Source organism: Sphaeramia orbicularis, chromosome 4, assembly GCF_902148855.1.
Source record: "Sphaeramia orbicularis chromosome 4, fSphaOr1.1, whole genome shotgun sequence".
In the NCBI taxonomy this organism is placed as follows: Eukaryota; Metazoa; Chordata; class Actinopteri; order Kurtiformes; family Apogonidae; genus Sphaeramia; species Sphaeramia orbicularis.
Window position 1 is genome coordinate 39,766,784 of NC_043960.1, and position 55,588 is coordinate 39,822,371.

The 55,588-nt window shown below is 37.1% G+C and overlaps 3 protein-coding genes across 5 annotated transcripts; all 3 read right to left on the reverse strand.

The window, feature by feature from the left end:
- Nucleotides 1-463: 463 nt before the first annotated feature.
- Nucleotides 464-12,186, reverse strand: bsg (basigin). 3 transcript variants are annotated; one of them, XM_030132708.1, is made up of 9 exons: nucleotides 11,953-12,186; nucleotides 7,705-8,055; nucleotides 6,138-6,306; nucleotides 5,233-5,321; nucleotides 4,465-4,604; nucleotides 3,596-3,872; nucleotides 1,911-1,923; nucleotides 1,749-1,821; nucleotides 464-1,662 (listed from the first exon to the last, which is right to left on the reverse strand). In XM_030132708.1, the coding sequence occupies exons 1-8, from the start codon at nucleotides 12,014-12,016 to the stop codon at nucleotides 1,761-1,763; spliced, it is 1,164 nt and encodes a 387-aa protein (XP_029988568.1). In that variant the 5' UTR covers nucleotides 12,017-12,186; the 3' UTR covers nucleotides 464-1,662; nucleotides 1,749-1,760. The 3 variants fall into 3 exon arrangements, with proteins under 3 accessions (XP_029988568.1, XP_029988567.1, XP_029988569.1); XM_030132707.1 differs by having other exon boundaries at nucleotides 1,911-1,935; nucleotides 11,953-12,185; XM_030132709.1 differs by lacking the exon at nucleotides 7,705-8,055 and having other exon boundaries at nucleotides 1,911-1,935; nucleotides 11,953-12,182.
- A 927-nt stretch (nucleotides 12,187-13,113) lies between these two features.
- Nucleotides 13,114-22,039, reverse strand: LOC115418294 (E3 ubiquitin-protein ligase RNF126-like). Its single transcript, XM_030132710.1, has 9 exons — nucleotides 21,900-22,039; nucleotides 19,622-19,680; nucleotides 18,472-18,532; nucleotides 17,740-17,975; nucleotides 16,496-16,564; nucleotides 16,321-16,390; nucleotides 16,094-16,187; nucleotides 14,885-15,000; nucleotides 13,114-14,762 (listed from the first exon to the last, which is right to left on the reverse strand). Exons 1-9 carry the CDS (start codon nucleotides 21,972-21,974, stop codon nucleotides 14,580-14,582), a joined length of 963 nt encoding a protein of 320 aa, XP_029988570.1. The 5' UTR covers nucleotides 21,975-22,039; the 3' UTR covers nucleotides 13,114-14,579.
- Nucleotides 22,040-37,919: 15,880 nt separating this feature from the next.
- fstl3 (follistatin-like 3 (secreted glycoprotein)) lies at nucleotides 37,920-43,164 on the reverse strand. The gene is made up of 5 exons (XM_030133126.1): nucleotides 42,934-43,164; nucleotides 42,505-42,690; nucleotides 39,927-40,142; nucleotides 39,523-39,750; nucleotides 37,920-39,437 (listed from the first exon to the last, which is right to left on the reverse strand). The coding sequence occupies exons 1-5, from the start codon at nucleotides 43,001-43,003 to the stop codon at nucleotides 39,385-39,387; spliced, it is 753 nt and encodes a 250-aa protein (XP_029988986.1). The 5' UTR covers nucleotides 43,004-43,164; the 3' UTR covers nucleotides 37,920-39,384.
- Nucleotides 43,165-55,588: the final 12,424 nt, after the last annotated feature.

Here is a 55,588-nt window from a genome sequence, read left to right on the forward strand (position 1 = left end):
AGATGAGGTGAACACATCCATACAAAGCGCTAAGTTACTTTTGATTATCATTCTTACAGATCCTCAGCGTCATCTGCAGAGACCGAGATAGGAAACAGCTGCTGTTCTTGACAATTTTTACAATTGATGCAAGTTTTTTACAGAACACAAAACCAAATTTATGTGCACCGTACAATGGTATTTTGACAATAAAGCTTATTCTACAGGGTGTCCCATAAGTCTCCATACATAGGAGACATAATACATATGGTTCTAACATGTATTTCTTTATATTTCTTCTTTATAGTTCTTCAGCAGTGGAGGACACGCATTGAAATGTGTTCCCGACAAAATGGCAGTCATATAGAGCATATTATACTGTATAAATAAAAATGGTTTATGACAAGAAATGTTTATTTTTCCTATGTATAGAGACTTATGGGACACCCTGTATATCTAGTTTAAAGAACACAGAACAACAATGTAAAATCCAATACCTTTATTCAGTTTGTGCAAGTTGTACAACTGATGGTTTTCCAGGGTCCTTTTGGAAGATACAACAATTTACACAAATCTGGTCAGGTCTTTTTATTCATGTAACTCTGTAATGGTAACATCCAATCACAACACTACTCAGGTTAAATGGAACATATGGCTTCTGAATCATCTACACAGTGTACAGAGACAAAGCTCCAACAATCACACACAAATGTTGTATCTCAGACCATTAGGTGATCAAGAAAAATAACATTAACCTTCTTAAGTTAAAGTGTAGCCTTAGATTTTAACATCAGTGCGTAGTATTTAGATTGCCTTCAACAAAGGCAAAAGATTTATGTCTTTTGCACTTGGTCCTTAACAAGAGCGGAGCTGAGAAAGTGACAAGAAAAACATGATTTAAAAAAGGAAATAAAAGCATGATTCACAGAGCAAAAGAAAATACTGCTTAGCTCCTAAAACAGGTTATTTCTTATGGCAAAAAAACGTTGCAGACATCTATCTTCAGCCATTTGTGCATTCAAAATTAGTGACAAAATGGCGTTAACAGGTAACAAAATGGAAAAAAAAAAAAAAAAACAGACAAGAGAAATGGTGCAGATAAGGCCAAGTAGAAAACTCTGCTGATGTAGGTCTGTGTAGGTGTAGGAACAGATCAAGACGTGTGATTAAAATGCACTCGTCGCTTCAGAATGGCAGTGATGTATCAGGACTGAAAAAGGCTTCAGATCCTGTAAAGACTGACTTGTGCTGCTTTACAAGTAGCCGTGCCAGATTTAAGAATATTAAAGCAAAGTCTAACAGGTGTGAGGTCAGTGTAGGACGCATCAGCATTGACAGGGAAAAAAAAAAACAAAACAAAAAAAAAAAAAAATCATAAAAACTTATGCATTCCCCACATGAACATTCTAATGATTTCACAACGAACACACATTTTGCAAGAACATCAGTTAAACTCATGCAATATTTGCCCCATGGCCTCAAGCTGAAAGAAATTCACACTATGTCCTCTGGCTGCACAATGTGGAGAAGATTATAGAAGAAAACAAAGCAAGAGGAATTTTTTTTTTCCATCAGATTCTTTAAAACATTAACACCCAAGCACAAAAAAGGTATTTAAAATTGCAGGGTGCACAGTATTATGTGCCACACAGATGAATCCTAGACTGGCATCTAGACATCCACCTATAGAGAAAAAAAAAAGGACAACAGTGAGAAAGATTTTTAATCAAATACTTGATATCACACGGTTCTCACTCTGATATACACACCTCTTCCAGTGTCTAGTTGGAGTTCCTTTGCCTCACGTTCTTGTCTTTGTGGTTTGCATTAGAATTGCTCTTCCTGAAACACAGTACGGAGGAAAAGTGTTTGCAAAAAGACAAAACCCAAAGTGACAAATAGAGTGTGAATTAGACGGCGAGTGTACTTACAGAGGAGCAGATCCTGAGTCGTCATCTACACAGCGGCAAACAGTCACGGAAAGGAGGCAAAAAGAAAGGGGAAAAAAATCAGTTTGTTGTGAGAAAGTAGCTCACGCCATTATGACAGGTGAGAAAAACATGCCCCCACAGATGACGGTAGCAAATGTTATAACATGACATCCTCTGCAACATGAGTAAAAAGAGGTTATGATAACACCCAACTTAACATGAGCTGAAGCATGCCCACCTGTCGCATTTCTAACTCCATTACAAAAGTCTTACAAACATCAGTCCAACAGTTCTAGACTTGAATCCCGTTATAAAAATGTCTATGATCCTTTAACAAATCTCTAAACAATGTGATTCCTTAGCATTATAAAAGGCTCATGCAATACAAGCAAATGCAAATGACACCAAAAAAAAAAAAAAAAAAAAAACACTGCAGAGGCCAGATTTAAAGAGTATTCATTTGTAAATCAGCATAAGTAACACACATGTATAGAGGTGGAGTTCACACTGGAGCAAGAGCACATACTGACAAGGTAAAGAATAAGGGCAAAGAGTCAGCTGTGTCTCCTTGACCAAATGGTGAATGAGGAATGGTAAACAATATACTGGTCTTGATATTATGGTTGCCTTTTGTTTTTTTTTTTAAATCATGCATAATGTACAAGATGCAAAAGGCATGCAGACAGAAATCGTAAACCTCTCACTTTCCAACCTACAGTTTCCATTTCAAACCATTACACAGTCGCGTGTCTCATTTGACTCTTTCATTGGCTCAGTACATGGTGTTGAGGGCCAATATATGAAGTCTGTGTTCTGAATGCAGGGCCAGTGAAAGAGTGACCAAATCTCTGAGCACATTCCGTTTAGAAGTGGTGACTATGAAAGCAGTTCATTCAGACTCCCATAGCTTTTTCCACGCGGTCATTTCAGCTCAACCACTTCAGTCTGACATGCAGTTTTATTTCACTTACCAAAATGCAAAATCAGCAGCAAACAGAGAAGTAAAAATGTAAATAATAAAAATAAAAGTTCCTAACACAAATAATTTACACAGAGGCTGAAGCTAACTCCTGTTTTTTTTTTTTTTTTAAATAAAGAAAGTAAATAATAAAAACAGTGACCATAAGGGTTCATATCAAATGCATGCAGATACATCCTGTATTACACACATCTGCCTCAAGCGCAATGCTTTGCCCTCTATAGCTTCTGACTTGCCACAGGAGGACACTACATTTGTATTACAACTCATGTCCAAAGTTTTGAGCAGTATTTATCAATCTCACAAGTGAAAGAGGCGTCCGTATTCTTTTCAAGGCCTTATGATGACTGAGGATTAGCCTTGCCTGCATTTTTTAATTCTGAAATCAAAAAATTGGGGGGTAAACAGAAAAAAAAATTCTAATACACATTTACATATGAATACAATGTGAAGTTGTACTGTGTCAGTGAAATGGCCAAAGCGGTATATACTGGGTAGTGATGAAACCCACTTCTGAAATATTTCAGCTACATTAAATTTCTTAGTCAGATAACCTTGCCGTTTCCTCGCTGCAGCCCTCTGCTTTAACATACAGTGCTCTCATTAAAGTTCATATGAGTATTGCATTTTTAGGCATTGCTGAGGTTGGTCTGAACACAGCCTAGAAGTCGATTATGTTGTGTTAAAGAGAGCATGGCATACGTACCGTCATTGATCTCATCAGGCTTTCTCCTCTTCTCGTAGATGAAGATGATAGTCACCAGAATGATGACTTCAGCCACGATACCGAGGAATGGCCACAGGGCAGCCAAGCGGCTGCGAACACGCAGGTGGATCTTGTTGAAGTTTGTGCCGATGTCATTGGTCCCCGAGCAGATATAGTTTCCGATGTCGCTCTGAATGTTCAGGTCATTAATGGTCAGAGTGGTCTTGTCAGGGGTGCTCTTGATCTCGTATTTGTCGCTAGTGCCATTGGTGATAGCCTGAAGGTTTTGTGTAAATAAAACGTTAGATATCACTGACAAGATGAGCTCATACAAGTTGGCATCATATTTTTCATCTCATTTTACAATTTCCAAAACACCCCAATATTAGTGTAGCCTGGCCACCCATCCGTCTTTTTCAATAAGAAATCCATCTGGAATCGTGGGGCTTGAATCAAAAAATGAAGGCGGGACTAACAGGTGCAGAGTAAACCAATCACAGATAAGACAGACGTGACACTTTGTCAGAGGAACTTGAGAATACAGAGTGTAATCTGTAATTCAATCTTTATTTTTTCATCAAATAACAGACAACAGTTGTAAAGAGATTTGCAGACTTGTAACTGACTTTGACTCGCGACAAAAACAAGTCGCATAGTCGCGTATGATGCATTGCGAAACACCAACCCCCAAGACTTTGATTGGTCCAGTATAAAATAAATTGGGCATAATTCCCAGCAAATAGACCAGTTCCAGACTGTTTTCTCAGTACTGAATACACTGAGAAAACTGGATGGCTGGCCAGGCTAATACTCGTGATGATGAGCAATGACAATCCAAATGGACAAGAACATCTGAATGAGGAACTTACCATCTGAGAACCATCATCTCCCTCTTTCACCCAAGTCCAATCAGTGGGGAGTGGGTGACCATGGCTCACACAGATCAACGCAGCTTTGTCCCTCTCATTGCCGTGCTCAGAGTGCTTGTAGGCAGAGACATGGGGAAGAGCTAGAGTCAAAGAACACACAAATATTAATGTTATATTGAAAAACAAAATCACAACAGATAGGTATGGCATGTATCTCTTATCATAGTACTGGAAATAAACCACAAATAACGATGTTTCTACAGCTACATGTGTAATAATGTAACGCCCCATTCATAAAGACTGAATTTCCTGAACTTTCACTCATCTAAGCTTGTTCCTCATCTGCTGCATCTAAGCTGTGTGACTTTGTAGATACATGATCCTTTATGTAATGAACAAGAACACATTCAAAGCCTAAAGAAAGAAAAAGCATCCTCTAAATTATTTCCTCTGGCAGGAAACTTATGTAATCACTCCAATTTATCTGTCTGTCTGGACTGAACTGGCTTTCATGAAACTTGGTGCAAGGTTAGGCAGGAAGACAAAGGTTATAAATTGCACTCCAATAATAATCATGCACAATGACGAAAAAGAATGTCTTGGTGTGCTTTCTAAATGCCCATGTAATTAGTTTATATTACAAGTAAGCGTTAACCTATCATTTGATGATTCCAGGAAAATGGCTCAATTCCAGTTCTCTACATGTCTCTGTGAAATTATGTGTTAACGTCAAGGAAAAATTTATTTAACAATAATTACTTTACTTACTTTTCACTTCAATTGTCTTCTGCACCACTGGATCAGTCTCGAACACACACCGATACGTTCCACTAGAAGAGTGGGTGATCTTCTCCAAACTATAAATAGTAAAATAGATAAGAATTATAAATACAATGATAGATGACAGAAATACTTCTCAGGAGTGCTTAAGGCGAGTTATAAATTCTAAAACCCTGTTAATAACTGATTACTTTTCACTTAGCCGAGTAGAAAATCCACACTAGAATTCTGTTTATGCTAAAGAGATGGGGATGAAAGATTAAGCTGCCTGTCCATGGAACAATATTTGAAATTTCCCCCAGTGATCACAATCCCACTTTTGTTTGGTACTGCCGTCCCATACAGCGCTGCCTCTAATGGGGAATTAAGGTCAGGGCAAGTGAGCATGCTGCTAGGGGCGCTTATCCCTGCTGCCAAGACTACTGGCAAAGCTGCACGTCTGCACGGTCCATCTCTCTGCTAATCAAGGGCAGAGAATGCCTGAATGATGCCCCTAGCTCTGCTGCTAATGGATGCATGAAGAGAGACAGTGAGGAAAAAGAGAGGGGGAGGGATGAAAAGGCAAAAGTGAAAGGAGGAAAACAGAGGATACAGATGGCAGAATTTTCCAGTAACAGAGTAGCAGCACAAAAGAAACTAGAGGAATACGTGCAATGGGAAAAAGTATTATCTTTAAGGGCCTGGATGTTTACCAATACTATAGGCAACTTTGACTACTTTTCTTGTGTAGTTCATGCAAATGACACTACATTAATCCAAATTCTATAATACTGACAGAGCTCGCAGATTCAAAGGAAATTTTCATTCAACTAGGATGAGTGTCCTTCTTGTGCCATGGTAACCGCGAGGCACATGAGCCCATATGGCACACAGGGGCGAATGGAGCTACTCACCGAAGGACTGTATATGGACTGGAAGAAGTGGTCTTGGTAGTTTCAATGACTTCATCATTGTATATCCAGTGGGAACCCTTGATGGGAAGGGTGGACTCAGTCAAACTGCAGTTGAGCACAGCGGAGGTCTGATTGACGACCTCAGAAGGTTCAGTAATGATGTTTGGAGCTTAAAATGAAAACAGAAAGAAAAGATTAGTTAGTCTTCAACCATACATTGTATAATAGCATAGCGATTTTTTTAAAACTCTAGACTGTTTTTTCAGGTTAAGACTTCAATAACATCCTTATGTTCATTAATTGTACTTTGGCTATGACCTAAAAGGTCATATAGTGATCATACAGTGATTTAATGTAATTTATGTGTGATTTGGGTTATTACAAATTGACTGTCAAGACTGACTAACTTGATGGAGCAAAAAAAAAAAAAAAAATCAAGAGGCACAGCACATAACATAAAATATCTTCTAACTATGTAAAGTTGACTGCAAAAGCATTTCTCCCTTTTATTGTTCATTTTCACATCTTACCGTTGGTTTTTTTTGTCATATTTGTTGCAGTGTTTGTTGGTCAAGCACACATTACAACTTACAAAGTTTGAGGGAAACAGATCCATTGTCACAATGAGGTAACATGGTATGTGTACTAGACAAAAGGTGGAAAGGCGTCCTCAAAATGGGGAAGCCTGTCCCATACATTGAAGAACAGGAAGAATAGGAGCTGGAGTTGAAAGCTAACTGATAGCAATCTACAACAAGGTAACAGGGAAAGGAAAATTCATGCAGAAGAAGCAACAAAGGGATGAACAATTATTGGCAGTGTCCCTGCCTATTTGAGGACATATGATAAAATGTGTCATCAAAAAACTGAGAAAAAAAAACAGACCAATTATTTGCATCAAAAAATAATACTGGACCACAAGACAGAAAGATGCTCCATGGCAAAAAAAAAAAAACCCAAAACATTAAAATCACACTTTAATGACTGGTTGCCATCTTCTGTGTCTACAGTTGCGTTCGCTATCAGCCAGAGGAGTGCTCTAAAAGCATAAACATAGGGGCATTGAAAGACTGGTTAGTAACATGGAAAATGCAAGCAACATTAACATCTACCAGCAAACATTATTAGTGAATTAATTTGACCCCTCTTTTCTGTAGATTTATTTGTATAATTTTGAAATACTATCTTCATATACAATATTTTTCTGCAGGAGCCATTAGCAACCTTTCAACCTTATGACCAGTATTATATGCAAACCATCGTAATGGTACCAATCCAAAGCCTGACACGAGAGAGAGGGAAAAAAAAAGGCATCAGATTGAAGACATTTTCTAGGTCAGGTAATACAGGGATAGGGAAGAGCCCAGCCACACTTATTACCAGGTTTGTGATCTACTACAGGGATGTCAGAGTTTTTGAAGAAGGGAGAGGGTGGACTGGGTGAAACAGGGTAGAGGGGGTACTGGGCCAGGAAGCATGGGAGTCTGTAATGGGGTGTTCAGGGCTTCACTAATGAGGAGCTAAGCAAATTTCAACTGACACTCCTCATGCTTCCTCTGCCACTCACTTTCAATCACAATAATGTTTGCCTGTGAGCGGATCCACTTGATTTTAGGCGTCTTCTTCAGTTCATTGCGGTCAGGGTCGTTGGAAGCACGGCACTCGTAGGTGCCTGAGTCCTTGAGGGTGAGGCTAGTGAGGTGAATGGTGCTAGTAGCATGTGAAATATATGTGGCATTTATGTGCACATGGTCATCCCGTGCCCCATCAAAAAGCTGTGTGGAGGTCTCGTTGGACTCTTCGCCCTCTATAAACCACCACTGCACCTCAGGAATAGGGTTTCCTATCACTTCACAATGCAGCTCTGCACTGTCATCGATTAACTTCATCCGAGACAGGGGAGACTTGATAAAACCCGCTGAGCACCATTTACAGGCAGCCCAACCAAGACAGATCATGATATTTTGGATTTGGTGGGTTTAAAGCAAGCCAGGTGATTTCATGGATTGGTGATAAAAGACAATTTATGACAGAAAGACAGGCAAGCAGAAAAGAGAAAGAAAAACACAAGTTAATAAATCACAAATGACACAAAAATATGAAAATAAGCACAAAGAAAACAGCATGGAAAACATACTCTGATCCATTGAGACAAAACATAAGAAATGCAACAGAAAAGGCAATTAGGGATGACCTGAGCCAAAAAAGCATAAACTATGTTGCCAATGTGATATTGTCTGGATGTTTTTTTTATTACAGTACATAAAGTGTATATCTAGCGTTTAGTCCAAAAAAAGCAGCCTTAACATAGTTCATAACAAATTTCAGAGAGCTGCTGGTGTTTTCTGACCTTTTGATTGTGGCACTTGGTGGTGCACTTGTTTTGTGATGTATTGAGTTACACTTAAACACCACCAACCACATTTATCTAACCCAGTTTCAACAGGAAGAGTAAACACACATGTGACACGTTGAATGCACTGCTTCACCGAAACATGCTGATCAATCTGTTCATTAGTGGGCACTTATGTCAAACCCACAGCAAATCTAGTCCACATGATACAGGTGTATGCTCATTTTAACATCTATAAATAACTGGTGGACTCACAGGAAAATAATTTGCTCGAGACATCCCCAAATACAATACCAAAAAAGAAGAAATATTGCATGCATCAGAAATAGCATTCAAATGAATTTAAAACAATGTGTGATGAATGAAGAAAAATATGAGAAGCAAAGCAGATGAGACTGAAATTTAAAAGGAGAAAAAAACCCCTCTTGACTTAATTAAGTGCAGACAGAATCCATGAAAGCCTTGGGAGAAGCCGCTAACATTTTAGACCAATGGCCTTTTCTTTGGTGCAGCTTGTGATTTTGATTATGGTGTCAAATTCTTCCTAAATGAGCATGCCTGGATGTAGAAATAAACCCACTGTATTGCCATGTCTGAATGTTCTCAATTAAATGATGGTTTTCTGTGCTGTACAAATCGCTCTACCTTTAAATGTGTGTTGCTTTCTTATGTATTTATTTTTCTCTCAGCATTGAAGCTCTCTGTATTCATAAAAAGAAAGGTTGGGTTTGTTTAGACACTCAGTGGTGGTCGGGTGGAACATATTGTACTTGGGTGGGTCCAGGGGAAGAACAACAGTCTCACACTATAGGTCAAAGCACAGTGAACTTGTCCCCCTCCTCACACAATTCTCAACTGACAAAAAACAAGAAACAACCTTGACTGGCCAACTGTACCAAAACAAGCTGACTTAACTTCTACATAGGCTACTATTTTCTACAAGTACAAAATAAAATCAACACAAATTATAATAGGCATCTCTGTATATGTCATGTTAAATTTTAGCCAGATGCAGCGTCACTATCATTATCAAAGGTCAGACTCATAGCACAAGCTGTGTTAAAGTTCAGTATTAATTATAGTCTGGGTCATAGTCCCACAAGTAAACCACATGAATCCTGACAATGTAATTTATTGCTTATAATAGCTTGCATAAGAATAAGAGAAGCAGCAGCATGCCTTTACATCCCTTTCAGAGAATGAACTTCACAGAGCCCCTTTCCTATTCAAGCTGACACAACCTGCACAATGCACGTAAAGTAAAGCCAAGCAATAAGGTAACAAATAAAAAGCAAAAAAGAAAAAAAAAAAAAGGTGAGGGGAAACAAACTCCCAACTAGATGGGAAGCATGCTTTATCATCATAACCAGCTGGTTAAAAATTAACACCAAATGAAGGTTTTGAAACCTAACATTTTGACACATCTGAACCTCAGGTCACTTTCAACATTCAAGAAAAAAAAGCATGGTGAAATCGAACCAATGAATAGGAAAATCTTGTAAAACGCAATGCTGCTCTCAAGAGAAAAACGATGTCAGTAGTTCTACTATTTCTCACAAAGCATCACAGAAAGAAAGACAATCTATTTAAGGAAAAAAAAATACCTGGAAGTAAGAAATAAATCCATTAGATGTGGCGGTCCAGCACAGAATTGGAAACACTATTATAATGTTGTCAAATCTCTGAAGCCACCTGAAAAAAAAACCCTCTCTCTCAGAGCTACTATTACAACCGTAGGCTTTTATCATAAAAGGGCAATTTAGATGAGAGCAGGTTAAGCAGCTGGAGTCTAAAAAATTGTGGTCAATACCAAAATGAAAATGTATTTAACACCACTTAACAAATTACTGGGATGACAAATGAAGTACTTGTGTATTTTCCTCCCTCTCTTGTAACAAGGTGGCCTTACCTACACGTCTGGCTCATAACCCACTTTCACACCAAAGATAAGCTAGGGGTGAAGCTGAAACTCAAGGGATATCTAATTTTACTTTTAAGCAACTTAAGCTTGCCTTACCAAATCAGGAAAGACTGAGTGGCATAGAGAGCGACTGCATGTGTTAATATTACTGTAAACATGAACACAGTACGACCTGTACAGTTTAACAATGACAAACACTCTCCAGGCAAGCAGATAATCATTCTGACTAAAGTCCATATTTTAAAATATCGAATATATTGTCACTTCATGTATTTTCCCATTTCTCATAACTGTCCTGTGGTGAAATCAATCAGGAAAATGACTCATATATGAAGGGGAAGACTACTATCATTCCATTATAAAGCTTACCATCAAAGCTGATCATTTGCTATCAATACACCAGAAAAAGATGTTAATAGACTTGATAGATGATCCTTTCAAAGAGGACAAGAAAGTGGGAGCTTGATAATGAGGATGCATAAAACTAAAGCTCGTTGGACAAGATTATGAGTAACTACACCACTAACATTTCCCTATTAATATCACATATCTTTCTCTGAGTGGCATTTACATTTGGACCTTGACATTTCACTAAAGTAATGCTCGTCCTTGTGTGTGTTATTTGATATATTAGGACTCATGGAAACGTGGACATGTCACGTGAACACAGCCAATACACTATTATCACGAGTGGAAGCAAAACGCCTGAATGGATACAATTTTAGTTCTATCTCATTTGTTTATTACCCAACACACTAACAGAATAGGATTAGACAACTAACATCGCGTAGGGTGGACCTATGATCTTACGGAAACAAAAACAACTGGTTCCCTTTTCAGCAAAATAAGCAACCAACTATTCTGTTAAAATGACATCTCTCCATTCTGCACGACAGGGCTGTGGTTCGCATAAGCCCTTAATGATGTGGTGATAGACACACGGGTAAACACAATTTACCCCTATCTCACGATGTTGTATGAATACGGGGCCTGTGGTCAGTGGAAACGACACAACACAGCTACTAGCCTGGTAAGGTTATGCAACTGTTAATCCAGTTAAAACTACCACAGCAAAGATTTCTAAACCAGTGAACATTGTAAATGAGCGACCGTCTCATGTGATCGCTTACATCTGCTAACATTTTGCAACGACTGTTCATTTGCATCATGGCAAACGAAAAGGCTTCGACATTAAGCAAGCTATTTTCGACGTTTCTGTTGAATACATATAACGTCAATCCCAAAAAAGGTCAACTAATCGACCGATAGTGTTTTGTGCTAGCACATTTATCAATGAGAACGATAGCCTTATCGAACTATCTGCTATGGCTAAAACGAGTTAGCTAACGTGTGGCTGTTTCAACATAATATGAGACACGAAACATTTTATTTGTAAATTATGAAGAGGACTAAAAAGGTCTTGAACATCGAAAAATACAAGTGTCCTCATGTTAGCAAAACAGTCCGAATGTAATTTTCCATGTTCGTAGTCGGGGTAAAGTCTGCTTCTTCAAACAACATGGCTGACACAAATTTCTTACCTGTAGAGGCACTGGCTCGCCAACAGCTCAACAGCAGGGCACTAAGAGCCCACAGTAACTTCATGGTTAATAATTTAATGGCTTCTAAATCGCCAAGTAAAAACAACGTTAACGACGAAAGCCTGAGTCTTCCTCCCCTTCTTCTGATGAACTTCTACCGGAATGTAAGCACAGAACGTTCAACAGCAGCTGATGTAGTTGACCGTCCTCTAGTTGCACCTCACGCACACGCCTCGATCAGCACGTACGCATGACGTCATTAGAGGCGTGGTCACAGGGAAAAAGCGACATTACGCTTCACTTGAAATATTAAACGTTCCTCAAAAAAAAAAAAAAAAAAAAAAAAATCACTGTTTCATGTAACGAGACTTTAATTTATATGATAAACATAAAATAAGAAAGTAATAAATAAAATAATTAATTTGTTATGTGCTACGATTTAAAGTTCTATTTTCCAGAAATTGAGCAAAAAACTGAAGTATCCATCAAATGAGCACTGGATATAACCTCTGCTCTTACAAATGGGTACAAATTAGGGGAATATCTCTGAAAATGTGGAGATCTTTTATAAAATTTCAAACAGCAAAAATCCGCATAACTCCTCATCCAATTAACACTATCTTAGCTGGTATTATGGTCCATTATCTTGTTACTTATTGTGTATTTTCATTGATCTCATTGTAAACTATCAAATATGTTTCAAACACTAGGCAGTACTGTCCAATATGTATGCACTTCAGGGAAAACAATTACAAACTTAAGGTATTGTATATGTATATTTATATATGGATCTGGATGCAGATTTCCAAAATATAGCCCTGTTCTTCTTAAGGTTTCAACATTCCAAAATCACCCTCAACAAACCATTATCACAAGCTATGATATGAAATCAAAGACTTACTTTAGAGTCTATAAAGTATTTCAGTATTGAATTAATGCCATTTCATGTTAACCACAATTCTTCAGGAAAACTGTGAGAATAAATTAGATTTTTTTCATTGTTTAGTCAAACCTAGAGGCACAAGTGTATCCATTTGTCTTTTGGGTGAACCAATGTCCTGTCCATATCAACAATCCCCTGAAATTTAACGACTTTGAACCTAAACCCAAGAGAACAAGAGAGGTACAATGTGGAGGAAATACACCCATATGGTTGAACAATAAGAGGAAGCAGAATTTATTGGCTTATTGATAACATTTAGTAGGCAAATATGCAACTGAAGGATCTAATATGGACGCCTTTGGACAAGGCTTTACTTTGAAAGTGCAAAACACTTTGTAAACCTTATTATGCATTGAAATGGTAGGTTATTGTTCCCTGGTTGATGTGGAATTGTTCTAAAAGCCTTCAAGACATCATCAGAGGAACAAATCATTTACATGAGGAAACAGCACAGTTCATAACCCTCATGTTTGCAAAAAAGTTATTATGAAAGACCATTTTCTTCAAGCAAGTCACTACTTTTTCTCCAAATAAAACGTTTTGCTGTACCAATTAAATTTTTTGATTACTCCCAACACTTCAGAGTGCAATGAGATGTGGTTGTTCACTTGAAAGTACATCACATAAGTTATTTTCAAGTCTTAAAAAACCCAGCATTATTACAAACGTATCTGCATTTATGCCTATTGTTGTTTATATTTAACTCATGATTACACTTTAGATTATACACATGAACTGAGAAGAATGTCCAATTTTGAGTGGTACCACCCATACATCTTTATTTTAATACCAGTTCATTTTGTCATACATGAACATACTGCAAACAATAGTTTTTCCATCTGGCAACTTGAAAAGTTTAACTTACCTTTAACTTAAAATGCACTGAAATGTGTATTATGTGAAAAGCTGATTTGAATTTTAGACTTTCAGATAAAATGAAAACAAATCCTTGGTTAAATTAGAAATAATTATTCACGTCATTATCCAAAAAGCACAAAATTACTGCAATTTGACACATAATTTCAAGTGCAAACAATGATATATGTCCCATGTCCTATCATCTCAGGTAAATGGATTCATTTTAGAGAATATAGTAATTTTCTTTGAAGAAGTAAAGGAATCAGATGTAGCATATTTCCAAACCATGGAGAAGTACACACTTAAACACTGCAACTACAGTGCACTTTAAGTCATTTTATCTGTGAGATATTAATTAATCCTACTTATAAAAGAAATAACTGCACATTTCTTTTTGCTTTATTAGCAAAAATGTGTCATTTTAAATCATTCTGGAGATTTTAAAAAGCAAAAGCAACTGCTGTCCCAAGTCGTCTACCTTTGGATTCCTTTGTTTTCTCTTCCTGTATGAGGTGACCGAGGAACATCAAACCTCAATGAAGTTTCAATGTGTGTTCACATCCTTCAAGAGAGAAGCTGCTCTACAGGACTCCACCCTTCCTTTGTTCAGATTCCTGGCGATGATGGGATAAACAGGACGGGCAGAAATACATGGACCTCATGTATCACGTTACCCTTGAATCAGGCTTGAGTGGCTCCTGGCGAGATGCTCTCAGGTCCCTACCAAGAGAGACTGGAGGCCACCGCTCTGAAGTACAGCCACCTAGGAGCTATTGACAGCTCATAGAGTGAAATGGACCATTGTTTTTTTTTTATTTGTTTGTTTTTAAGAGTTATCAGTGGAGTTCTCATTGCTGGTTGAATTTGAAGACTGGGGGGTTGAGGAAGATGAAGAGGATGAGGAGGTGGAGGAAGAGGAGGAGGTAAAGTTCATCCCTGATAGTTCTGGAGGGTTTGTTGCTGTGTTCTGGCCACTCAAGCTTTTCCTGCACACTGGACATGTATCATGCTGCAGATACAGAATGGTCAAAAACATGTTTTAACCCTTTTATTTACATGTTCTTGTTACTCATTTGTTTTCAGTTATCAGTATTTAAGTTGAAAGAGAATTAAGTAAGTAATGTCCTTTACCTGTTCCAGCCAGGGTACTATGCAGTCATTGTGGAACATGTGATTGCATGGGAGCTGCCTTACGTTTTCTCCAACACTGTAATCTTCTTTACATACTGGACATTCCAGTCCTGAGGCTGAAAATGAAGAGAGCACATGTTAAGTGTTAATGATCATTAGGAGTGCAACTACAATAAAGTTAACCCCAATTAAGCTGTTTTGTCTACAAGACATCCATAAAGCTGTAAAGGCTACAAAAATGGATTAAAAAAAAAAAAGCTGAACCAATTAATTAATTATCAAAACAATTGACAACTAACTGATAAATCAACTCATTTTTGTAGCTGTGATCTAAATGTGAGCAGTCAAGGGGTGTGGAAAATAGAAAAATGTGGTAGAAAAAACTTAATAACTTCATAAAGTGTCAAAGGTTTGTAAAATTTAAAATGAGTTGTAAGTCCTAATCTACAAATTTAAAGTGTTTTACACCTAAAGTTTTAAGTTGTGACTGATTAAGATCTTGTGCCTTTATTTTGTTTATTTATTTATTTTTTTTACACTGCTTGCTCTACTTACATTTACAGCTCAAGTCAACAGTAACACATTCAAAGGTTAATTTTGTAAAATGTAGTGGCATCTAGTGGAGAAGTTAGAAACTGCAACTAACTGAATACTACCCTCAACATCCCTGCTGCTAAAAAAAAATGTCCAAGTCCCTCAAAACAGTGTTTAGTTCTTCCATTCTGGAATATTTGGTTAAAGAGACATCATATCTTATCCATATTTATGGTAGGTGATGGTAATGCACTTTCAGGATGCCCCCCACCATAAAACAGAAAACAAAATAGGAGGATAAAGTCCATTTAGTACTTTTTGAGCTACTACAAAAACATGGTGTCTCAACACGATGGAAAATCCATATTTTCAAGTAATTAAATGCTAAAGAGAAATAATTATCAATATTACATTACGGTTCTGGAATTGGATCCCCTTAAATCCCTCCAAAGCTTATACAGAACCTTTAAAAAGGAAATGCACAGACAACGGAAGAAGACCGCTCATCTGGCAAAACTGTCGTTCCATCAAATTATACATTAATTCAATGAGAACAGACAAAAACATTTTTAAAAACATAGCAATAAAATGTACTAAACACACATTGTACATCTCAAATGTAATAAATGTCACAAAAACATAAAAAAGAATGGTGGTAATGATGCTGTAACTTACCAACATGCTCATCTGTGATTTGTACGGTAGGAAGACTTTTAATTTTATCCCTGTCGGCAGGCGGAGGCCCTGTATTCTCAAACTGATTTAATAACTAACATTGAGAGAATAAGAGACAAACAATTACACATTTATGCATAAATACATTAAAATACATTAAAAAAAACTGCTTTCATTTTATCATTTGAAGAGGAGATATAATCTGTGTGAAAGCAGTTAAAAGATACCTGTGTGATAATTGCATCTAGTCCATTAGCACCCCAGGCATAATCCATAGGATTTGAGTGAAGAACACCCCTTGAAAAAAACATAGTGAAATATTAGAGTATTAGGAGAAAACGTTCACATATTGTTGCGGTGTTTCTTTGTGAGTGTTTATATAGTTCTGTTCCTCAGACTCACCATGGCCCAACACCTATATTTGGCATCGCAGTTGGTGCGATTATTCCATTCACTAGCTGCTGAATGATTCTACAAGAAAATACACAAAATTAAGATAGGATACAGATGAATTGATCAAGTCCATGTGATATGGGTCAGATAAAGTGGTGACATGGGGACACATTTCATGTTCAATAAGTTCTGTGTTGAAAACTAAATAACTTATCTCCATGTTTCATTCATTAAGTCATTCATTTGTTTTGAGAAGAAAAAACTCAACATTTTTATGAGTACAAGGAACTAATATCAGAGCAAATACATTAATAAATAAAGGTGATCAAGACAATACAATAATTGTCATGTACAACAGTAATAGCAAAATAAATGTAATATGTATTGCTCAAAAAGGAGTGGGAAAAAGAAAACTTATTAAATCCCACCCCCATCTCACATTTATACAACATAACATTACTTTTGCTTCCCCAATGATATAGTAACATCTGTTTAGAGTCGTAATAATGTAATGTTTAATACATGTATGAATAGGTCTCAGTAAGTACTTTCACAGGATATATGTTACAATTTACAGAAATAAAATTTTGGGGTAAAAATATTTAAATTACTGCTGTGTGACACGGGGACTAAAAATTACCAATTTTTTTTCTCCACTTTACGCAAATGTACAAAACATGCTGTTCTCTATAACTGTGATCAATACGGGATAAAAATGTTTAAATATTAATTTTCTCTGAACACAAATATGTTGTGACATGGGGACAGCAGTTTGTCACTTTGTTCAGTATCAGAATAAAAGACTTTGCTGGAACTAAAACACTACAAATATGCTAATAAACTTCTATTTAACATACATATTACAACTGAAGTGATATATACAGGTAATAGCAGAACATATTTTACAAATTATTGGATTGTACATAACGTTTCTATATACTCGTACTATTGAATAATTAGTTCCTACAGATTCACAGACTTAAAATATCAGTTATACAAGAAAGAAAAAAAATATTATTAAAGTTAATAGTGCATTTACATATTTTAGTCCTTTTTAGGTTTCATCTCATATTGATTTAATTGTGTTTTGTACAAAAGATACTGAAATTTTGTAAAAAAGTTCCATGAAATAGAGTTCTTAAGTATAAAAAAAATGAGCCTATTTGAGAAATGACAGACTGTGAGACTAATTTTTGACACTTTCGCTTGATCTGGCCCATATATTTCCAGAACTCTCTGACTATACTCCTTACCCCTCTAAAGTGGGAACTCCCTCATGCCGCCCTGCTTGTCGCCTTGAACCATGGCGACTTCTTGGCTGCCTGGCACCATATCTTTGACGTGATGTTGCCCCCCCTTCCCGCCGATTCTCAGCATCACGGTTGTCCTCCGCTCCCAATCCAGCCCCAAAGTCAAAGCTGTCATCAAAGACACCCAGGGCAAACTGACCATAGCCCGAAGGGAATGTAAACAAGTGCTGGTCTGCATTCTGGGCAAACAAAGACATATAAAAAGTAATCTAGGTCAATAATCCAACACTCTACAATTATTGACTAAAGTGCCTAAGAATGAGAATTTGGTTGGCTAAAACATACACTTCATTCTACTGAAAACATTGTAGAATCCATATAGGAGTATATCCTTATTACATGAATAATATCATCCCAATAGAAATCAATTCAGTTGAATTAACTTTTTAGCCTTTACATAAACAACAAATAGGTTTAGAGAATCTTTTACTTAACAAGGCAACTAGACCCAGTCATTCAACAGAAAATTACTGCATTAAGCAACACTTTAAAAAAGTGAGAAATCTCAAAAGCAGAAGGGTCCACCCTAAGATGACTTCTATTTTACCCAGTAGGCAACATTTTAAACAGAACTAAACAGCAAAAACAAATAAATGGAAATGTTCACAATAATTTACAACAGTATATATGAAAAAAAGATGACAGAGATGATCAAGTAAAGAATGGGTTAGAAACCTCAAATGGCTGCTGGTTCTGGGACCCGCTGGAGATGGTAGACATGGAACCATTGTCTGCACTAAAGAGGGGACAAATAGGTGAAAAGACATGTGTAGGATTTTTCATGTATTTTATTCTATTGATATGCCGTCATCATCCTGGTATATTTTTCCAAATCTTATTTCCATTTTTCATCTTTACTCCACTCTCTCATAACATCTTCATGTGAAATGTGTGGATTTAGATAATTAGAGTGGGTGCATTTCACATAAAACTTTGTTCTCTGCAATGAAAGTAACACTGAGTAATACATTAGTAGTAGAAAGACCTTTAAACACAGTTAAAAGTGACAAAGAGGCAAAAATGTTACTACAGTCGCAGAAAAAATATTAGACCATCAAAAGTCATCAAAAACAAGAGTTATGCAATCAAGTACTAACGCCTGTGTGTATCATGTGACTAAAACAGACAGAAAAGAAAACATGGAATGCCAAAAAGCACTGTTTTTGTCAGTACAATACCTTAGCTATTGATGTAAGAACTGAAGTGATTTTGGTTATTATCAGGAAAACCATGGAAAATGGTCAGATATCAGCTCTTAAATTAAACTCTTATGAGCTATTTTTGTTGTTATTGTTATATTTGTCCAAGCAAATGTACCTTTAGTTGTACCAGGCATTAAAATGAACAAGAAATTGAAGAAAACAAGGGCAGTCTAATAATTTTTTCCACGACTGTATATACACACAAAAAAAAAATTTGGAGGAAAAACACCTATTCATTAACTAATTTGAATGTGTTTACAATGTATGTAAAACGTAATAAAAAACAAACCACTTCCATGACCAAAGGGACGTTTTTGGTGATAAAAGAAACACGACAGCACTCTAGAGTTATAAAAATTGTGAAAGTCATTTTATGCACGAGAAATTAGAAATGGTTTAAAGGTTGTGTTTTGCTTTATGCAGAAGTTTAAGCCAATGGGTAACATGGCATAACTGTTAAAAAGGAGAGAAATATGAAATAAGGTTAAGATATTAATTTTACTTTATGGACTCTTTGAAAAACTCCACTGTACATAATACATACTTGGGGTCTAACATAAAAAAAGTAAAAAAAAAACTGGGGAAAAGAAATGCTTTCTTTGATTAACATATAATATACATACCTCCTCTCCTCCAGGAGCTCTTCAATAAACCCCGACTCGCACCTTGGACAAGTATATTCCTGTGAATAAACAGAGAAGATAACAAACTTTACTTACAAGACAGCAAAAACAACCCAAATGTTACAAATCCAACAACATAGTTTACACACATTTTTGTTAGCTTTGCAAACTACTGTGAACATTTCAGCTGTAGTTTGAATCTAAATCAGTGTTACTCAGCTCATTTCCACAAGAGTACACATTTTCCAAGCTTAACTATAAGAACTGCACATCTACTTCATTTCAGTTAATTCTGCAAAAACAAACAAACAAACGAAAAAACAAACAAAAGCAAAACAAGGAATATAATTTGCATATGGGCCTGGCCAAGCAAGTAACGGAGTGAGAAAGCACTGTGCAGCAGTATTAATCATTCCAACTCTGTTTTTAAAAATTAATTTAGCAGCAACCATAATAACTCAAATTGTAGGTCTAAGCAAGTACTTTAAAATGCCATTAAGGAATAATAACCAAATATTTAATAAAAACATGAATTTATCATAATTCACAAAGTAACACAATGAGGAGAAAAATATACAGCAGTAAGGCTATTCAAGGTTTGGAAAAAATACCAAAAAGTGCTGTTCCTCAAGGAAAGCGCAAATATTTAGCAAACCACACTTTTCTTAATATATGAGAGTACATTATATCCAAAAATTAAACTGATATCATTTTTATTTTAGTTTTAAAAGGCATTAATTCATGGTAACAGAGTGAGAATCCAAAAAAGTAACAGAGTGAGGTGTTTGTTCAGTGTGACAGACCATAATAATAATAATCAAAGATTTTATTAAGATATTGATGAAATTATCAGTCTTTGGCCACATATATTTCATTACTATATTTAATACATATCTTTCTGCTGATTTTTTTTTATGATAAATAACATTAAAAATCATTATAGTATTTGATTATCATGAAATATAAGATTAGACACAGGCATATATTTGAACATATTTATTTACACATTGCTATTTACATTCTGAATTTGTGCTGTATACATTCATTTACTACCTTTAGTGTTCTTAATTTACACTGTTTTCTCATATATTTTCTCATATATTCAGTTGTAATTCAAGTACAAATTAAATAAACACAGTTTTAGAAACTAGAGATATATGTTTTTCATACTGTGTAATCAAAAATTTTGTTTAAGAGAAAAAAAGAAATTGACCCTCATGTTCACTTTAGCTTGGCCAGGCCCATATACACAAATGCCACAGCTTATTTGTGTGTTGAAATGAGATTTGAATATGGTGCTTGACTTCATCAGTCCATCCTCTTCTCCATCTACAGAGAGAGATGGGCTGTGACACCCAAGTCCAACACAATCAGTGTTCAGTAAGCTCAATCAGTGGCCTATCTCTTTTCCCAGGGCGTCCGATTATTGCACAGCCGGCATACTATCTATATAAAGCTTTATTTATATACATTATTTACAGCTCTCTTTTACATGAGCCAGTGATCAGTGTATGTTTTGGTATTGTCAGACCGTCGTATCAGCTGATCCTTATTCCGAGGTAATGATAGTGTTGTAATAATAAAATGAACTTAAGCAAATCGTAAGACATTAATAATCATCCTGTAACCTGTATGAGGTGTTAAACCCTAACTCCAGTTATTAACACCATTCTAGGGTCATCTGTGGTTAATCTTTAACATAGTGATGGAAACATTTACATTTTTGTACGAAAGATCATTCTAGTGACACTGACAGGTTTGCCACGTGTGTACTTTAGTGAATAGCAAAACAAGAAAAGGATTCAGTGGCTTTGTTCAAACTGAAAAGATAGATCATAGTTATACAAAAAGATTTAAAGAAGGTGAATGTTTGTTGAAGTACATCAATTAAAAGACTAGATCAGTGTTATTCAAACGTTGTTGCTAGAGTGAATTTAGCTAACAATTAGGCTAATGGGACTCAAAATGACAAAAATAAACGAATTATTACATATAATTTTGTTGCATATTTTACTTTAAGGAAAGTGAAACTGCGTATATAACGGTATAATGACCAAGCGGTTCACGTTGCGTGTTTAAAGATCTACTTCAGAGATAACAAGCTAACACTAGCTAGCATTAGCATGGTAGACGGGACCTCTTAAAGTCTGCTAATACTGTTAGCTGGCTAACCGTTAACCGCGCTGCTACAACGATTTCTACTAAACTAATAATACAACTATTGTGTTTTTCACCTGTCCAAGAGTCCCCGGTTTTATTTTCAGTCTGTGATACTTACAGGAAGTCGAGGACTAATCTCTGCTGAGCATCTGTGACAGAAGAACCGGCTGGGCCATGGAGGAGCTTCCGCCATCTTTAGCCACTACTATAACAGGTAAAGGAGACTACGGAGCACCGGAGGGGACAATGTTTACCCCGTGGAAAATACGGCGATCATGTGATTTAGATGTGCGTCATTGTTTATCATTAAAAGGAAGCACTGAGGAAATGACATCCACGTCAACAAGAAAGACTAAAATAGGGCACCATTACTGGGTGGATGATAAATATTATAAAAATTAAAAATTACATATTAACATTGATATTTTGTTTTATTGATTAACAATAAGAAATAAATGAATGACAATAAAACATATAAAATCAACAGACAATATTGTAAAATGTTTAATATGAATGTTCTTTATATTTTGAAACAAATAGCGTGCTTTATTCAATATTGCCACATGGTGGTGCTTTTGTGTATCAAGTGTTTTGTTACTATATCCAGATTGCTGCCAGTGAATGAAGAACCAATACACGTTTAGTGTTTTTTTCTGGCATTTATAGGACATTTAGACAGGTTATTATATGTTAGAAACACCTGTAAAATTGGTTGTAACTGATACTCATATGACAAATGTCTTGGTCAGGTTTCTTGTCTTATATAGGGAATTGAAGGTTAGTTAAGGTTTCACCACCAAAAGAATCTTATCATTTATATCACCTATCACCACATTGCGTCCCACTCACCCCATGCCTTATCTCTTCAGCTTTAAGGGGCCTCTGCTCTCCCTGTTCACATGAAAACCTGAGATGTGTTTTTGCAATCTGGCACTGCAGTAGATTTATTTTGACACAATACTTTTCCACTGGATTCCCGTCAACTATCTCTGGGGCCCAATAAGCATATTTTAAGTTTTTAAAAGTGGCTTAGCATGATGTGTAGCATCTGTTTTTAAGCTACCCCTTTCAACAACTATAGATTTGTATTTTGACCTTCATTATTTGACAGTTGTTGCTGGAATCATTTTATCTAGTGTCGAATCTGAGAAATAAAACAGTAAATAAGTATTTTCTTGCATGGGAAAGACATTGTCTCCTTTTATGTGAACACGAACAGGTTCTCATCACCATCCATCTGGCGGCCGTGAGATAGGAGCAATGGTCTCAGAGATCAGTTACAGGAGGGAAAAGTAATTTGTCTTATTCCATTTCAAGTTTTCATGTCTGTTTTTATTTTCTGTAGTTGTAAATTAAAATTTCTTCAGTATGTTTTTCACAGGGATGTTTAATGTGATTGCCATGAGAACAGACTGACTGATACAATAAAGTCAAACTAGTCTGGAGTATCTGTTATGCTCAGCACCACATGTTGAGTAAGTCAGCCAATCACATCTCTCCTGCCTTCTGGCCTGATATATATGCTAATGTCTATTTTCACGCTTTTGTGTAATTGTAGGCATCACCACAGATCTTTGTCAGTCTATATGATTTTAGAGTGAAAAATAAAACAGTGATAAGTTAAAAATTTGGCAAACTCTATATTAACCTGGTGTTTCAAATATGAGTCAAGAATATCAATCATCCATAAAGGCAACACATTGATATTATTGAGAAATTAGTGTCTGTTTCTTGTTATAATAGTTTTACGGTAAAACACTTGCAAAATTTCAGTGAAACAATCATTTACTTTCCCAATTTGGGCCACATAACATTCCTATGATAAGTTATAACAAACTGGATGTTTCATCACAGAAAGTTTACAGTGTAACCCAGTTAGGTCCTAATGTTGTCTAGCTCTGTGTTGTGTCTGATTTGGCCATGTGGGAGCAGGAAAGACACGGCTGTCCCATGGGCATGAGATTAGAGAGGGTCTGATAGCACTGAGGTTTGCTATGTCTGCAGGGCTGAGGTAAGCCATTGTCTCTCTGTCTCCCAGTGCGTCACCGCCATCCCAGTCAAATGCTCATTGTAGCCAATCTAATCTGGGGAGTGAGTGACTGTGGGTCAGAGACTGGCAGAAAACAACACTAGTAGACTGAGCGAACTTCCACATCATGTAGTTTCAGGTCTCCACCAGTCTGGATGTGGGGCCAAGAAAAAAAAAAAAAAGTATTATTAAGAAGTAAACAGTTTTGTTGTTGAGGTTATATAGATACCAGACTGTTCCCTGCTGTGATTTGAATGAAAAACTTACCAGATGCTATAAAACACAGCAAAAGGTGGAAGCAACTAATTGTATTTCTTTGAGGGACGCTGTTGCTTTTGTCACTTTATAGAGTTTTTCCAGACACTCCAGTCGGAATTACCCACCACAGTCCCTCTGGGCCCCCAAAGCACACTCACAAACACACTCAGAGGCACACACTCAGCAATAACAGCCGCCTGCTGGAACTTCCTGGGCCTCTTAGTCATGCGTCACTTGTTTTCAGTCCCACCCATCGAAGACTCTTTCTCCCTCTAGACTCACTGTGTCTGTGGCCATGTGTCACAAGGGCTGTGGATCAGGCACACACAGACACGCACATATCCTGTTGAGATCCCAGAACACAGCAAGAAGTTTGTGAACACCAACATAGCAACAGAAAAGAAACATCTCTATGAAAAATAAACCAGATAACATTGTCATCACGTATATAGTAATATTGAGTCATAGGAGGTACCTTCTGTTCTGTACTATGTTTTTCTGTTCTGCTTGTGTTCCAGAAATCCCTTAGTACTACACTGGTACATAAATGTTTGGAATTACATCACTAAGCAGCTAACAAAATATAGATGTTGCTAGAGAAGCATATGTGTACAATTAGTAGCTTAGATCAGCAGCCGTCATTGTAGTGGAGTGTACTGCATGTGGTTTGACTTTATCTGCTTTTACTGACCCACTACTTTATTAGAGTGAATCAGTCTGTCTAAATCATGTGCAGCGCAAGTGTAGAAAATTGTGTTGTTTTAAGAGTTTATTTCAGTTTGTGTCACTCGCTGATCTAGTGATTGACACATGAAGTGTAACCTTGGATTAAAAAAACACAACATTCCAGAGTTGTGCGCTGTACGGTACAACTAAACAGCGATCAGTTATAAGAAGTAATTTGATATAGTATGCAAAGAGTAAATGTAGCTCAGAGTACAATGTTGGAATGGCTTACTATCTGCTCTGTAATCAACCAAAAAACCCCAGCAAAAATGGGGAAAAAAGAATAAAACCACCAGTGTTTAAATCAGGAATTTCCCCAAAGAGGAAAAATGACAAAATATTAAAGTCTGGCACTTTTTGGCAGACATTTCATATTTGTTTAATATATATTATGAGTTGGTGGTTTTATGAGATTTTGGGTGTGGGTCTGTCTGTAGTACCTGCGTGAGTCCTTGTTTTAGGATTTTGCACATGTAAAATACAAAACATGTGAGTGTGGACATGTTTCTAGTCTTGCTCATAGTCTTGTATATCTCTGCGCACACCGAGCAGCACCACAGCTAATGGGACTGTGTGAGTTTGCTGTTTCTCCTTTAATCTAAAAGTGACCATCGGGCTGTTTATAAGATGTGCAGCTCTCTGGTCCAGGGAATAGGTACCATATGGGGCTCCTGACTTTGTTTGTGGTGTCCTGCTTCAAAAAAGCAGATGATCTATTAGTGCAAACAGATTATTTAATAATTTCTGTTACAGTTGCAGTTCAGCTAAAGGTAGCTGTTCATAATAAGAAGGCAATATTGAAAAAATCAAAACCAAGCCAGGAAACCTTCCCACTCTAATCTTTGTTTAATTTGCATGGCATACTGTCAGGCATAATGGCAAATAAAGTGCTTAACCAAATTTCCATGATAACTAACCAACTTTCCATGATAAACAAGCAGGTATTGGTGCCAAGACTTATAAAAAAAGGTATTTCAGCCTAGTGTCTGTGCAAGAGCCACCTGAAAAGCTGATGTGAAATTATGGTCATGGTCTGGTGACTTTCCAAGCCTCAAATTGCAAAATTGGACTCAATTTGAGATAAGTTTGGGAACTAAGTGTAGCCCAATTATCACACTTCATTGACTTTTTTCAGTCATGTAGGCTCAATATTTCAACATGAGCTCAAACCATAAGCAATTCAATTACTTTTTCAGTGCCAAGACAGAAGAGGTAACAACCTCATGTTGTACTTAAGCCTGGGACACATGTCACCAAACACTCCGTAAAGAGTTTAAATACTTGACAGAATGGATCACAAACACATAGAAATATATTTTCCTGTTTTAATTACGTTCTACAAAACCATACTGTACATTATGTGGTATTACTAATATTGTTTTCCTCCTGCTAGACTTATGGCTAGAACATATGGGTTAGACCACACAGCAACACACAGAGCTCAACAAGAAGCTGTCCCAGAGGTCACGGTGAGGAAGTGAAACAATTTACTAAGAATAATTGGGAATAATTAGCATGTAAACAACTTCCGAACCCTGATTTGTTGGTAACATTCTGGTATTGACTAAATCACTAACAAACACTCTTCATTTGGGGTAAACTGGTGTGGATTTTCTGTCATAGCTTACCTGGTGAGCCATGAACCACACTGCAAAGTGCTTTAAACAACCTGACCACGACTCAGGTACAACCAGTGGGTATTTTTAAAAACAGTGGCCTTTGACAAAACCATTAGAGGTATGCTGACAAAGATTTGTTTCTTTCAAGGCATAGAAGAAGTATGATTTGATATTTTTTTTACTGTGGAGCTGTACATATGGATATCATGATTAAAAAATAAAAAATATGAACTTCTGCACAGGGTAGGTACTATCTGAAATATCTAATTAGCTAGGTATCTTTACTAAATGTTTTAACAGAATATACATTAACGTAAAACAAAGACTTTTGTAAAGCATTTCTGAGAAGTCTATGAAACTATAAAGATATGAACTGATATTAGAGGGTGGGCTGTTCTGTCAGTGTAATGAACTATTGTCAGAAGTTAAATAACATGCATGTGAATTATGAAAGGATTTGCCATTTAACAAAGCAAGACTGGGAAATAATGTCTGAGGCAGATACATTGTGATAGAGTGATGGATCTGATATCTATTAGTTTCAGCTGTGGGATTGAGCTGTTTACAATCCAGTGGCGCGATCCAGAGAGTGGGTGGTCTCCGAAACACTCCACAGCGTCTGGTTTCATCACAACATCATTTCAGATCTAAATGTTGGCTGTTAACTTACTGGAAGTATGGCAAGTTGGCGGAAATGATACCATGTGGACATCGTTGAGAAAGGAGCTTGACATATCTGAGGAGGATGATTACGCATCCCTGAAATGTCAGTGTGGGCGTCACATTATAGCTCCATGTGTTTGTAGGGATATAAACAAGTGAGCCAGAGGCTGTGATGTAATGTGTGTAACTGATCCCACGCTCATAACAGGTGAGCTTGAGCAAGGACGGCGGAGTCATAATCACACCCACACAATTAAACATACAAACACACGCAAAGCCATGCTGCAGTGGATGTGAGGCTGACACCTCATTGGCCACACCGCCAACCATAGCATGGAGAAAAAAATCCTGAAATATGGAGGAAAGTGGGCAAAGAATTCCTGAGGTTTCATGTGGAGTGTAATTAGAATAGCTCTGAAATGGCTCATAGGTTTACTTTGTGGTTACCACCACTGGTGTGACACTGGCGCATCATTTCTGACATCAGTTAAGACCGCGTGGTAATGATTTCTCACAGGCTGTTCCTGGTGCAGGTATTACACAGTCATAATGACAGCAGTAAAGGGGATTTTATTTGTCCTGAACCACATGTATTTGTTGGGATTGCTTGTCCAGATGTATAACACACTCCAAAACTGCTGTCTAAAGTTATTTTTCAGTTGCATATTTTCTCCAAATACCGCAGCCTCTGGGACCCCAAAGTGTTTCAAATGCTTTATTTAGGTGGGTGTTCACTGCAAATTCTTGCTGGGTTGCCACTTTATAAACCAGTGGTGACAATAACTGGTAAGGAGAGTTTATTATATGGGTCACAGAGGAATTTACAGATGGCCTGCACTTATGAAGGTATGAGAATAATTGGCTTTGCAATTACATTGTACTCTTTCATTTTGTATATAATGAGGTGTAAGACCTCTAAGGTTCATCGGGCTGTGTTTGGGAGTAGTGTGAATATAAATATCCTGAATACAAAATATGACAGTTATGAATTAAATACGTAATAATCAAACACTGTTATATCTTTAACCACAATAGTATATACAGGATGTATCAGAAAAAAGTAGACTCTCAGAAAAACAACTTAAAACCAAAATGCAAAGCCATTTTGAAAATCTGCCCATATAGGTTTATTGACCATGTAATTCTCCTTGATTGACACCAGTGTCCTGGGTCAGTTTTCATGCGTCAGTAAACAACGCTAATTTGAATTGTGCAAAATTAAAGTCTTTTGCGTGTGGAAGAGTAAGGGTTAAAATGAGATCTGTCCCCATGGATGACAAGTTCCATTGGTCTTTTACTTGCATACATAAAACAGGAAAAACATAATGACATGTTAGCCCCCTACCGTCAATACAAAGATTTCACACAAAGGTGAGAAACTGAAAAAAATTGCTCAGTGAGTCAAGATTTGGATTTTACACTTCAGGATTTGAATTAAAGGCACATACTTCCGTTAGTCGAAGGATTCCAGCATGTTTAGTCTTCCACATGGGCCCTGCTCCTTGCCACGCAAATTTGCGCCCTCCTCAACATATCTGCGACGGCATGCCTAATCATGCCCCTGTCCTGCCTCAGGGGTTCCACTTTAGCTGTGATGATGCAATGAATTACGTATGCTGGCTGAAATGTTTAAAATTTCAAATGGTCAGTTCTAAACAAGCTTAAAGAATCCTCACTAACAGCATTAACCCCTTGTGTTTAGCATGATAGACTCAAACCTGTCGTCATTGTGAAATCTTTGAGTCTACTTTTTTCTGATACATCCTGTATAAAGTTGCTTGCTTTTATAAATCTGAATTGCTCTTTTTCTTAAGCTCATGTTTTAAGACATTTTAAAAACATAACTGCAGCAAAATCAGTATATACTATATGTGGTGTAAACTACCTGTCCACACATGAGCCAAAAGAATGGAAATTCCAATGAGCAATCAAAATGCACAAAAATTTACTTTATTTATGTTCTTTTTCACACAGTTCATATAATAGATAAATATAGTCTATGTGAGAAGATAAATACAGCTTTTCTGGTGATGATAAAATATTTTAAAGTACTGAATTATTCCTCTATGGATCTACAAATGCACATAGTTTTATTTTCACCTTTGTTCACTGGTTTTTACAATAACTTAATTCTGAGGAAAGTAAAAAAAAAAAAAAGTTCTTAATCCTTGGTGTCTCATAATCTTTTTTGCCAGAAAAAAAAAACTTTGCACTGCTTCTGTGTACACATATACAGCAAGAGTTACAAAGTAATTAAAGTATTCAAAAGTATTAAAAGCCCCAGCTCTCGCTGAGGCGGTTTGCAGCTGGGAGGAAGATTAGCACCTCCAAATCTGAGGCCATGGTCCTCAGCCAGAAAAGGGTGGAGTGCCCTCTCCGGGTCGGGGAGGAAGCCCTGCCTCAGGTGGAGGAGTTTAAGTATCTTGGGATCTTTTTTATGAGTGAGGGTAGGATGGAGCGGGAGGTCGAGAGGCGGATCAGGGAGCCATCTGCAGTCATGTGGACGCTAAACTGGTCCACTGTGATGAAGAGGGAGCTAAGCCAAAAGGCGAAGCTCTCAATTTACCGGTCAACCTACGCTCCGACCTTCACTTATGGTCAAGAGCTCTGGGTAATGACCGAAAGAACGACGTTGCGAGTACAAGCGGCCGAAATGAGTTTCCTTTCCAGGGTGGCCCAGGCTCAGCCTTGGAGATAGGGTGAGGAGCTTGGACATCTGGGAGGAACTCGGAGTGGAGCCGCTGCTCCTCCTCATTGAGAGGAGCCAGTTGAGGTGGTTCAGGCATCTAGTGAGGATGCCTCCTGGACACCTCCCTGGGGAGGTGTTCTGGGCATGTCTGTCCAGGAGGAGACCCCGGGGCCGACCCAGGACACGCTTGAGGGATTATATGTCACGGCTGGCCTGGGAACACCATGGGATTCCACCAGAAGAGCTGGTGGAAGTGGCTGGGGAGAGGGCTGTTTGGGCTTCTGCTGAGGCTGCTGCCCCTGCAACCCTGACCCGAATAAGTGGATGAAGATGGTACGGTACAGTAAAAGTATTAAAAGTCTTTATTATAAAGGAAGATATGATAAGATAAGACAAGACAAGATAAGATAAGATAAATCTCTATAGTGGCAAGTGAAGCAAAAAAAAAAAAAGTTAAATAAATAAATAAATAATAATAAACAAGCAAACTCCCAAAAATACACAGATGTTATATATAGTACAGTAATGTTAAATAGGTTTTGGCAAATAAGGCAGCTATAGTATAATAAAGTTATCACAATTTACTTTTTTGTAATTTTGTAATTTGTAGATAAATCAATCAGGGACCTTTCTGTGTGGAGTGTACATGTTCTCCCTGTGTTTGTGTGGGTTCTCTCCAGGTACTCTGGCTTCCTCCCACCATCCAAAGACATCTACTAGGTTAACTGGTCAACCGAAAATTGCCCATAGGTGTGAATGTGAGAGTGATTGGTTGTTTGTCTCTATATGTCGGCCCTGCGATGAACTGGTGACTTGTCCAGGGTGTACCCTGCCTTCCCCCATAGGTAGCTGGGATAGGCTCCAACCCCCCCCCCCCCGTGACCCTAGTGAGGATAAAGTGGGTTCAGAAGATGAATGACTTAAAAGTTACCTCCAAACATTCTTATTTCCTTATGAGGTAATGTTCAAACATGAGGCTGAAGCCTCTGAAAACATAAATACAAAATAGCCTTTTGCATATGTAAGTCTTATAATTGTAAAAATTCAATATATAGATATTTATTTCAATGTAAATTTTAAACTTTTCAAGTTCACATATGTTTATTTTAAACATGCTAACACAGTACCTTTTCTCTTAAGGTTTGTGTTGGTGTGCGGTTTGAAAATGAAATTTATTTGGAAACATGTAAAGAAGAATAAAAAAAAAAAAAAAAAATACAGACTTATTTTAACTGGAGGGACAGAAAACTGGAAAATAAACTGTCAATCATATGATGCCTTCATTTTCACACTTGAAAAGGAATGGGAGGAAGTTCAGAAGTCAAGCAGTCCAAGCACTTCCAAACTGTCTGGAATTGGTTTTGGATTGGATAGGAGCTTTATTACATACTAACAGACCTTTTTGGCTTGTAAAAGCAGGCAAAGCACAGATGTTACTAATGACATTAATGATGGTTATGTTACATTTAATTTCACCAGGAGGCCATTCCAGGTAACCAGTTTACACAGTTCCAAAGAATGAAACTGATAGACTTAAATGGGATGCAGCTATTTATGACACCAATTATACTTTTGTGTAATGCCTTAACAAGTCAAAATGCCTGCAGTAGAAAAATCATTAAAGAAAGGTGTAAAAGCAAAAAATAAATACAAAATTCCGACTATTTTCTGTTAGCTATTAGATAATTATCTGTCTACTGACAGTGGGTTTGGTAAGCTGCTAACCTTAATGTAACTTACTTTGTGTATTTTTGTTAACTGTGTCTGCTTTGGGCTGTGAACCCTAACCCAGAGATGATCCTACCATAGACTATATCAAGGACAAACCCTCAATGGCATTACTCAATGGTCTGTGACAGTGGTGGTCCCTGGAGAAGTGGGTATACTCTCAATTTTTGCCTTTTTCTTTTTTTTAAGTCAGCCAGAAAAACACCCTGCTTTAGCAACAGTGACATGTCAGACTACTCTATTTAGTTTACCCAAAAATCCTTCAGTAGTATTTGCTCACGATTAAAAAAATGATCATGACTTGATCAGGAGCAGTTTGTAGGTATTACTGGTAACACAAGCAGCTGCATGAATGTAAATGTATTCACCATGAGGAAAACATAGGATAAAATTAGCCTTTCATTACGTTCGCCTTTTATAACGCTAGCCTACTCACACAGTTTAACTATTGGTGACAACATCTCTTCTCTAAATGTGCAGTCATATGAACATTAGTTTAAAACAATGACTCATTCGGAAACCACCTTAAAACTTACCTCAGAATTATGTATTCCGTGAAAGTAGGTTCTCTTGATATGTGTCACTCATTTGAAAGACGTTTATTCTGCCTTTCTCCTTCACACTTTCAATAATTGCACATCTTTCAACAAGACGTGCAGTGACCTGTCAATCAGCTGGGGTGGAACTGGCACCTGAGGTGTCCAATCAGGTTCCAGAGATGGCCAGCGCTAGTCAGCAATATTTTCCTTAGCATGACCCGCCCTAGTCTGCCTCTGATTGGCTCATCAGTCCTCATGCCTAAAGTTAACCAATCTAATCAGTGAAGGTACAGACCACTAGCCAATTAGAGGCAGAATAAGGTCGGTCATGGCTTTAACATCTAAGGTGAAAAAATGGGCAATTTGGCTCAGATACTACTGAATGGTGCACATCAGGGGGAATTAGAAGTGGGTATACGCAATACCGACTGAAAAATAAGTGGCTATTCTCTGTATACCACCACATACCCTGGACTACACCACTGGTCTTTGAACTGCAACTTTGAAGCCTAAAGGTGGCTGGCACGATTGTCACCATGTTGGTTTTATGAAAACAAATGGTTGGAGTTGGAGAGGAGTGAGAAATGAAACCAGAACATACTCAAAACACTGACGATATTCACTAAAAGTGTAAGAATAAGCATCATCAAGACATTTCAGCTACTTTATAAATATTAACGCCTACACCTGGGCTAGATAACAGTAATGTCAAAGTCATGAAATGCACATATTCACTAATTACAGCTATCTGAGCTAATTAGCAGGCTAGCTGACAGATTTTAAGCAGTGTTGGGAGTAACGCGTTACAAAAGTAATGCATTACAGTAACTGATTAATTTTTGCTGTAATGCATTAGTGTAATTCATTACTAATCAATTTTCAGTAATATTTTACTTGGTACATGTTCAATAGCGCTTGTGTTACAACACACTTTTTGCCCATAACTTAATTGCTCAGATAACACCCCCCCAAAAACAACAAAAAAACCCAGCAAGACTGTGAGACTTTAAGAAATCAAAAATGTGTCAGAAAAGTTCTATTTCCTGTTAAATGTATGCGTCCGAAGACTCTCCTATCTCATGTATTAGCAGGGGGTTATTATTTGACATTGGGTTCTACTGTGCATGTGCCATTTATGACGAGAGCCTGTATATGACTCAAAAATAATACAGGAGTCATGTAACGCATTACAATTCTGAGACAGTAATACGATAGGGCTGTGGTTCTCAGTCTTTTTCTGTTGGGCCCCCCTTTGGAGCACGAAAAATCTCCAAGCCCCCCTCAACCCCAACAACATTGTACCTGTGGTGCAATTATTAGTTTTATTGAAAGAAACATCAATATCGTAAGAATACTTTTTGCTTTTCCTTGGATAATTTGTTGTGCAAATTAAAAATAACGTAGATTTTTGATTGAACAATACAAATAAACTCAACAAGACTGCTCCCTGAGACATTATTTTTCCAAAATAAAAATAGGAAATGTGTAATTATCTTACAACTATAACAATAAGGTACTTTTTTTTTAGAACAACAAACACATTTTGGTAACAAAGATGAACATTTTAACAATATCAGTGGCTGCAATAAGCCCGTTTACGTTGCACATCTGAGAACATTAAAGTGCAAACTGTACAAACTGTGCAAAAACAGAAACATTGCACATTTTTCTTTTCTAGTCCAATCCTTGTCCACTCTCCAAACCTAAATTCTTTGTCTAGTCAAGTGACAGATCACCATGGCAGTAGATTTGTTTGTTGTACATCCCTAAAATGAGTCCAGGGTGCTCCAGCACTAAAACATTAGTTCCACCTGCTACACGTTCGAACCTGAAGAAAAAATAAACACCTAGGAATGATCCCATGCCCCCCCTGGCAAGCCTGTGCACCCCCCCAGGGGGGCCCGCCCCACTTTTTGAGAAGCATTGCTATAAGGTAATTATTACTTTTAAATAATTGCAACAAGAAATCTGTAATGTATTACAGTTTGGAAGTAACTTGCACAACACTATATATGTATGTATGAACTTGAGCCCCAGAATGCACTTTAAATTGGCACTTTACTGCTGTGCACTTTATAATAAAAATTTAAAATTTTTTATAGGTAACTTTTGGGGGGCGTGTGTTGTTATTGTTTTTTATATCAGTATTTTATTATTTTATTATTTTTATCAGTAATTTATACTATTTACTAAATGCTGCTGACAGTCGGAGACCTGAGTACAATGTTTTGTTTCTGTGTGTTCTATATGCTGAAATGACAAATCAATTTGAATCTGAATCTGTCAATACATTTAAATGCAACCAGCAGGTAATTCACTGAATGAAGCAATGGTAAACTCAACAGAATCCTCTGATTGTGCTGGCAGTGTAATTCCTTAAAAACAACTACAACAGAGCTGCCTGTCAGGGTGGAAAATAGATTTCATTCAGTAAACAGCTCTGAATGTGTGGCAAGCTAACAAGCCAATACTACTAATACTAGTAAAGTACAAACAGTACAAAGGCAGTAGTGGCCACTCCTTAAATTATGCATTCATTTGTGGCTTCGGCTCTAAATGAGCTGACAGCTGCTGCAGATTTTGACACTTCCTCTTTGGTTTCACTTCTAACGTTATTAGCTAATGAGATGCCAATCAAAACGTTATCTGCTATGCCTGCATAGATTCACTAATAGTTTATGAATATGTATTGATTTTTGCAGATGCTTAAAGAGGCATTGAAATTTGACATGATATATGCATTTTTACTATTTTAAGGCAAATTTTCCAGAGGCCTCCAGATATTTCTCAGGCTCAATAAATCAGTGTGTTTTTCGACAACACATTGAAAAGATTAGAAGACACATATGAGGGTAACAAAATGTGTTTTCTGTGTGGGCACTGCAGCAAGCTCTCAGTGGCATTGTTATTTTCCCTGTTCAAACTAACAAAACATCTAATTCCATTCCCAGTGTAATAAAAGTGTACTCGGGCAGGAATATAAACATTTCCCTAAAGTTGAACCAGATGCTGCTGAATGTCCAAGTGCAGAAATCAGAGGAGGTAGAGAGAGAAACAGAGAAGACAGAAAAACAAGGGAGGTGCGTTACACAGGAAAGTGAGTCAGTACCCAGGCCTCAGCACTTCAAAACGTTCATTCCTCAGTTCCTTCACCCTCCATCCCCTGACCCCACCCACCTATTTAGAGCAGGGGGATATCCCTGAGGAGATGGGGGAGAAAAGCTACCCAGCCTGGATTTGATTCTCCGCTTCCCTTTCACAAGAGGCCTTAGGAGGCGTGCTGAAGAGGTGACTCGGCCACTGCACGAACATGAGAATCATCTGTTGTGCGTGGAGGTCTGCGCCGCTGCTGCTGGAGACTGAACCACCACCTTAAACCTTTTTTTTTTTTCTTTATTAGGACACAGTTTCACTATACATATCCTCTCAGTACATGAATAAACATGGCCAGTTTTACAGTTTGACAAAAAACAACTGACAACAAACAAAAAGGTAAACTAAAAAAAAAAAAAAAAAAAAAATCACCCACCCTCCTGCCCATATTGGTCTATTCCAGTGTTTTTCAACCTTGGGGTCGGGACTCCACGTGGGGTCGCCTGGAATTCAAATGGAGTCACCTGAAATTTCTAGTAATTTATAAAAGTAAAAATAAAAACTTACTAATAAAAAATATATGGTGAGTTGAGAGAGACAATCACAATACATAAAAGACATGACAAACTCTGAAGCTGAAACTGAAGCACTGTGATTCTGTTTATCTTTGTAATGTTCATTGTGGTCAGTTTCAGATGCTGCAGCTCTTTCATAATTCATAGTCTGAGTTGTTATTTGTTCAGTATTAATTGTCAGCCTCGTAAATCCAAGCTGGACTGACTGTACGTATCCTGACCAAGGAAAGTAAAATTCATGCTTTGTGCAGTAATCTACACCTGGCTTTTCTGCCTCTGTCCATAATAATATACATTATATAGACTACATGTCTTCTAAAATTAATGTTTATTTGCAACATAGTATAGTAAACTATTACATGATCAAAAACAAATGAATTTTTGCAAAAAGAAGTCTCTATTTTGAATGAAATTTGTGATGTTATAATGGGGTCACGAGCCAAAAAAGGTTGGGAACCACTAGTCTATTCACTTAATTAAGAGACCAACTTAAACCTTTACCTTTTATAGGTCACTCATTGAAATACTCTGAAATAAAAAAATTTCAGCCTTGGTGTGTTATTGAGCATTGTTATCTACCTCCTCATCAGTTGGCGTGACAACAGTCTCCCACCTCTTGCCATAAAACATCTAAGCAGCACTTGCTAAAAGTAAACACATTGTTGGAGACAGTGTGGGCTCAAATGTGCTAATCACTCTCATATTTTCTGAACATATACAAAATTAAAGCCTTTCTGGGAAAGGTTTTTTGAAATGATTGAGGGCATTATGACTTTCACAATTCCTAAGGACCCCAAGTATTTTTTTGCTGGGACTGCTACCTGGAGATGGATTAGAGAAAGAAGACAAATACCTCTTTATTATTCTTATTCTTATAATTGCTTCTTAAAAGGCCATTACAAGGAACTGGCTTAAAACTGATGCACCCCGTGAGGATCAGTGGCTATAACAGAGGAAATCTACTCTATGGAAAGACTGACTTATTACCTACAGCTCAAGGAACATATCTTCATAAAGCGCTGGAGAAAATGACTGGACTATAAACAAAACAATGCATAATCACTACCGTGTGTCATTTAAATATTTTGTGTTCAACCAGTGACCCCTAGGTTCTGTGTTGTATTGTCTGTTGATAAAACAAATAAAAATAAAGTATTAAAAGAAAAAAGTAAACACATGCATTAAAACAACTATAATAGGTGATACACTGACAAAATCTCTCATATTCACTATTTACAGCTTCAAAATTTCTTTTAAATCTCTCTAAAAACCAACATGCTTCACTGAGGCACAGGATTGGCCCCATATTGAATGTTTGCGGAAATTACCAAAAATAGTCTCTTGCTCGATAAAGGGTTAAACCTCAGCATGAGAATGAAGTTGTCCAGTCCACTTTGAGGTGAAAGTATGAGCTCATCTGGCAACAAGTGGCTATGATTAAAACTTTGTGACACAGTTTGGAAAAATCTAAATATTGATAATAAAATAAAAACACACGTCAGACATAGTTTCACAGTTGCAGCATGTTGCGAGCACTAACCGTGTAAATCATACATTGCTGACAGTTGATATGATTATGTGATATATTAGAAGGAGTGTGTACCAAGGTTATTATCGTTAACAAAAACTAATGAAATGACAAAAACTAGAAATGAAAAAACATTTTCGTTAACTGAAATAAATAAAAACTATAATTAAAAGAAAAAACGATAACTAACTGAAACTGTATTGTGTGTTTACAAAAGTAACTAAAACGTATAAAAATGATGGACAAAATTCCCTTCGTTTTCATTTTTGTCAATGTCAGATCGATATGAAATCGATTTATTTCACTCGAGCAATTTTAGCTGTTGGCACCATACGGCACTTCACGGTCCGTCACTTCTCGTCACTTGTCGTTTAGAGTCGACTTTTTGTCCCCACTCTACCTGGAAACATGGAGACTAAAGTTGCGAGAAATCAGCAGAATCCTGTATGGGATTTCTATGAATACGATGGTGAAGTAGATAAAAGACATGAAAAAACTAAAACTAAACTAAAATTAAGCATTTAGAAAAAAACAAAAACTAACAAAAACTAGCAAACCTGCTCTAAAAACTAACTAAAACTAACTGAATTAGTGAAAAAAAAATGTCAAAACTAAATAAAACTAAACTATAATGAAAAATCCAAAACTATTATAACCTTGGTTTGTACAACACTAAATGAAACAAGACACATTATGACAAATATTAAACTTTATGTTGTTTGAAACGGCAGTACAAAAATACAAAAATATGTTGAAGTATTTATCATTCAAATTTCACAGTAGGTACACAAGTAGGTACATATGAGTCTGTTATTTACAAGAGAATCTCTGTGGTTCATTACACTGATTTTCCAGTATTGAAACGTCTGCCTCGGATCACCTGGTGATTTGGAATTGGCTGTTTGTATATTTATCTAAAGCATTATCAATTAACAAATGAATGACAAATGTCTCATAGCGGTATAATCGAGTGGTACCTCCTTTCTAAAATGATGCATGAGCTCCTGAATGGGATTGGTACCACACTTGTCTCACGTCCTGCCTACCATTCGAGACAGATTGGACAGTTCAACCGTTACGTTCAGCTAGCCCAAATGAGGCTCATTCCCAGACAAATTCAATTTTACTTTTAACAAGCTAATTACATTTGTCTGTCCAGAAGTTCTTAGGGAAAAAAAAAATCAATCGAATCAAAGCAGCAAAACAGCACTGGAATGAACTAACGTGACCTATAAAATATATTTACAAAACAAAGCCAAGTGTTCAACAGAGGAGGTATTGTAGAGGGCTTTGGGTTGTACCAACAGTCTTGGGAGACTCTTAAAAAAAAACAGAACAAAACTGTTAATTGTAGTGATCAGCGGGTGGTCGGGAGTTTGGGTCAGCGTTCAGAGCAAACTTGCGTGGGGTGAGAGGGGAAAAGAGACTATACAGATTTGTTTAGGCTGAACCCCTTCCTCACCACCACACCAAAGCTAAAACAGCTACAGTACAGCTGTAGCAGCTTGTCCTGTTCATGCTTGTGGTGTACGAAAACCACACTGGCAGGCTATAAAGTGGTATCGACTTTATAAACAAATTAGAGACGCTTTCCATCAGCTTATGAAGAAAAACTTGTTTGTGGGAAATGAAGACCATAAAAACTCTACAAAGTTGTAAAATGCCAACGCAAGTGACCGCAATCGTACATACACAATAAACAAAAACACAATAAATACATTTTTTTTGCATCAGCTTTCCCAAGGATATATGGATTTGTTACTAGGATAAAAACATAAATAGAGTTTGATACCTTCTCCAATAAATAGTTGTGGTATTCTATTTACAATATGCACACATCTCCCAAAAAAAAAACAAAAACAAAAAAAAGATCAAGATATGTCTATCTCGATACGCATTCTCCGTCCTCTACTTCCCCAAAATAACATGACTGATACAAACTTTGTCTAGGTTGTGGTAACTTTTCTTGAGGCAGTAACATTAATGTATGTCTTCTAGCAAGTATGAAAATGCATCGTTAGTCTTTGTACAAAAAAAAAAAAAAAAAAAAAAAAAAAAAAGGGGCAATGTCAAAAATAGAGGTCATAATGGAAGGTAGTGGTGAGACACTTTGTTTTTGTTTGTCAGCCTAGACTGTTGTTTCGGGAATGGTCCGTCTAGACTGCGTTTTCCTCACTGCCTTCGAAATCATGCGCTTTCCTTGGGGGATCTGCAAAGACAAAAACAAAGTGTACAAGTTTACATTAGATAAAACAAGAGATTAGAGTAGGTTGTGGATGGTAAGGTCTACTTACTGTTGCAGTGGCCGTAGTGGCGGACTCCTATGGAGCGGCCCAGGAAGCAGGTGGCCCGGCGGAGGTGGCAGGCGCTGGGGTAAGTGATGTTGTCATTGCCACAAATTGGTTGCTCAGACGGCATGGGTATTGGGCAAGGTGTTGTGCGGCACATGACGCAATGAGCGCTGTTGGTCTGGTCGGTCACACAGGTATGAGTACCCGGACACACCACGTTGGAGCACGACTCTGCGCATGTGACGAATCAAAGAACAAGATCAAGAAGAACTCCAGTTTGGACGTTCATGTATCGATTTAACACTTAATAATAATAATAATAATAAATTGGATTTTTAAAGCACTTTTCATTCAGAATCTCAAAGAGTAGACAGTCCAAAAACAGAAAATAAAAAAACTATACTTGCTTTTACACTCTCCCTGGTACATGACTTCCAGGTCGGGGTGTCCCATGCAGCGGGCCATGAGCAGAGCACACTCTTCTTTATAGGTCCTCCCATCGCTGCCACACACAGCATGCTTCAGTGAAATGTGAGAGCAGTCTGGAGAGCACACACACTGAGGACGTCCGGCCTTCATCTTGCAAACCTTCCCCGGGCTGCATTTGACTCCCTCACAAGTGTCTACAAGAACACAATGGTTTCATATGTGTCAGTTCAGTGTTATTGTATAACAAGTCTGCAGACATCAGGTGATCTGAAAGGCATTTTTATACCAAAACAAGCTTGAAATGTGGGGTTTTCCCAGACCATAACAAAAATTTTCACCTTGCACAATATTTACAATAATCACATCTCTTTATTGACCGCTACACACAAGGGGTGTCTCGCCTGGTGGAATGTGAGGCTGGCATGTTTTCATAACAGATCTATGTGTACGGCTGCGCACAGACTGGGTTAAGCTCCTGCAGAGGGATGGAGGGGCTTCGAGGCAGAGGGAGTTCAAATAACTGACAGAGGATCTAACAAGCTGTGAGATGTGTCTGAAATGAGGAAGTCCCTGGATCCTCTGACACCATCATTTATGCCAAAGCTCAGGAGGAACTGTAACCCTACACAGTGCAGAGTCAGCAGTGGACGGTGCACACAGGTCTCTTCCCAGGGCCTTTTGGAGTTTTTAGAAATGATGTCAGATGTCAGATCAGCGCCGAGTCCTGAGAATTCTGTAAACAATGAAGAACTTATGTCTTATTTCCTGTTTTATTCCATAACTGTGTTTTTTTTCCCTCTGATTCTTCTTGTCTATCTTTTATCTATCTTATTTCTCTTTGTCTTCTGTTTTTGTTTTTTTTTTTCCTACTGAGGTTGTGTGAAAAAAAACAGTTTTCATAATAATGCGGGTGTTTTCTGTGAACTGACAGACCACAGTGAATACTTAATAACACATTTATGATACCAACATTTTCCGTCGCCTGAATGTTTCCAAATTCCAAATGAGTAATATGTTGTACGGACATTTGGACATGTGGCAGACATTTACTCCAGAGCCGGTAGATATTTTTTTATTTTTCTCATGGAAGCAAACAAGGCTCCTTTTTAATTAGTTTTGGAAAAAGTCTGCCCACAATGGAAGGAGCCAGGGAGAAAGAAATAGGATGGAAGTGCTGTAGGATAGAAAATTAGAATAATTCTCCTGTCGTCATACATTTACAATGTTAACCTTTAATGGTACAGAAATTAGTCCTTTTCTACAAAGCTGTAGGCTACCTTTAAGAGTTGTCTCTCTGCTTCTTCCAGGTTTATCTAAATCTAAGCCCATTCTTTCCAGGCCATGTGAAGGAGTCAAAGGTTTTAGTTGGATGTGTTTTTTTCTAGATATGCCAGTAGCTAGATTTTTCCTGGAACATATCTACATGGAGTAATACACATTTTTGGCCTATGTTCATATGCTACAAGTGCTGCTTATAAAAACAGAATTTATCTGCAAGTGAACCTGAATGAACCTTGCAGAGAATTCTTGGGAGGAAGCTTCTCCTGACAGCTGGGTGGAGTTATGTGGAACGCCTCTCCTAGATCCACGTCTGCATTTTATTACAAAGTTGCTGCGGGAACTCATTGTAGTGGTTTAAATTAACTTTCACCAACTGTCCTGAGACAGACTGAAGTAACTTGATCAAAGAAACACTCAATTTATCAATGGTGATCTTGTGTTATTAGCGTACGGGACACTAAAAACAGACTCAAGCACAGTTTTTACCCACAAGTGGTTAAATGTAAAACCCCCTGCCCCATCACCCCAACTCCCCCCACCCACACACACACACACACACACACACACACACAGTCTAATGAACCGTGCAATACTCACAACGCATGCACCTTGTTTTTCTTAATCTCACCTTGTATATATCTGTTTATATTTTGTTTGTGCTTTTTTTTTTTTTTTTGCTACTAAACAGAACAGCGCTGCTAACAAATTTTCATTGTTCCTATGAAAGTGACAATTTATTTATTCATTTATTTTTCATTTGGCAGATGAAGTGACTTACAGGGGAAAAACCAAAACAAAAGAGTAAAATACAAGAATAGATTAAAGACATAAAGCAGCTGTACAATTTATTCTATTCTATTCTATTCTATTCTATTCTATTCTATTCTATTCTATTCTATTCTATTCTATTCTATTCTATTCATTTCTATTCTATTCTATTCTATTCTATTCTATTCTATTCTATTCTATTCTATTGTGTTCTATACAACTGAGCATATATATTGTTTAATCTGTTCATAACACCCAAGTAATAAGTTTTTAATCATATGACTTTACTTCAGGCACAACCAAGTCTGGTAAAATACTTAGCATGTTATTTTTTGCATTTTAAATATTAAAATATATGCATTTCCAGCATCATCATAAATGTGAAACGTTTCCCACTGTTACCGTTCCCCCCACAGTGATAAATTAAAGCAATACACAGGTAACTAATTTTGTCTACTTGAGGCACTTGGCAGCTTTAGTTAATTAGTATTTTAAAGGTTTGTTTACCTTTGCAGGGTTTACAGGAGACGATTCCCAGGAAGCCAAGTAGGCTGACCTCATTCATGGGCAGACTAGTGTTGGACCATGCTGTGTCCAGACGTCCCCCGGCACAGCACTCCTCTCTGGTCACCCCTCTCATCAGCACCATATCGCACCTTTGGTCTTGACTTTGCTGCAGCCAGCACATCCCAGCTGGAGACAGAAGTGGAAAAATTCACACAATAAAATAAGATACAAAAAACCTGCAAATTGTAAAAAATAAATAAATAAATAAATAACTGTACTTGTATAAACCAGTTAAGATAACCAGTGATTGCTGTTAACATGTATTTACAGGCAAAAATTACACTTCATAGTCGTAAACAGAAATTATTGTAGTGTTATCTTTTCAGTATGACATAATTTTAATATGATGTATGCAAAAAGTCCACTCACCACTAACAGGATTCCTCCCAATCTGACATAAAGTGAGAAACACACCAAAAACACAAACCAAAAAGCTCATTCTGGATTCTACTTTGTACAAAACCTTCTCGAAGAAAAAAAAAAAACTAAAAGTAAATGTCAGCAATGATGTTCTGTTCGTCTAAGCAGCAGCAGCAGGAGCAGCAGCAGCAGCAGAGTGGATCACTATAACTGGAAGAAGCTCTCCCTGATGTGAATGAATGTGTTGTGGATAAGTGATGTCGTTCCCCCTCTGTATAAATATTTAGCCCAGATGGAATTATGCTGCTGGGATGGGCGATCCTCTCAGCCAGTAATAAGCCAGGGCAGGACACAGTTTGACTCTGACTCAATTTCCAGAGTCGGGAAATGATCCATGCCCTCCAGCACCAGACGCTGGGCACTTACATGACCTCACAAAGTATTTTCACACCATATTAGATTAATTAAGTCTAATGAAGCTCCAACACATTTAGAGATTTTAGACTTACAGCTTTTTACTATATAACTTCAAATTAAGCTTCTTTTTATAGTCAGTCATGTCTCTATTATTACATACAGTTTAATCCATCAAACATAAACTAAAGTATTTGCTGGAAATTTATTTCAAACTTCTGAATGTGACCTAATCACAAGAAATTCATGTCAGTAAATATTGCTGTTTTTATTTATTTATTTATCTGGTGATTCCCAGATGTTTTATTCTGTATTGTCTCATCTATCTCTTTAATGTGGCATAGCTCAGAGGTATTCAATCCCCTCACAAATCACATATAGTTTGATCACAATAGTTTTTTTTTTTGCCTATAGGCAGTCCTATGCGGTTTTGGAAGGAAAAGCAGCCTATAGAAATGATATACATTTCTTATGTTGTTGCTGTTTTCAGACTCTAACCTTTTGAAGTGATGTGCTCTAGCAGTGACCCTTGTTGTCTGTCTTTGTAGTGTGGAGAGGGAGGAAGGAAAGGACCGCCGCAGCATGGCGGTTAACCTCTAAGGCAATTTTAAAAGGGTTATCTGACCATACTTTACTAAATCAAACTGTTATCATGTGCCGAACTTCAGTCCTTGAATAGATTATGTTCCTCCTCAACACAGGCATACCTCATTTTGTTGACATTTATCAGCGAATGCATATTGAGGGAGGTGAAGGTGAAGGTGGTCTGCCCTTGAGGGAAATATCAAATTTAATAAGCAAGAGTATGTTACAGTTTACAGTTTATCAAGAACATTCCTGTCCTCATTTTTTTTTTTTTTTATCAATGAGCAGCTGTAGACAGCCACAACAAATGGAAAGGACAGATGCAAAACAGTGAAACCCTGTGGATATATATATACAGGGTGTCCCATAAGTCTCCATACATAGGAAAAATAAACGTTTCTTGACATAAACCATTTTAATTTATATAATATGCTCTCTATGACTGCCATTTTGTTGGGAACACATTTCAATGCGTGTCCTCCACTGCTGAAGAACTATAAAGAAGAAATATAAAGAAATACATGTTAGAGCCATATATGTATGGAATGTATTATGTCTCCTATGTATGGAGACTTATGGGACACCCTGTATATTTATATACATATATACAGCCCGAGTAAACCAAAAAGAACATGCTTGTTTGTTTAGTTCTGTCCTGTCTTCACCTGTGAGTCACTAGAGGTGACTACAGTCTAATGGGCACTATCATCATGTTTGATCACAACATCTGCAGTGCTCCTCTCTCTTCCTGCACTCATTCACCCCCCCTTGACGTACAGGGTATGTACTAATGCCAAAGTAATGTGAGTCTGCCCATCTGTCTGTCACTGTTCTTTTTTTTTTTATGTTCCCTTTTGATCGCTGGGGGGGAAATGAAGGTAGCATATGCTGTAGAATCTGAGTCTTTGTGAATGATGTTGCTTTCTTCAGTGGAGATCCCCAGGGCACTGAAGGAATGCTGCCTGACCTAAGGGTGGGGGGGTATTGTTGGGGAGAGGGGGGGAGACGAAAAGAGAGCAGCGAGAGATGGCTGTGGGTGGCCTGCCTCTTCACGAGGTCTCTGCAGATCCGCTCAAGCTCCTCATATGGTTTGGATCATCATACAAATGAATACAGCATGGTGGGGACTCTGGAGCACCCACTAATGTAGGGTTTTTATTAGGGTACAGCTTACTGTGTCCTGTCTTTGAGAAATATTGGAGTCTTTCAAGTGGCAGGGCTGAGGTTACATGAAACTGTAGAAGGTCATGGTTGGGCTGTAACTAATCTGGAGTGGAGTGAGTGCATCTCTGTCAGGGCAGGTGTGGATCTTAGTCTGGTTCAGATATACAGTGCATTTGGCTGTTCCTGAACAAAAAAAGCCAGAAACGCCACTGCCATCTAGTGGAGCCGATATGTTACATATTGTGCTGTGAAAAGGAAGATCATTCTGGATGAGCTGACAATTTAACATCAGCTGGATCTTATATAGTCTTCGCAACAGCAGAGGAAGTCACTGTGAAAAAAATCCACTACAAGTAAAGACTCTGCATACAAAACCTAACTTAAGTATATTAGTATTATCACCAGAATGGACTTTAAAGTTGGATGCTCAGTATTTAGTAGTAGTAGTAGTAGTAGTAGTAGTAGTAGTAGTTTATTCGGTCATTAATTACTTTAAACACCAAACAAAAAACAACATAGCCATTGTTCCACATACAATGTAACCGAAAGGGTTTAGGCTGAAGTACAGACTTATTTTTGCCTAACCCTATTTACAATTAACACAATGTTTCCACATGAAAACAAACAAACAAGCAAAAAATTTCCAATGTAATCGTTGTTTGCATGCAAGAGAAGAGAATACGTATTTATTTTAATTCAGGTAAATCATGTTCTTATCTCAACTGCCAATATTGATCCTAGTCTTTTAATCAATTATTTTTCCTGAGCTCTGTATTTTTGAATAATATTTAATTTGTACATCTTTTTTAAATTTTTAATGGTTTTAGACTGTTTGAATTGATCTTTCAGGCCATTCCAAAGATTAACCCCTCTAACGGAAATACATCTACTTTTTTATTTGTTCTTGCCTTGGCTTTTTTAAAAATGCCAGTTCCTCTGAGGCTGTACTGACTTTTCCTACATTCAAACATGTCCTGGATGGCAGGAGGGAGAAGATTATTGTGTGCCTTGTACATCACTACCACTGTATTAAGGTCAACAAGATCATGTATTTTCAGTAAATTAAGCTCTGTAAAAATAGAGTTTGTTGGTGCGTAAAAATCTGCATCAGTAATAATTCTTATTGCCTTTTTTTGAAGTAAAAAGATCAGATGAATATTTGAAAAGTAGTTATTTCCCCATATTTCTGCACCATAATTTAGGTATGGAAGAATGATAGGATTATATAGTATAAGAAGTTAATATTTATCAAGTATAGTACTCATTTTACCAATTACAGCTATGTTTTTCACTAATTTTGTATTTAACATGTTTATATGCGACTTCCAATCAAGTTTACCATCAGTGGTAACACCTAAGAACTTACTACAAATTCAGACTTGTATGTACTTGAAGATAGATTCTGTTCATTTAAATGTTATTTTGTTTTTGTCTTAATTTCCTTTGTTTTGTTTTATTTTATTTCCTTGCATGTTCAAAATAAATAAATACATACATACATACATACATACATACATACATACATACATACATACATACATACATACATACATACATACATACATACATACATACGTAAATAAATACTAGCATCTAGTGATGAAGTGGCCACCAAACAGGCTAAAGGCCTTTACTTAAACCAGTGTTTGGTCTGTCTTGGGCTGTTTATTTAAGGTGATAATAACTGGACTACACTCAGCTACACTCAGTCATAATAGCTGACATTAATGCATCTTAAAACTGAATGACACCCAACAGAAAACACCCAAAAAATGTCTACTGTGGCCTATTTTATAGAACGGCTAAAATTTGCTTAGAGGTCTTATTTCTGTCTTTGTGCATAAGAAATCAATATAAGTGAATCCCCAAAGGAACTTTGTGTTGGTAAATGCAAGTTATGCAAATTTACAGGATTTCAGTTCTGTTGCAACATGTTGATGGTCATATGAACTATGTTTTCAGCTCAAAAATGTCCAGTTTCATCACAATTAATGCTATATTTTCATGTCACAAATGGCCAAGTTATATTTTAACTGAATTTACCTGAAAAACAAATATTCTATTCTTTTAGATTCCCCAATTTTTCTTACAAGATTATATACTACATATCACGTTTTATTTTTACAGGTTGTAATAATATGGAGTATGGTGCTGATCCATCCTGCTTATGTTACGCAAATACATAAAGAATGTCACACGTCACTTTTTAAATTAACAGTTTTCTAATAATAAGCATTTTTATAAAGAAATAACAATTCTATATTGTTATTTACTCTTTAGCATGATGATATACAATAAAATAATACAATAAATAATTATGATACTAGTTTTTGCACAGGGATCATTTGTGGAAACGGTGACATGGCTGCCGAGCATCAGTATGATGGGATCCGTAACAAACATGTCACATCCGTCCACTGCCACATTTTGTGTTTTTGTGTCAGCTGTTATTGTTTTAGATCCACAATACTAACATTTAAGAATAAGAGGATAATTAGCAATAGTAAGTCTATAAGTTTATTACTAATAAAGTACTGGTACTGACCACATCATTATGGGTAATGTCACATCCGTCCACCAGCAAAAGTTTTCACATACAGGTGCTATTCAAAACCCAATATTTCTGAAAATATAGCTTCCACTGTCAAATAATATCAGTAGTCTGTGCTCAAATGTATTAGCATTATTTCAACACAGTTCTATGCATTTCTTACAAGTTTTTTTTTTTTTTTTGACAAAAATGGCTACTCATTTGACCCCCTAAGTAAATTTTAGCCGAGAAACATAGTGGGGTCTGATTAAGCTAAAGTGAACATCAACATGAAAAAGTAAATTTGCACATATCATTTATCAAGTGGGCTCATTTTTTAGCTAAAGATCTCTATTTAATGGAACTGTTATCCTTTTTAAAATACTACTGAAACAGTACAGGAGAAGTTACGAACCTTCTGCTAGCCTGCATTAAATGAACAAAAAGACATACATAAGACTGTCTATTACTATAAGCAATTAAAATTCGGAATGATGAAGTTTGTGAATTCATACACTGGTCACATTAAAAAAAAAAAAAAAAATCTGTGAACTGTTACAGAGAAATTACTCTTTATTTGTAATTTACCTATATCAGTAGGGACCACCACAAGCTGTAAATAACACTGTGTTTGTATCAAATACATTAAATAAAGCATGGTGATTATATCTGACCTGTTGTTTTAAAAAATAATCAACATTTTGGGTGATGCATACAATAGTAAAGAGTCATCCATGTGTTACTATGGCAACCTGCCCACGTATTACCACATTCTCTTGTCAATAATACAGAGACTTTTTAATATTTGACTCCAAAATTTATTTTCAGCATAGCTGAACATAATATCTAAAAGGTTTTGTCCTACTTTATATCAATTTCTGTTGAGAACCACATGTTTTGAATCTCTATTGAGTTTTCTGTACAATTATAACAGTAACCAACCCACTCCCCCCCCAAAAAAACAAAAAACAGACAAAAAAAAACCCCAACAAAAAGAACCGACAAACAAGAGAACAAATGAGTACAAATGAGAACCACATGTTTTGAATATTTGTGTTAAGCTTAAAACATTAATGTCCATTTCAAGTCAACGTGTTACCGAGCAGTAATTAGACATTTTTCACCTAAAAATTTTATCACCCCAAATTTTGTTCAACATAATGTTAAAGTGCTTACACATACCTACTCAAATATATATATTACATGCATATAAGTTATTCTGCTTACATAACAGAGACTGTTGAACACCAAATGTGTCCACGTGTTACCGCACAACATGGACCACAATTGTTTTCCATATTCAACATCTCCTAAGTGATTTATCATGGTTTACTGTAACACTGTCCTCTGCATTTTGCAAGATCCTCAATTTAATGATTGTGCAGATGCTCATAAAAGCTCAGAGTAAATTCAAGGGTTATTGCAGAACACAAAACAGACTAAACTGAGGAAAAAAGTGAGTTTTACAGCAAAATATATCAATAACTTAGCATAAAAACAACCACTTATTAGTCAAAATAGAACAAGAACAAGGAAGAGGAGGAGGAGGAGAAGGAAAAGGAGAAGGAGAAAAAGAAGAAAAGCCATTGACAGTAATGCAGGTTTGTGTGTTCACTATAAGTCTACAAACACTCAAGAGATGGAAAAGAGGCAGAAGGTCAGCAACAGTGAAATGTCTGTAAGAGAAGCAGTCCATGGACGTGTCAGCAGTGCGATGGAGGTCCCAGTTTACAGCTGAAGAGGAACTGATTTATGGAGTTCAACCAGGTGCCAAAAAACAGCTGGACTGATTTAGAAAAAAGAGATCCCAAACAAAAATTCTCGGCCAAATCACTTGTTGTTGTTCAGTGTGTTACAGTTAATGTTGAACATCCTAAAGCTGTCATTAATGCACACTCTGAGAGTCGTATTCAGTTAAAAACCTGTAAAAATGTAATTCTGTTTTTTGTTTTGGTCTGTTATTCTACCCTGTTTTGACCCTAAAACACACAGTACAGAAAAACAATTGCCAGATTTCAAAAGTAGGAGTCCTGAAAAAAAGGGACACAAACACATACTCACAGCAGCTTTTATGACATGTCTACATGTAGGATAACAAAATAATTCCAAGTGGTATGTTTCATTACCTCTGCCAAGGAGGTTATGTTTTTGCCGGCGTTGTTTTGTCTGTTTGTCTGTCTGTACGTGTGCAAGATAACTCAAAAAGTTATGGACAGATTTGGATGAAAATTTCAGGAAATGTTGATACTGGCACAAGGAACAAATGATTAAATTTTGGTGGTGATTGGAGGTGGGGTGGGGGTGGGGTGGGGGCACGGGGGCCCTCTGATCTGCCTTGGTGGAGGTCTGCGCTCTGCGAGTGCTTATAGTTGGCATATTTTCTTTGGGGTTACAGGGGCTTTACACAGAATTTTCTCTTCTTCTTCTTTCTTTTTTACTGTAGCTGGAACGATATATTGTTATTTTGTGACCTGAACTGTTTTTTAAGAGGACCCCAGGAAGACTAACCTGTTGTTTGTGTGTCGGTTAATGGGGATCCTAAAAAAAGAATAAACAGAATACTACAGTATTTATGTAGCGTGTGGTCATTTAAGTATCTCATTTAAGTATCTCAAGGTGAAGCCCAGTATCTTTTTTGGAAATCAAAATATGGTCAACCTAAAGGAGAATAAGATTAAAAGTAATGATTAAGGAAAATTCCCCTTATGCATAGTTACTGTTTTGCAAACAAAACCAGGAACCACCTCAAGTGGAAGAAGAAGAAAAGAAGAATATTCTTTTTATGTTCTTCACTCTGTTGTCACTTCATATCATGTCCTCTTTTATGTCTTTCCCCAGATGTTTGAAATATGATTTGCACATTTTTTCTAATTTAGATCAGTTTTTTTGCACTTTGAAAGTGTACTGATTATTTAAAGTGCCTGAAAGAGAGAAAAAAAAAAGAATTAAAAAACTTGCTACTGCCCATTTTTTTTAAACTATATATATTTACTTAAGAGTTCCAGAATATATGACTGTGCTGATGCAGCAATAATGTTGAGGAGCTGCATCAAGACAAACTTGTTAACAGAGGGACTGAAATAAATATCTGATATTTGTATCGCTGCAAAGTGTTTAGTATGGAAATATGGAATGCTTAATGGATGTGGGCACCTGCCTCTGGCAAAAATATCTATACCTCACAGAAAACATACCCTATGGAAATAACAACAAAATATGTTCATTCGGTCTCCTTTACCATAGCTGACAGTTTATACTGTATTTAATCTCTGCTTGCGTTGTTTGAGAATGTTCCCAAATTAACCCTGCTCAAATATTATTATTTCTGAACAAACAAAAACATAATGTTGCATAAACATGTCTAACAAATTGGTAATTCCTTTTCAAAATTGGCAAAGTTCTGCCTCCTTCCTCATTAATGACAATCTTGTAGTGTCACTGGAAAGGCCTTTGGTGAATGAATTCCTGCCCCCTGGTGGATGATCCATGTATTGCATGTATTTAAAAGTATACATCAGGTTTTTCAAGAAAAAAATAATCACACTGATCATGCCGAGGGCTTCAAAACTCTTGTATCAAATACGATAGATTTGGTGTTATAGGGTTAAATGTAAACTCTTTGTAAACTTTCAAAGTGACATGAGAAATAAAGATCTAATGCTAACGGAGAACTTTGGGTCATGTGTGGTTGTTTCTACTTACTTCATAAACTTTGAGTATTTACACTTACTGCACTTTTATACTTGGCTTCAAGACACCTCAGAGGTAAATATTGGACTTTTACCTCCTCTACATTTATTTGACAGCTTTAGTTTCTTTTCAGATGACAGTTTTTCATCCCCTTCCTGTCCAGTGAAAACCATGTTAACTTTAAATGCATAGTGATGTTAGTGATGAACTGAAGATGGAAATGTTTCAGATGTTCCTCATTCTTTAACAACAACACAGGCCTGATGAAAAGTGGACTTTTTAGAGATATGTAGTTTGCACAGGACAGAAGAACCACAAGAATCAATCATCTTGTAGCTGCCTTTCTCAAATCTAAGAGTCAGGATCCAAAATGTGTTACAAACAATCAGAGTGAAATAGTGTATAACAATAATATGATAAGTGACTTCATTTTTAATTCAAATAGTAGAGAAGTGTTCTCTGGTAGAGTTTATAAATGTTGACTTACATGTGAAACCAATGTTTTCACTCAGACCATTTGAAGTCATTTGAATATAATCATGTCTGTAGCAAGTTTTGGTGTTTTAACTTCACATACGTTGTTCATTTACTTCCTGTTTCTGTACAGAGAAATACGGTGGCCGACAAGGGCCAAACACTTTACAACGGTCCAATGCGTCTCAATTAGAGAAAATAGCTGCAAGTACAGAAACAATGCAAATTCACAAACTCATACACAAGTCTAAACGAGGTACAAAAAGAGGAACGTGGTGCAAATGAAAAAAATTGCCGCACGACACAAAAACAAATGCACAATCATCAAATGCTCTGCAAATAGAGAGACGATGCAAAGCACAAAATGATTCAAACCAAGAAAACATCTGCAAATGAAAAACGCTGCACAACCAGTCACTACAAGGGAAGTGCTCCAAACCTGTCGGGGGTGCTGTCAGCAGAAGAGTGCAGAGACACACAGGATGGAGAGAGAGAGGGAGAACAGCTGACTGACAGTGTTTAAAACTACAGTGGGAACAAATTGAAGTTACGGCGTAGTGTGGTCATGTGGCTTTTATTGATTATATTCAACACTAGTCTGTCATCTATAAATGCTGCCCCCTACAGGTTTGGAGCACTTCCGTTGTACTGAGTGGTTATGCAGCGTTTTCGTTTGCAGATGTTTTCTTGGTTTGCATCGTTTCTTTATTTGTAGAGCATTTGATGATAATGAATTTGTTTTTGTTTCTTGCAGCACATTTTTTCATTTGCACCACATCCCTCTATTTGAACCTCCTTTAGACTAATGTTTGAGTTTGTGAATTTGCATCGTTTCTGTACTTCCAGCTGTTTTCTCTAACTGAGACACATTGGGCCATTGTAATGTGTTTGGTCCTTGTTGGCCACCATACAGAAAGCATGAATATGAGGATGAGCAACATAGTTGTGGTGTTGCCAGCAGCACAGCAGGAAGGAATCATGAAGAAATCATCTGAAATTAGCACTGAAAACAGCACAGAGAGAAAACAGCACCATATAAAAACACAGAACTCACATGTGACAATGAAACTTCCTGGAAAGTAAAGTGTATTATGAACTCGAGGCTTCAGCGATTCAGAAAACACTGGAGATTACAATGACATGCAATGACCTCACCCCATTGATTTTCATGTGTGTGATTTTTGTATTCATATATTTTCACAGTCTAATATTGTAACAGTTTGAATACAAACTCCAGCTTCATTGACTTGTAAAATTATCTCTTAAATTGACAAACAATTTACATTGATTGAAATTCTATGTGTAAATGGTCCATAATTTAAACAGGATCAAACAATGACTTGTCTCTCTCCACTGACTTTAATACAGCTGTGTGGTTGTAAAACTGTCTAATCTATGAGTTGTTGAAGATGTCTCTGCCCAGTTTACTCAGTTCTGGTTGTATTTATTGTTACCATTATAATTATCACCATGGTTGTTATTGTTGGTATTGTTGATATTCTCTTGTGAGGGTCTTCGCCATCTTCTTCTTCCTTTTTCTCCCCTCTTCACTCTTTCCTTCTCTTCTCGCCTTTCCTTCTCCTTCTCCCTGTTCCTTCATGTCAGGTCTGACGCCAAAATGTGGTTCAATAAAACTCATGATAAGGACAGTAGAATATCAAGGGGAGCCTCATATACTTTATGAAGTTTCCTTGGCAAAGCAAATTTGTTCAGCACCAAAAGGCAGCATGACTACCATTCTGCTGTTATGATGCTGGGCCAGACAAGTTAAAAAAAAGAAAAAAAAAAAAAAAAGAAGATGTCTCAGCAGCTTTGACATGACCAGACTGTAGCAATGTTTGCCTCTTTTAATTAATATTTCACGAGATAACATCTATTTGTAATTGGCAGCTGTTAGTGGCATGTATCACGTATGATAGTTGACAGCATAATTCAGGTGGCATCAAAGAATTGTTGCTCCCCATCGGCTGCTTTTCCTCTTTTTTTCTACAGACCAGTGCCATGGGGCCACAACAGCGGGGCCCGCCCCACTTTACCTCTCTACACTATAGTGGAATCTGAATGTCACCCATTGTTTCTGACACAGTTTAGTCTTTTATATCAAATCAATAGTTTGTGGATATAGTTTGGTATGCCCTTGTAGTTAGCTTTTTGGAGCCAGAAGTGACCATTTTTGGACAAAAGGGGGGGAGCTACCAGTGGTGTACTGGTCCCTGGAAAAGTGTGTATACTCTCAATTTTTGCCCCCTTTTTTTTTTAAGTAGTCCAGAAAAAACATTGTTTTAGAAACAGTGACATATAATACTATTGTATTTAGTTTACCCAAAAAATCCATCAATAGTATTAGCTCACTATTATAAAATTATCATGACTTGATCAGGAGCAGAGCTAAATTAGCAATATTTTCCTCGGCATGACCCGCCCTGCTCTGCCTCTGATTGGCTCATCAGTCCTCATGCCTGAAGTTAACCAATCTAATCAGTGAAGGTACCAAGTACTAGCCAATTAGAGGCAGGTCATGGCTTCACCATCCTATGGGAAAACATGGGCAATTTGGCTGCAGATACAACTGAATGGTACACATCAGGGGGATTTAGAAGTGGGTATACCCAATGCTACCTGAAAAATAAGTAGGTATATGCTGCGTTTCCACTTCGTGGAACTGGCTTGACTCGACTCGACTTGCGTACCAGGTGTTACATGTGCAGGAATGATGGGCCAACTCATTCTGCGTGCAACATATTTATTCTGTTTGCAAGGGCTGCAAAACATAGAATGTAGTTATTAACCAGAGCGGACTTGGTGACACGTTCACAGCTCATCATGTACTGACTAAACTCACTTTGTATAATCATGTACTATCATCACAACACACTATTAGTAGCGGTAAATACATATGAAACACAACTTCTGAACAGACACTTATAACAAGGTGAAGTAGTTTCTACACAAAACATAAGATTCACTGATCGACAAAATTCACTTTCTGCATTTTACTCTGACACAAATGCTTCATGAACTTCATAAATCCTTTCCTATTGCTGTTAACCAGTCTTTTACCTGTTTTAATAACCATTTTTAATCTCTAATTAACTCTATGAACTGTTACTTTAAACCAATGTGTTTTAATGTATTTATGACACATCATGTACACTTTGATCTGATATTTATCTACTAACAACACCGTTCCTTAATACAGTTTTAACCAATATACCACATGCAAAGGACACAAACTATCACATTAGCTTAGCAACTAAATTTGCATGGGTATCGGTGCACACATGTAGCAACACTTAGCTAGTAACATTCAAGACCATTTTACATGTCTTCTTCACAGTCTCAGTCTCATATAACTCTTGTGCATTTGTTACACTTATTTTAGTCCGTTTTAGCTTATATCTGACACACCTAGCATGCTAATTTTTAATGTACGGACCGCGCCATTAACCTGCGTCTGCCACATTAGTTCACACGCTAATAAAACTCTACTTTAGCTTAATGACTGTTATCCTCAAAAGGTACCTGGTGCTTAAGAAGCAGGACTACTGTTTTATGTGTGTTAAATTCAACCAGCTTACCTGCAAAACACAGAATGTAGTTATTAACAGCTCATCACATACTGACTAAACTCGCTCTGTATAATCATGTACAGTCTACTCTCGTTATACCACCAACTTCTGTTCACGGCCAAATTGGCGGTATAGCGAAAATGGTGTTACAACAGGTTGTGTCCATAATGTGCATGTCTTTACTATATGATGTCTATGCTGCCTCCGTTAACCCGTTCTAATTGCGTTTCTAAATAAA

What these genes read in the sequence shown, in the direction of transcription:
- bsg (XM_030132707.1), bottom strand. Translation starts at nt 12,016, where the DNA reads ATGAAGTTACTGTGGGCTCTTAGTGCCCTGCTGTTGAGCTGTTGGCGA. An exon ending in GAGATGATGGTTCTCAGATG is followed by an intron (nt 3,873 to 4,464) that starts GTAAGTTCCTCA and finishes CAAAACCTTCAG; the next exon opens with GCTATCACCAATGGCACTAG. An exon ending in GCCTGATGAGATCAATGACG is followed by an intron (nt 1,936 to 3,595) that starts GTACGTATGCCA and finishes GCCGCTGTGTAG; the next exon opens with ATGACGACTCAGGATCTGCT.
- LOC115418294 (XM_030132710.1), bottom strand. Translation starts at nt 21,974, where the DNA reads ATGGCGGAAGCTCCTCCATGGCCCAGCCGGTTCTTCTGTCACAGATGC. An exon ending in GGAGTTCCCACTTTAGAGGG is followed by an intron (nt 16,565 to 17,739) that starts GTAAGGAGTATA and finishes ATTTTCTTGTAG; the next exon opens with AATCATTCAGCAGCTAGTGA. An exon ending in TAGTACCCTGGCTGGAACAG is followed by an intron (nt 14,763 to 14,884) that starts GTAAAGGACATT and finishes CTGTATCTGCAG; the next exon opens with CATGATACATGTCCAGTGTG.
- fstl3 (XM_030133126.1), bottom strand. Translation starts at nt 43,003, where the DNA reads ATGAGCTTTTTGGTTTGTGTTTTTGGTGTGTTTCTCACTTTATGTCAG. An exon ending in CTCCTGTAAACCCTGCAAAG is followed by an intron (nt 40,143 to 42,504) that starts GTAAACAAACCT and finishes GTGTTCTTGTAG; the next exon opens with ACACTTGTGAGGGAGTCAAA. An exon ending in GTACCAGGGAGAGTGTAAAA is followed by an intron (nt 39,751 to 39,926) that starts GCAAGTATAGTT and finishes TCACATGCGCAG; the next exon opens with AGTCGTGCTCCAACGTGGTG.